The 71903-nt window shown below is 40.1% G+C and overlaps 3 protein-coding genes across 4 annotated transcripts; 1 reads left to right on the forward strand and 2 right to left on the reverse strand.

Moving 5' to 3' along the window:
- Positions 1-9849: 9849 nt before the first annotated feature.
- Positions 9850-11331, reverse strand: CRYGS (crystallin gamma S). The gene is made up of 2 exons (XM_003926987.3): positions 11089-11331; positions 9850-10375 (listed from the first exon to the last, which is right to left on the reverse strand). Exons 1-2 carry the CDS (start codon positions 11176-11178, stop codon positions 10103-10105), a joined length of 363 nt encoding a protein of 120 aa, XP_003927036.2. The 5' UTR covers positions 11179-11331; the 3' UTR covers positions 9850-10102.
- Positions 11332-14851: 3520 nt separating this feature from the next.
- Positions 14852-43713, reverse strand: TBCCD1 (TBCC domain containing 1). 2 transcript variants are annotated; one of them, XM_074404674.1, is made up of 8 exons: positions 43394-43713; positions 36058-36436; positions 31069-31224; positions 28002-28368; positions 26546-26732; positions 25892-26389; positions 22779-22929; positions 14852-18679 (listed from the first exon to the last, which is right to left on the reverse strand). In XM_074404674.1, exons 2-7 carry the CDS (start codon positions 36391-36393, stop codon positions 22800-22802), a joined length of 1674 nt encoding a protein of 557 aa, XP_074260775.1. In that variant the 5' UTR covers positions 36394-36436; positions 43394-43713; the 3' UTR covers positions 14852-18679; positions 22779-22799. The 2 variants fall into 2 exon arrangements, with proteins under 2 accessions (XP_074260775.1, XP_003927038.1); XM_003926989.3 differs by lacking the exon at positions 43394-43713 and adding an exon at positions 40042-40133.
- A 249-nt stretch (positions 43714-43962) lies between these two features.
- DNAJB11 (DnaJ heat shock protein family (Hsp40) member B11) lies at positions 43963-59356 on the forward strand. The gene is made up of 10 exons (XM_003926988.4): positions 43963-44266; positions 45370-45526; positions 49226-49323; positions 51069-51201; positions 55138-55280; positions 55752-55834; positions 56475-56532; positions 57638-57749; positions 58207-58366; positions 58897-59356. The coding sequence occupies exons 1-10, from the start codon at positions 44199-44201 to the stop codon at positions 58959-58961; spliced, it is 1077 nt and encodes a 358-aa protein (XP_003927037.3). The 5' UTR covers positions 43963-44198; the 3' UTR covers positions 58962-59356.
- The last annotated feature ends 12547 nt before the right edge of the window (positions 59357-71903 follow it).

The raw sequence follows: 71903 nt of genomic DNA on the forward strand, positions 1-71903 counted from the left end.
AAGCACTAAACATGGAAAGGAACAACCAGTACCAGCCACTCCAAAAATGTACCAAATGGTAAAAAGCATCCACACAATGGAGAAACTGCATCAACTAATGGGCAAAACAACCAGCTACAATCAAAATGGCAGGATCAAATTCACACATAACAAATATTAACCTTAAATGTAAATGGGCTAAGTGCCCCAATCAAAAGACACAGACTGGCAAATTGAATAAAAAGTCAAAACTCATCAGTTTGCTGTATCCAGGAAACCCATCTCACTTACAAAGACACACATAAGCTCAAAATAAAGGGATGGAGGAAGGTTTACCAAGCAAAAAGAAAGAAAGAAAAAAAAAAGCAGTAGTTGCAATCCTAGTCTCTGATAAAATAGACTTTAAACCAACAAAGATCAAAAGAGACAAAGTAGGGCATTACATAATGGTAAAAGGATCAATGCAACAAGAAGCGCTAATGATCCTGAATATATACATAACCAATACAGGAGCACCCGGATACACAGAGCAAGTTCTTACTGACCTAAAATGAGACTTATACTCCCACACAATAATAGTGGGAGACTTTAACACTCCACTGTCAATATTAGACTGATCAACAAGATAGAAAATTAACAAGGATATCCAGGACTTGAACTCAGATCTGGACCAAGCAAACCTAATAGACATATACAGAACCCTCCACCCCAAATCCACAGAATATATATTCTTCTCAGCACCATATCACACCTACTCTAAAATTGACCACGTAATTGGAAGTAAATCACTCCTCAGCAAATGCAAAAGAATGGAAATCATAACAGTCTCTCAGACCACAGTGCAATCAAATTAGAACTGAGGATTAAGAAACTAACTCAGAACCACACAACTTCATGGAAACTGAACAACTGGCTCTTGAATGTTGACTGGAAAACAATTAATGAAATGAAGGCAGAAATAAAGATGTTCTTCGAAACCAATGAGAATGAAGATACAACATACCAGAATCTATGGGACACATTTAAAGAAGTGTCTAGAGGAAAATTTATAGCAATAAATGCCTGCATGAGAAACAAGGAAAGATCTAAAATCTATACTTTATCATCAAAATTGAAAGAGCTAAAAGAGCAAGATCAAAAAACTCAAAAACTAGCAGAAGACAAGAAATAAATAAAATCAGAGCAGAACTGAAGGAGATAGAAACACACACACACAAAAACCCTTCAAAATATCAATAAATCCAGAAGCTGATTTTTTGAAAAGACCAACAATATAGACCAGGCGTCCCCAAACTTTTTACACAGGGGACCAGTTCACTGTCCCTCAGACCGTTGGAGGGCCACCACATACTGTGCTCCTCTCACTGACCACCAATGAAAGAGGTGCCCCTTCCTGAAGTGCGGCGGGGGGCCGGATAAATGGCCTCAGGGGACCGCATGCGGCCCATGGGCCGTAGTTTGGGGACGCCTGATATAGACAGATCACTAGCCAGATTAATAAAAAAGAGAGAATAATCAAATAGATGCAATAAAAGGTATAAGGAGAATATCACCACTGATTCCACAGAAATACAAACTACCATTAGAGATTACTAGAAACAACTCTAGGCACACAAACCAGTAAACTTGGAAGATTTACTGGTTAAATTCCTGGACACTTGCACCCTCCCAAGCCTAAACCAGGAAGAAGTCGAAACCCTGAATAGACCAATAACAGGGGCTTAAGTTGAGGCAGCAATTAATAGCCTATCAACCAAAAAAAAGTCCAGGTTCAGATGGGTTCACAGCCGAATTGTACCACACATACAAAGAGGAGTTGGTACCACTCCTTCTGAAGTGAACAATCCAAAAAGAGGGAATCATTCCCAAATCATTTTATGAGACCAACATCATCCTGATACCAAAACCCAGCAGAGACTCAACTAAAAAAGAAAACTTCAGGCCAATATCCATGATGAACATCGATGCAAAAGTCTTCAATAAAATACTGGCAAACCGGTTGCAACAGCGCATCAAAAAGCTTATTTATCACGATCAAATAGGCTTCATCCCAGGGATGCAAGGCTGTTTCAACATTCACAAGTCTATAAATGTAATCAACCACATAAACAGAACCAAAGACAAAAACCACATGATAATCTGAATAGATGCAGAGAAGGCCTTCAACAAAATTAAACAGGGCTTTATGCTAAAAAAAACTCTCAATAAACTAGGTATGGATGAAATGTATCTCAAAATAATAAAAGATATTTATGACAAACCCCAGCACTTTGGGAGGCCGAGGCGGGTGGATCACGAGGTCGAGAGATCGAGACCATCCTGGTCAACATGGTGAAACCTCGTCTCTACTAAGAATACAAAAACTTAGCTGGGCATGGTGGCACGTGTCTGTAATCCCAGCTACTCAGGAGGCTGAGGCAGGAGAATTGCCTGAGCCCAGGAGGCGGAGGTTGTGGTGAGCCGAGATCGTGCCATTGCACTCCAGCCTGGGTAACAAGAGAGAAACTCCGTCTCAAAAAAAAAAAAAAAAAAAAAAGACAACCCCACAGCCAATATCGTATTGAATGGGCAAAAACTGGAAGCATTCCCTTTGAAATCTGGCACTAGACAAGGATGACCTCTCTCACCACTCCTATTCAATATAGTACTGGAAGTTCTAGCCAGAGCAATCAGGGAAGAAAAAGAAATAAAGAGTATTCAATTAGGAAAGGAGGAAGTCAAATTGTCTCTATTTGCAGATGACATGATTGCATATTTAGAAGACCCCATCATCTCAGCCCAAAATCTCCTGAAACTGATAAGGAAATTCAGCAAAGTCTCAGGATGCAAAATCCATGTGCAGAAATCACAAGCATTCCTATATACCAATAACAGACTAAAAGAGAACCAAATCAAGAGTGAACTCCCATTCACAGTTGTTACAAAGAGAATAAAATACCTAGGAATACAATTAACAAAGGATGTAAAGGACCTCTTCAAGGAGCAGTACAAACCACTGCTCAAGGAAATAAGAGACAACAGAAACAGATGGAAAAACGTAAGAAAAAATGCTCATCATCACTGGTCATTAGAGAAATGGAAATCAAAACCACATTGAGATACCATCTCACACCAGTTAGAATGGCGATCATTAAAAAATCTGGAGACAACAGATGCTGGAGAGGATGTGGAGAAATAGGAACACTCTTACACTGTTGGTGGAAGTGTAAATTAATTCAACCATTGTGGAAGACAGTGTGGCGATTCTTCAATGACCTAAAAATAGAAATCCCATTTGACCCAGCAATCCCATTACTGGGTATATAGCCAAAGGATTATAAATCATTCTACTATAGGGACACATGCACACGAACGTTCATTGCAGCACTGTTTACAATAACAAAGACCTGGAACCAACCCAAATGCCCATCGATGATAGACTGGATAGGGAAAATGTGGTACATATACACCATGGAATATTACACAGCCATCAAAAACGATGAGTTCGTGTCCTTTATAGGGACATGGATGAGCCTGGAAACCATCATTCTCAGCAAACTGACACAAGAGCAGAAAATCAAACACCACATGTTCTCACTCATAGGCGGGTGTTGAACAATGAGAACACATGGACACAGGGAGGGGAGCACTGCACACTGGGGTCCGTTGGGGGGAAATGAGGGAGGGACGGGGGGTAGGGAGGTGGGGAGAGATAGCATGGGGAGAAATGACAGATACAGGTGAGGGAAAGGAAGGCAGCAAACCACACTGCCATGTGTGTACCTATGCAACAATCTTGCATGTTCTTCACATGTACCCCAAAACCTAAAATGCAATTAAAAAAAGGTGGAGGGGGGAAGAAAAGAAAAACATTCCATGCTCATGGTTAGGAAGAATCAATATTGTGAAAATGGCCATACTGCCCAAAGAAATTTACAGATTCAGCACTATCCCCATCAAGCTACCTATGACTCTCTTCACAGAACTGGAAAAAAAACACCTTAAGCTTCATATGGAACCAAAAGAGAGCCCACATAGCCAAAACAATCCTAAGCAAAAAGAACAAAGCTGGAAGCATCACGCTACCTGACTTCAAACTATACTACAAGGCTACAGTAATCAAAACAGCTTGGTACTGGTACCAAAACAGAGATATAGACCAATGGAACATGACAGAGGCCTCAGAGGCAACACCACACATCTACAACCATCTGATCTTTGACAAACCTGACAAAGACAAGCAATGGGGAAAGGAGTCCCTGTTTAATAAATGGTGTTGGGAAAACTGTCTAGCCATGTGTAGAAAGCAGAAAATGGACCCCTTTCTGACACCTTACACTAAAATTAACTCCAGATGGATTAAAGACTTAAACATAAGACCTAACATCATAAAAACCCTAGAAGAAAATCTAGGCAAAACCATTCAGGACATAGGCACAGGCAAGGACTTCATGATCAAAACACCAAAAGCATTGGCAACAAAAGCCAAAATAGACAAATGGGACCTAATCAAACTCCACAGCTTCTGCATGGCAAAAGAAACAGTCATTAGAGTGAATCGGCAACCAACAGAACGGGAAAACATTTTTGCAGTCTACCTATCTGACAAAGGGCTGATATCCAGAATTTACAAAGAACTAAAACAGATTTACAAGAAAAAAGCAAACAAGCCCATTCAAAAGTGGGCAAAGGATATGAACAGACACTTTACAAAAGAAGACATACATGAGGACAACAAACATATGAAAAAAATGCTCATCATCACTGGTCATTAGAGAAATGCAAATCAAAACTACATTGAGATACCATCTCACGCCAGTTAGAATGGCGATCATTAAAAAATCTGGAGACAACAGATGCTGGAGAGGATGTGGAGAAATAGGAAAACTTTTACACCGTTAGTGGGAGTGTAAATTAGTTCAACCATCATGGAAGACAGTGTGGTGATTCCTCAAGTACCTGGAAATAGAAATTCCATTTGACCCAACAATACCATTACTGGGTATATAACCAAAGGATTATAAATCATTCTATTATAAAGACACATGCACATGTATGTTCATTGTGGCACTGTTTACAATAGCAAAGACCTGGAACCAACCCAAATGCCCATCAATGATAGAGTGGACAAGGAAAATGTGGCACATACACCATGGAATACTATGCAGTCATAAAAGACGATGAATTCATGTTCATTGTAGGGACATGGATCAATCTGGAAACCATCATTCTCAGCAAACTGATACAAGAACAGAAAAACAAACACTGCATGTTCTCACTCATAGGCGGGTGTTGAACAATGAGAACTCATGGACACAGGGAGGGAAGCCTCACACACTGGGGTCTGTTGGGGGGCGAATGGGGATGGACAGTGGAGGGTAATGAGGTTGGGGAGGGATAATGGGGAGAAACGCCAGATACAGGTGACAGGGGGAAGGAGGCAGCAAACCACATTGCCATGTATGTACCTATGCAACAATCCTGCATGTTTTGCACATCTACCCCAGAACCTAAAGTGCAATTAAAAAAAAAGCCACCACACCTTACAATTAAAAAAACAAACAAACAAAAAACTAGACAAGTTGTAAGAAAAAAAAAAAACCCACAAAACGGATAATAGACGTGCTTTAGTACTCAGAACTAATCCTAATATGGCAGCTATGGTGGTAAAGAATCAGTGATCCTCATTATTTCATAGATTCTGTACTTGCAAATTCACCCACTCTCTCCAATTTCATTGTAATCTCAAAATCACTAATTGTGGTGCTCTTGCAATCTTTTGGATATTAGCAGAGCAGGGAAAAATTTAAGTCATCCAATGAGCATATTCCCAGCTAAAGTCGAACAAGTGCTCCCTCTTCTTGTTTCAGCTCTCATACTGTAAACAAGTGTCCTTTCAGTCTATTTAGTGTCATGCTTTCCTCATTGCTTTGTTCTTTGTTGGCAATTTCACTGTTGAAAACATCCCCAAAATGTAGTGCTGATGGGCTGTCTAGTGTTCCTAAGCATGAGAAGACTGTGACACGCCTTACTGAGATACCTGCATGAGCTACCACACCTGGCAAGCTCTTGAGGTATTTAAAGAGGACTCCAGTTTGGATGGAGGATCCATAGGTCATCTTTCTTCAAGCAGCAGTTACAGTGCTGCTGGCCCTGAGTTCCATGTTAATGAATCAACAACATATATTCAAGAGTCTTTAAACAGAAACACACATGAAAAAAATTTTATGTATTGATCAGTTGACAAAAACGTGACCAGAGGCTTACAGGAACTTAACCTAGTATTTTTTCTAGGAGAAATAGTGCAATACTTGGGATAGAATTCAGTGTTGAGGTGTCTTTAAGGAGTATAAGTACAGAAAATAATGAGAATTGACTGTATATGCTGTGTATTTTTCACATATTATCTCATTTTAATGCCCACAAATTACATGATATTAGTTTCACAGAAAAGAAAATTGAGGATATACATGCTAAATTATGTGACTTAGAGCTAACATGTGGAAGTGGCAGAATTTGAATCCATTTCTGTCTAACCACCTAAAGGGGAAGAGAACTCTCTAGCCCTTCGACTGGAGAGCTGGTTCTTAGGAAAAGGTGGCCAGCCAACCATATCAGAGCTGAGAGAGGGCACAGGGAAAGCTGAGCTTAGTTAAGAACAGTATATATCAGAGAAAAGAGATGAAAGAACTGAGCATAATCCTCCAGCTGTAGTCTGCACTGGTCAGAGTACATATAGCTAAGACAGTTGGGAGAGAGAAATTACCATTAGCACAAAAGAAAGGCACCAAGACAGTAAGCAGTCTAAGAGCCCACACATCAAGAGAGAAAGAATGAGAGGAACAGGCGTTGCTCCATGTAGAAATGCCAGCATGGAAGCAAACTGGAGTCCTCTTTAAATACCTCAAGAGCTGGCCAGGTGTGGTGGCTCATGCTTGTAATCCCAGCACTTTGGGAAGCTGAGGCGGGCGAACCACAAGGTCAAGAGATGAAGACCATCCTGGCCAACATGGTGAAACTCCATCTCTACTAAAAATACAAAAATTAGCTGAACGTGGTGGTGTGTGCCTGTAGTCCCAGTTACTTGGGAGGCTGAGGCAAGAGAATAGCTTGAACTGGGAGGTGGAGGTTGCAGTGAGCCAAGATCATGCCATTGCACTCCAGCCTGGTGACAGAGCGAGACTCCATCTAAAAAAAAAAAAAAAAAAAAAAAAAAAAAAAAAAAATATATATATATATATATATATATATATATATATACATATATATATATCTCCTAAAGAGCTATCCTATCCTATGAATGAAAACTAGGATTGCAGGTTGAAAGCTTCAGGGATCAGATTTTGGCTCAATCTAAGAAACTATTTCTGATATTCAGAACTGTCCTACAAGCCAAGATTAGAAACTGGTGGTCCACAGCCATATTCACATGCAGACGTATTTTGTTGGTGTACAGTGTGTATGTGTTTTTTAACGTATTTAAATGACCTTCTATTGGGGAATGTGCCCATTTTCACAGCTTGCATCATTCTCTGTGCTCTTAGCCCCATGTCACTCCTGTTTAACTTGCCTTGTCCTTGAAGTAGAGTTGTCAGATTTAGCAAATAAAAATACAGAATACAATTAAATTTGAATTTTAAACAAATGACAATTTCTTAGTGTAAGTATGTCCCATACATATACAATATTTATTTTTCTATCCCAATACTTGGAAGCCTTTGATGTTGCATTTTGAGACAGTGAGCTCCATATATGGGACTATTAAGAGACTTGTCTTAGAGAAATTCTTGAGATGGAAACAGGGCTAAAATGGTTTAAGGATGTCCTTGCTTTATTTTATTGAGATCCCCTATTTCAGAGCGATAGAACCATAAAAGGTAGGGGGGAGATAACTGAATTATCAGGCACTGTTTTAGGTGTGAGTGACAGGTAAGACACCGGTTTCTCGTCCTAACAGCCGAATGTTCTACCAAAAGAGATGGGACTGACAGATAAGGATAGAAAGTGTTTTTGACTTCTAATATCAATTTTTAGTAAAATTCCTTTTAAGCAGAAAGGTGATTGGTGTGCCTGTAGCTGGAGAAAATGATAGCAATCTCTTTCTGGACCAAGGCATGAACCAGGAGGCATGCAACACTCCAAAATAATCCTGCTTTTATCTGTCAAAAGCCATCTCCTACTTCTCTGAAACTGTGGTTAGTCATCTTCACACTTCTTGTTTTCCTATCCTGCTGCCAGAACTGCTTTTCTAGTTGTTTTGAACAGACTGTGGCCAACTCACCAAAGAATACGACAGCAGTTGATATGAGAAGAGACTGATACTCAGTTATCAAAGCCTATTTCTTTGGCACAAAAAAAAACAAACAAATGAAAAAAGAACAGTGGCTCTCTGAGGCCACTTCCAGAAATTGTGCCTCTAAAACTAAGTGTCAGTAGTCCTTGGTCATCAGCTAGTCTTTTAGTGTCCTCCTGCTGGCCTCTGGGGTATTAGGATGTTTGCGCTGGATGAGACTCCAGAGAGCAATTGGCTCAACCCCCTTGTTTTGGAGATAAGGACAGGTAGCTTCATGGTATGGTGACAAGATCCAGAGCTGATGGCTGCAGTTGGCTCACAGGCCAGAGCTCTTTGCAGCTCAGCAAATGGCTTCTCATTCCTTCTCCATTTGTTGTGTTTCCCTCCCTTACTTACACCCACTTTTTTCAGGCTCTCACTTGAAACAGACAAAATGACAAAAGAGAGGAGAAGATAAAACATGAAGAAACATATTTGGGAGCGAGTATGCACTATACACTGTAGAGTATACACAGAGGGAATTTAGCAATTCTAATTTGTCCTTTTGGGGAAAGCTCCTAGATGACAGGGCTCTGCCATCTCATTTACAGATGGGTGCATTCTGCATATCCCCAAGTTCACTTGAATGCTCACTAGATACTCCTGGTCATACTGTTTCCTTTATCATTGTCCTCTTAAAGATTAAATAAAATCTCAGGGGTTACTCAGAGTTAAGTAAAACTTGATAAAACTCCATTTCAACTATTATAATGTAGGGATATTTTTAATATGTCCTTTCTTTACACAAAAAATCTAAACTTAGGGTTGAGAAGTAACTAACACAGCAGTCTTTGGATCTTAAACAAGGACTTCAGGTGGCTTATGGCTTCACTATTTTCAAATAATAACGCTGCTTTCGCCGGTTTTTCTTGATGGATAGTCTGTCTCCTCAACTGGACCTTCACAGGACCCTGTCCTTTCTACCTTTAAAATTTTTCAGGGGCAGGACAGGCACGGTGGCTCAAGCCTGTAATCCCAGCACTTTGGGAGGCCGAGGCGGGTGGATCACGAGGTCAAGAGATCAAGATCATTCTGGCCAACATGGTGAAAGCCCGTCTCTACTAAAAATACAAAAAATTAGCTGGGCATGGTGGTGTGTGCCTGTAATCCCAGCTACTCAGGAGGCTGAGGCAGGAGAATTGCCTGAACCCAGGAGGCGGAGGTTGTGGTGAGCCGAGATCCCGCCATTGCACTCCAGTCTGGGTAACAAGAGTGAAACTCCGTCTCAAAGAAAAAAAAAAATTTCAGGGGCTTCTACATATACTAGATGCACAGATCTCCAGCCAATGTGTTAAATGCATGTATTAGGTATAAGAACAATGACTTTGGGAGCAGAAGTAGCCTGGAATGAATCCTGGCTCCTCCATTCACTAATTGGTGAATTCGGCAAATTTTAAATTTCTCTCAGTTTCCTTATTTATAAAATACAGACAAATTACCTCTCACAGGGTTGTGAAGAGAAAATGAAATAATGTAGGCACTCAATAAATGTTAGCAATTATTGCTGTGCCTGTCAAATTAATGCAAAACATAAGCAAAGGAACCACCACATGGCAGTATGATTTTCCAACTTTTTAATGCAATCTCATTTTGTTTGGCACAAAGATCTAGATTGGTAATATGACAGATGTGTTGCTTTGTGTAACTGCCCACTGTGGCGAGCACTATAGTGCTGGTCCCTAGAAGCATTTAAGGAGAGGCATTATAGTCAGCAGTGGGATGCGTGCCAACTGTTTTATTGATGATGCCTATTTGGACCATAAGGCCAGCCAGCATTTGGGCCCCAGGCAGAATATGGCCCCATTCATGTCATTACTCCACAATGCGGCGGAAAGACTGGACAGCTGGGGAAACTGCTCCCCAATCGATGGGCTTCCGGTACTCCTTCTTGTCCAGGAGGTACTGCCTGCCACGGTAGTTGGGTAGCTCATAGAAAATCCAGACACCATCCAACACCTTACAGGAATGGATCTCTCGCATGTGAAATTGCTCCATGATGGAAGGGCAATCCTCAGTGGTTTCATACATCTGACCATTAAAATCCCCTTTCTCAAAGATCTGAATCTTATACTGGCCTCCACTAGGCTGAAAAGACACAGGAGAAAATGAACAGAAACCATGATGGAAATCACCAGTAGGTCAAGAACTTAGAGAATAGTATTGCTCAGAATGTATCACCTTGAAAGCTAGATGATCTGAACTCCCATCCCACTGTGTACTGACTAAAACAGCTAAATTTCCATGAGAAAAAATTAATTCTTCAAAACATTCAAGAGGCAGAGAGAGGCTGGGCGTGGTGGCTTTGGCCTGTAATCCCAGCACTTTGGGAGGTCAAGGCGGGTGGATCACTAGGTCAGGATTTCGAGACCAGCCTAGCCAGCATGGTGAAACCCCATCTCTACTAAAAATACAAAAATTAGCCAGGCATGGTGGCAGGCACCTATAATCCCAGCTACTTGGGAAGTTGAGTCAGGAGTATTGCTTGAACCTGGGAGGCAGAGGTTGCAGTAAGCTGAGATTATGCCACTGCACTCCAGCCTGGACAACAGAGCGACACTTCATCTCAAAAAAAGAAGGAAAAAAAAAAAAAAAAAAAAAAAGGCAGAGAGAGCACCCTGGAAATTAGTGTGGTCATTCTTGTAATGAACTGACCTAAGAGTTACTCAAGTTTCAGTAGCCAACAAGCAGCCATTCATTAAGAGGTAGAAAAAACTCAAGGAAATTTTCACCTAAAAGCAAAAGAGAAAGCAAACAGAGGGTGTGGGAAAGAGAGGGAGTGCACGAATCCCCAGACTCACCAGATGAACAGCTCTGCAGGAGCTGAGGCGGTCGTTCAGGCCCATCCAACGTTGGTATTCAGGGTAGTCTCCCTGGGGTAAGATGTACATGTACCCAGCAAAGTTGGGCCTTTCATAAACAGCCCAGGTGCCTCCTTCTACTTTAATGGAGTTGCAGCGACTTAGGTATGTGTGGAAATCTGCACAGTCGCAATCACAGTCATAGCGACGGCCTTGAAAATTTTTGTCTTCATAGAAAGTAATCTGAAGTAGAGGGCAAACGGAGGAGGAGCTGAGAAGTTGGGTGGCTTTATTCACAGATAAAAATTAAGAATATAATGCCTACTTTAGAAATTCCTTTCTCCTCAATTTTGAGGAAAAATATGTAGCTGCATGTTACCTTACAACATTGCTTTCTGACAGACAACTTCAGTTGTGAACAATAGAAATGAATACTTCCTGAGGGCTGAACATGAAGCGAAACAGAAGAGTGCTCTAATGGAAGCCAGCAGTCTCAGACTCAAGTTCATTTTCTCTTCCTTTATGTTCCCAGAGCTCTCTGTACTTACCACATTATATTATAAGTTATCCATTTGTATGTCTGTCCCTCCCACCAGAATCCTAGCACACTTTTTCCAAGGGCGAATACCAAGCCTTATTTGAGCTATCAATCCTCTGTGCCCATTACTTGACAAGACTTCAATAAATGAAGATGAATGACTTCTAGGTGATATGAAGATATATAGGGAAAAATAAAGCATAAACCTTAGCTTAAGAGTTTATTTTAGATGGATGTAGAGCTTTCATATATGAAAATATATCATATTATGTTCTTTATTATTAGTTTATTGCCAACAGAGTAGTTGCAAAGTAACAAAATGATAAGGCAAGAATGCTCTTTGCTTCAAATTCTTATCAAGTTTCTACCACAATGCCTGGGGTTAAGTCTTGGATAGCACTGAGAAATACACAGCCCTGTGAAACCAGAAATAGTAAGTCTGGCCTGCAGAGCTACATCTCCACAATTAGACTTACTATCTTCATCGAGCCACCTCTCTGAGTTTCAGCTTCCTGTTTGAAGACTACAGCAGCCTGGAAGTCCTGGCTTTAAAACAACTCTTCAGAGTTTTTCTGGTTGAAACAGGAGACAGAGTTCCTAAGAACCCCCAAGGATTCACCAGGCAGTTCCTGAAAACCACTATGAAAACTACAAATGAACTACAGAGCTTGTCCCTTGTTATTCAGTAAGTCCACAATCTTTTTTTTAAGATGGAGTTTCAGATCGATGCTAGGTTATAATTTAAACTGAAACCACAGGTGTCATGCTGTGAACAGTTAATTATCTGGCATTATGCTGCCACCCTGTGGCTGATTTACTTTATGGATTTAAGAGGAGAAAACTACGTGAGTCATTTCAAATGAAAGCAGCAGAGCCAGGTACTGTCTTGAGAAGATCTTTGAGCTGAGGATTGAAGGATAAGTAGGTGGTTTCCAGAGGCAAATGAAAAGGAATAAGCATGTTCAAAAGAATAGTAAAGAAGTGAAAGAACATGGCCCATTACAGGGACAATAAGTAGTTCATGAAGCCCAGTATATATTGAATATGTGGTGAAGTATTAGAACATAAGGCCAGAAAAATGACACGAGAACCATGCTGGAATCCCTCTGGTGATTATGTGTGAGTTGTGCTTAGCAGTCTGTGCTTAGAAACAGATGGCTGCTGTGGGCCAGGCAAGAGATGATGAGGGCTAACCAAAAGGTAACTGCAATGTGAATGATGATGAGAAAACAGTAAAGAACTTTAGGGTTTGATGACTAATTAGATGGAGGGAATGAGGAAGAAACCAAGAATGACTCACAAAAAGGCATAAAACTGCATTCTCCTCTATACTGGGTGGTTCTTTCTAGATACGAATATACTAATAATTATTTCCCTCCACCTTAATCTTTCCCTTCCCTTCACATTTATCTCAATTCTTCTCTTTCCTGTTCCCTAAAAGTGTCCTTTATCCTTCCCATCCCTAAATTATCTTCATCTTTTTTTTCCCCTGCCCAAATGTATGTGTTTCAGCAACCTTCCCATGTTAGCTCAGTACAGATTGAAATACATGGTACTTCAGCTTATGGAGGAAGAAAACAATCCCAGTACTACTACTGTTTTCTTGTTCTGTGACCTTGGACAGGGCAATGAACCTTTCTCTATAGCTCTTCATTTGCAAAACAGGATGACAGTGTCTCTTGCAGATGGGTATGTTCTGAGGGTCCAACTTTATCTGATGCTGATAAAGTACTTAGTTTAGCCAGGTATGGTGGCTTATGCCTATAATCTCAGCACTTTGGAAGGCTGAGGTGGATGGATCACGAGGTCAGGAGATCGAGACCATTCTGACTAATACGGTGAAACCCTGTCTCTACTAAAAATATAAAAAATTAGCTGAGCATGGTGGCACACATCTGTAGTCATAGCTACTCAGGAGGCTGAGGCGGGCATCGCTTGAACCCAGGAGGCAGAGGTGGCAGTGAGCCGAGATCACACCACTGCACTCCAGCCTGGGTGACAGAGTGAGACTTCATCTCAAATAAATAAATAAAATATATAAATACTTAGTTTAATATCTGACTCACAATTGCCAATAAGCTTTTGCTACCATTTTCACAGGTAAAGAAGTTAAGTGATTGGCCTAATGTCACTACCTAGTTACAAGTTAACAGGCAAGCCGGTGGGCTGCAGTGCAAAACTCCTAGTGAGTACTGTATTGTCACTGGATTTTCCTTTGCTGTCTTTCCACCTGCACAGTTAGCTCTGTTTAACATGGCAACATTTACTCTCTTAAACAATAAACAAGACTGAGCCTGAGCCTGAGGTCTCTTCCTCATGACCTGTGGAGAGATCTTTAGGAAAGTCAAATAACTTCTCTAAGAATGGATAGATTCTAAACTTAATTCATATGTTCTATTTGCCTTTGGGTCTTGACCAAATATTCACCAGAAAGAGCCTTTGCAAAAGGTATCCTATGAGAAAGAAGTTAATAATACCATCTATTTCACTTCATAGTTTCCCACATCTACTGCCTTCTGCACATTTGCATGACTCATTATCAATATCTAAGTAAAAATATACATGATACCTGATAAGGTCACCTGATGTCCACCCTCCCAGGAGACCAGCCAACCATCCAAAAGTTGAAACAAAGCACTCATCTTGTTGCCATGGAATCATTACCAAGCTCCAAGACTAAGCTCTTCTTTCAGTGGGAGACTTTCTAAATCTCAGAGCCAGAGAATGTTGCACCTAGCCGTGCTCCATTTCTATTTGCAGAATAACCATGAAATTCATGCTATTGTCAGCTGAGAGGTTTTGACCCTTGGACAAAACATTTTGTAGAGAAGGCTAAGAAATGTGCAGAAAGTTCTAAAAACTGTTACAAAATTCCTATCATTTTCAGGTTTATTTTTGGAAAAATGGCCTACTAATCCAATGCAGCATAAAGAAAAATGTCTTGAGTATCCCAGAGGTAACGAAAACATACTTAATAAAATCTGTTCCTTTCGCCAAATCTATAACTCCTCTGATAAAACTGCTAGCAAGATAGTGGGAAAGGAAGAAGCAATGAGAAAGAATAAGAAATCTTTACACTCTCCTTTGCCCAAGCAAGCAAACGTTATTTAACTAAATGGATAACTCAGCTATAAATGAAAAAGAATACACTATTACTGCTCTGGAAATCTTTAAAAGCAGGAGATGTTTTCACCTAAAATGGTTGCTTTCCCTCAAGACACATGGATATTCCTTCTCTAAGGACTTCAAATTCTTTTTTAGTGGGATTTGCATGGTGCATTTTCAAGAACCTCAGAGCACTAAAGACACATTTTTCTCCCTAAACCTTCTGAATGACAAGTATGATTATTAGTTCTATTTTCCAATGGAAAAAATCAAGCACTAATAAATTATGGAATAAGTTAACAGGTACCTTCTGAGATGACGCAACAGAAAGTACACAACATTGCCTATGTAGTTTTATTTCCAAATATATTTATTTTGAATCTAAACATGAGGAAACAATTAGACATCTAGATTGTAAGATTTTCTAGAAGACGTTTGGCCTAAGCGTTGAAAAATGTCAATGTCTCAAGAACAACAGAAAGGGTACAGGGACTTTTTTAGAGAGGCTAAAAAAAAAAAAAAATTAAAGAAAAACAAAGAGACATGACAATCAAATGCAATACATCTTTTTTGACTGGATCCTATATTAGGAGAAAAGTCCACCATGAAGCACATTTCTGGGGACAGTCAGGGGAGATTTGAATATGGTCTTAATGTTAGCTATTAGATTTATGATAAATCTTGGGGACGTGATAATGATACAGTGCTTGTACAGGGAAATGCCCTTGTTTTTAGGAGATACATACCTAAATACTTAAGGCAAAAGTATAATAAAGTCTGCTACTAATTTTCAAATGGTTTAGTAAGGAGAAAGAGATGGAGATAGAAGAGAGCAAATATGGCAAAATGTCAACACTTGGAGAATATTTAAGTGAAAGATATACAAATATTCAACATTTCTTTCCCATTCTTGGAGGATTCAATGGGTTTTGAAAATTTTCAAATAGCTGGGGGTAAAAATCAGGCATCAGTTTTGTCTCATCAGTGGGAGACCTAAAAAGAAAATGAAGACATTCCCTCATTCCCAAAGCCCTACCTGAGAGATTAATTTCCAATCCAGCAACTGTGAGTCAAATATTTTAGAGGCAATTTTCTGACTGTAAAGGAGCACTTTATTTGGGGAATGAGTAAAAATAATTGCTTGAATGAAGGAGATAAGTAGGACTTTATTCACCTGATTGGCCCATCCACTTTGGCCTTTCAGAACATTAATGGTTGAGGCTAAATTTCAGAAACAAAATTATATTTCTGCTCCATATAATCCCTATTAGCATGTCTTATTCCTATGGAGATATTAGTTGCATAGAATATTAGTTGCTAGGAGGCAGAAATAATATTTTACACATTATTTACCTGTACAGTATTCAACATAGCACCATACATAAAGATAAACCCTTAATCAAATGTTTGGTAATTCTGTTAAGAGTAGAAAATATGATAAACATTTCTTAATCTTCTGTGTCAATCCCAGTGCTCTAACCGCTATCATACTCACCTTTAGGCAAAGAAGCAAAAGCTTTTCTGTGTGCTCCTTTCAACACATGATTAAGTGAAAAGTGGGTAAGCTAAAAATCAGTATGACCATTTACTTACCTTGGTTCCAGTTTTAGACATTTTTGGTGCATAGACTGGTTTTCCCAGCGCTGAAAGAAATTCAGGAATGGCTACAGAGAGTTAGAGGCACAGTGACATTTATATGGGCTGGTTTCAAGTCAAACATTTGCTTAGTCATGAGAATAGGATCCAAAAATTGAGTCAGTCATTTAGAGGCTATTGATGGTTTCTAGAAAAAACAATTGGGATTATAAAATAAAGGAAAGCTTCAGTACCGCCTTTAATGCTTACCAAGCCCTGCTGCATTATAGACTTTGCTGAGTCAAGAAACCAAAACCCAGACAAAGTTTTAAAAATTAAAAACAAAAGAGTCCCTTTTTGCTTTTATGCTGTTTCTTTTTTCTTTTCTTTTTTTTAAATAGCAAGCAGCCTCTTTGAAATTCCTAATGTCCTTTTTCTTCAACATAGCTTGTGGGAGGTAAGAGTCAGAAGACTACCTCTATTTCTGGACAGAAGTGACGTGTTCTAAAAGCAACAAAACTTACATGACAACTAAATGCAATGCATGATCTTGTGTTTTTGGGAAAAAGTCACTATAAAGAACACTGCTGGGACAATCAGAAAACATTTAAATATGGACTGTAAATTAGATAATACTATTGTACCCAAATTTAACTTCCTGAATTTGATCACTGTGCCATGACTAGATAAGAGAATTTCTGTTTCTAGGACACACATGCTAACGTATAGAAGAATGGTTCAAAATGTCTGCAATCTACTCTCAAATTGTTGAGCCAAAATAATACTGTTATGTAGAGTGGTAAAGAGAACGCAGCAAAATGTTAACACGTGGCGAATCGAATCTAGATAAAGGATATGTTAAAGTTCACTGACCTTATTCTTGCAACTATTATTTAATTTTCTAAAAACACAGTTTTGTTTTTTTTTTTTAAAAAAAGAGTTCTAATCCACAAAAAAGGTGCCACCATATGTAGAAAAGTAACTGTGGGACTCCTGAATTTGCCGAAGGTTAGCTAACTAAACACAGATTGCTACCTGGTACATGGTCTTTTTTGTCCACAATACAGCATTGGAACCTGGTTGGAGAACACGTTTTTGGTCCCAATACACCTCTGACTTTAGAAATGAGACTGCATCTTATGTAAACTTAAAAAAAACACACACACACACAACAAATGAACTTTTCTCCATTTTTAACTGATCAAGTATATTCTCAAAAGTCCAACTTCCTCATCTTTCTATTAACAAAACTATCCAACAAATATTTTAATAAATGGGATGTATTACGGTCTATTCAGAAAATGCCAACTGTGCCTTGATATAAAGATTACCAAGAAAATATTAAGCTATATTCTTAGTTTTCTGAATTTTATAAACTTTTAAAAAAGTATCTATCATTTATTTCATTAACAAAAAGCAGTATCTAAAATACATTTATATTACTCCAGTGTTTATTTGGTAATGCTCTGCTTCTTGAATTTCATCTTAAAACAAAAACTAGTAAACTTCAATTAGAATTAAACATTCTGAGGGTTAATTTTTACTTTAGAAATACAAAAAACTTTTTTGATAGAATTCCTAATTAAATGGCCAGAGAGCATATGAACCAATGCTTATTAGTGATCTGATTCATTTCACTCATTTGATAATTTGGTAATTTCACTCACTTATCTTAAAGAAGTGTTTCCCAATCAGATGTAAACTTTACTTGATAAGTTGAGGAACGACACTGGAAGCCTTTTCTAAAATTAAAAGTAAAGCTTTGCCATTTTACAAAAAAAAAAAAGGGAGGGAAACTATTCTTTAGAGTTTGTTTATTGAAAATTTGAAGCAGGAAATAAAAATAAAGATTTTTTTTTTACACAATTTCATTAAGTTCCATACTTTAAGGACTAAAATATAGTATAAAACTATTTCTGCTATATCTATATGCCAACAAATTACACTTTCCTTACAATTATTTTTTAAAAGTAGTAGCAATTTCCTTTTAAATAGTTACAAAGAACTATAAAACTCTTATTTAACTCTAGAATGAATAAAATTCTTTCATCACACACATGACGATAAACAGTATTGGTGCAAATCTACACTCAGTTGCTTTAATATTAACATACACACAATGTTCCTTCATCAACTTTTTCATCTGGGCATCACAAAGATGAGTCTTCTGATGTTCTAGAAACAACATGTTTATATGAAAGTCAGAAGTTCAGCTAAAATTCAGCCTACACAGTAATAAATGAATATGGAATGGAAATCAGAGTTCTTAAATAGGATAGAAAAGTCCCATTGTCTCTTAAGCAGCAAGAGCACCTTCCCAGTTTAGTTTTAAGATGAGCACCATCCTCCATTTATCCTTGTATTTCCAGGGCCCTGAAGAACAAAGAAAAAATAATATTAATAATTTTCTATTGCCTTCATGAAAATAATTTTTAAATGCTTACGTTTATAAAATCACATAAATTATCAAAGTCAGATGATAGATTAGAGTGATAAAATACATAAAGTTTAAAGTTAATAATATTTCTTTTTGCTAGGTGTCTTGTTAGATCGTAAGAGAAATTCATACATGAATATAAAAAATTGTCAAGCAGTGAGGATTAAACAAATATTTTTACCTGCTTATAGTTTACATTTCCTTTGCATAATCTCCATCAGATTTCTAATTTTTTTTTTTTTCTTAAGAGACAGGGTCTCGTTCTGTTGCCCAGGTTGGAATATAGTGGTGTAATCATAGCTCACTGCAGCCTTAAAATTCTGGGCTCAAGGGATCCTCCAATCTGTGTCCTAAGCAGTGGGGATTAGAGGCATGTGCCACCATGCTCAGATAATTTTTAAATTTTTTGTAGAGACATGGTTTCATTATATTGCCCAGGCTGGACTCAAACTCCTGGCCTCAAGTGATCCTTTCACCTTGGCCTTCCAAAGCGCTGGGATTACAAGTATGATCCACTGCGCTCAGCCAAATTGCTAATTCTTAATCTCAGCATTTATTGATAAATAGCGTTAAATACTTTTCTAAAAAATACACCCTTCAGAAATGTAAATATATAAAGTAAACGATAAAAAATACATTTTTACAGCTTTGGAAAACTGCAGTTTCTTAAAAAGTTAAACATACGCCCTCACCATTCCACTTCTAGGTACATACCCATAAGAAATAAAAACAAGGCCAGGCGCGGTGGCTCAAGCCTGTAATCCCAGCACTTTGGGAGGCCGAGGCGGGTGGATCACGAGGTCGAGAGATCCAGACCATCCTGGTCAACATGGTGAAACCCCGTCTCTACTAAAAATACAAAAAATTAGCTGGGCATGGTGGCGTGTGCCTGTAATCCCAGCTACTCAGGAGGCTGAGGCAGGAGAATTGCCTGAACCCAGGAGGCGGAGGTTGCAGTGAGCCGAGATGGCACCATTGCACTCCAGCCTGGGTAACAAGAGCTAAACTCCGTCTCAAAAAAAAAAAAAAAAAAAAAAAAGAAATAAAAACAAATGTCTACACAAAAACTTGTACACAAATGTACACAGCAACATTACTCAGAACAGCTGAAAAGTGGAAACAAGCCAAATGTCCATCAACTGATGAATGGATAAACAAAATGGTAAATCCACACAATGAAATATTATCTGGCCATAAAAAAGAATGCAGTACTGATACATGGCTTCATGAACCTTGAAAATACTATGCTAAATGAAAGAAGCCAGACACAAGAAGCCACATGTTATACGATTTCATTTATATAAAATGTCCAGAATAGACAAAGTAGACTAGTGGTTGCCAGGGACTAAGGGGGAGAGGAAATACAGGGGGTTGGAGGAATGAGGAGTGACTTACAATGTGTACAGGCTTTATTTTGAGGGTAATGAAAATGTTCTGGATTTTTTAGTGGTGAGAGTTGCAGAAACTTGTGAATATACTTAAAAGCCACTGAATTCTAACCTTTTAAAAGGTGAATTTTACTTCCCATAATGTCATGTGGTAATATTTTATCTCAATTTTAAAAAGTTTTCTCCCACCCGAGACACCCAGTCTCATTCCTTAAAGACAACACTGTTCATAATTTCTTTATATTCTTTCAAAGATTGTTAGGCATATAATTACCATATAAACACATTGCATTTGGGTTGTTTCTAGTCTTCAGTTTTTTCAAACAATACCACATCAAACATCTTAGGTCACAAAATTTCAGTTAGATAGGAGGAATACATTGAAGAGTTCTAATGTACAACATGGTGACTGTCGTTAATAACAATACTGTGTGATCTTAAAAAAAAACTAAGAGAGAGATTTGAAGTGTACTCATTATAAAAATGATAACTGATGTTAACCGGCTTGATTTAGCCATTCCACATGTGCATATATTTAAAAACATCATGCTATAAATGATACACAATTTATCTGTCAATTTAAAAAATTAAATAAATAGGCCAGATGTGGTGGCTCACGCCTGTAATCCCAGCAGTTTGGGAGGCTGAGGTGGGGGATCACCTGAGGTCAGGAGTTCAAGACCAGCCTGGCCAACATGGTGAAACCTTGTCTCTACTAAAAATACAAAAAGTAGTTGGGTGCAGTGGCAGGTGCCTGTAACCCCAGCTACTCAGGAGGCTGAGGCAGGAGCATCACTTGAACCTGGGAGGTGGAGGTTGCACTCCAGTCTGGAGGACAGGGTGAGACTCCATCTCAGAAAAATAAACAAACAAATAATTAAATAGATCTCTGCATACATGAGTTTATCTATAAGATAAATTCTATTACTAATAAGTGAAACTCCTAACTCAGGGCAGGTGCCGTAGCTCACACCTGTAATCCCAGCACTTTGGGAGGCTGAGGCAGGAGGACTGCTTTCAGCCAGGAGTTCAAGACCAGCCTGGACAACAAAGTGAGACCCTGTCCCTACAAAAAAATTAAAGGATCAGCTAGGTGTGGTGACATGCACCTGTAGTCCCAGCTGAGGCAAGAAGATTGCTTGAGCCCAGGAGTTTGAGGCTGCAGTAAGCTATGAACATGCCACTGTACTTGAGTCTGTAAGAGAGTTAGACCCCCATCTCTAAAAAAGAAAAAAGAAATTGCTGAGTCAGAATATTTGTATTTTTAGTTTTAATTTTGTTGAACTGCCCCCGAAAGAGGTTGCATACATTTACACTTTCCTCAGTGGTAAATGAAATGTTTTGCCTGTATTGTGTTCTATCAGCTTTTGCTCTTTGCCAATCTAATAAATAAAGTATTATACATTTCTTTAATTTTTAAGTAAGCATCTTTGTATCTCTAAGTATTTTTCTGTGGACTACCTATTATTATCCTTTGTCTGTTTTTCTATTGTTAGTGTTTAAAATGCTTTAGGCCAAGTGCGGTGGCTCACGCTTATAATCCCAGCACTTTGGGAGGGCGAGGCGGAAGGATCACCTGAAGTCAGGAGTTCAAGACCAGTCATACCAACATGATGAAACTCTGTCTCTACTACAAATACAAAAATTAGCCAGGCATGGTGGTGCGTGCCTGTAATCCCAGCTACTTGGGAGGCTGAGGTGGGAGAATTGCTTGAACCTGTGGGGCAGAGCTTGCCGTGAGCCGAGATTGTGCCACTGCACTCCAGCATACAAAAAAGCCACACAAAACTTTAAAGTAAGACAGTACACTAATTTCTATTAAAAAAGAATACCATATGTTTGGAGCTGGGCTTAGTGGCTCATGCTTGTAATTCTGTCACTTTGGGAGGCCAAGGCAAGTGGATCACTTGGGGTTAGGAGTTCAAGACCAGCTGGCCAACACGGCGAAACCCAGTCTCTACTAAAAATACAAAAATTAGCCAGTCATAGTGGTGTACGCCCATTATCCCAGCTACTCTGGAGGCTGAGGTGTGACAATCACTTGAACCAGGAAGGCAGAGGCTGCAGTGAGCTGAGATGGCACCACTGCACTCCAGCCTGGGCAACAGAGAGAGACTGACTCTCAAAAAAAAAGAATACCATATATCTGAATTAAATAACTGCCAGCAAATTTGTTTGTATGCATATTCTCTTCTACTTAATCAATGATCTTCTAGTGTTCAGTAATCACATCTTCAGTGGATTAATTCTGGTAATTTATTACTGTTCATATGTGTAATTAGCAAAGATCAGCTAGTTTGTAAACTGGTTTGTGTGGGGGAATGGAAAAGAGGAAAGGTGTTAAAATAAAACTTAAAACTATGTACAGGGGAACGTGGTGTCTTTGGAGCACAACTTGTGCCAGGCAAAAAGCAAAAAAAGGCAAAATTTGGCCATTATATTGGCCCCAAATTCTATAGGCTCCCTCTGAATATTTTGATCTTCTCATTATAATATGGTAAATATGGGTACATAAAGGTCTGTGTATGCTGGTAGGAGCGGTAGAAAAAATTTGGCAATGTTTAATACATAACACTCTGTGCTTTTTTTTTTTAATACTTGAAAGATTTCCCCAAAATAATCTGTTTTAAATGGTATAAATGCCTACCAGTGTTTGCATGTAAGATCCTTATCCAGCTGCTTGTTTGGAGCCTGCGGCAGGGGGTACAAGGCTGTCCAGCTGATGGCGATGTCCTGTATTAATCAACCATTCATAAAACTTGTTCTCTACCAGTACCTGGAACTGCTTCCTTTGATCCCTAAAATTGCAATTGAGAGTAAAAAGAATATAAGAACACAAATCCATATAAATTTTATTCTAAGCAACTATACAACAGTTTAGTGGGATGTTAAATGATTAATTATTTCTTGTTATCCTTTTGTTCTTACTGTTCAGAGTACACTGGATACCCCCGACCCCAAAGGATTGATCAGACACAATGGCCTCTTTCTAAATACTTATTCATTGTCAGATATTTACCAAGGACCAAGTGAACACTGGGTAGTGTTCTGACTGAAGGGGATAAATGTATAAAGGGAAGAGACAAGGCCCCTGTTGAAGCAGGATGATACTTCACGACTTCAGAGGGCACCATTCACATTGTGATCTACATAATACATGCTTCTGTGGACTACATATTCTAGTAGGGGACAGGTAAAAATAAAATAAATAGGCCAGGCATGGTAACTCATGCCTGTAATCTCCACACTTTAGGAGGCTTAGGTGGGCAGATTGCTTGAGGCCAGGAGTTCGAGACCAGCCTGGCCAACACTGTGAAACCCTGTCTCTACAAAAATTAGCCAGGCATGGTAGCACATGTCTGTAAGTCCCAGCCACTTGGGAGGCTGAGGCAGGAGAACTGCTTTAACTCAGGAGGTGGAGGCTGCAGTAAGCTGAGATCACGCCACTGCACTCCAGCCTGGGCAACAGAGAGAGATGCTGTCTCAAAAAATAAAAAAATAATAATAAAATACAATGAAAATATAAAGTTAAGTAGTTTTAGATGCCATGGAGAAAAATAGATCAGGGTGAAGGAACAGCAAGTACTGGAAATGTTATTTCAGAGAAAGAATGGACAGAGATGGCCTCCCTAAGATAACATTTGAGCCTAGGTCTAAATGAAATGATGAAGTAAGCAGAATGAGTATTTGGAGAGGAACATACCAGGCAGAAGAGACCAGAAAAAGTACAAAGGTTCTAAAGTGAGAGCATATTTCCATGTTTGTGATAAGAAAGAGAAGAATAGCTCCTGATAGCCAAGAGCCAGCTTAGCAGTATCAGCTAGGCCTTAGGTGGAAGATCTGGCCTTGCTTTTGTATTCTTTTGCTGAATATAAACAATACCTCAAACCATCAACATTAGACAAAGCCACTGCAGGATGATAAACCAAAGCAAGAACAAGACCACTCCATAAGCATATCTCAGTTCAGAACCACCACCTCAACCTGCAAAAAAATGTTGTGACCCAAACCATAAAATCACCAAACATTCCTTTCTTGGAGGAGTGGCTGCTACTTCTTAACGATCATAGTTTTAGCTCTACATCCCTCCTCCTGCCTTAGATATAAAAATTATTAAACTGCCAAATTACAGATTACTCTCACTTCTAGACAGTCCTGCTTCCCAAAACTCTCCCCCAAACGACCTAACACAAGCCAAAATCCAACAATAAGTTCTTTTTAACACCTGCTGACTGAGTTGAAACAGTTTTCCATGTTCCCCAACCTTTTACTGTGATGAAACACACTTCTCTCCCTTCTTGCCATGAGTCAACACAATCCACCTTTATTCTATAGGGGTATTCTTGGGGACGTTGGTAAGAGGGCAGTGATTAAGTAATAGAAAGAAGATTGGAGTAATGCGAAGGAATGAGTAAATGAGAAAGAACGGCAGAAACTTAGGGAGAGAGAGCCTCATAAGTATAGTAAAGGCTTTGGATTTTATTCTAAGTATGATGGGAGGCAATTAGAGGGGGTCAAAGCAGAGAAATGACATGATCTAATCATTGTTAAAAGGATCACATTGTCAATTTGTTTCAAACTGATTTCTGTCTTCCTATATTCCCAAAGTTAAACTACTTTCATTGTTGCTGGTATCATTGTGGATCTTACCACTTGAAAACAATATGTTTCAGAGTCAACATCTATTAAGCACTTACATCTCACACTCTGCACGTGTATGTATAAACTTTTCACATGTAAGAGAATATAAGCATTTAATTATTTCTTGGCCTTTTGGCTGAAATCAAGTGCAGAGAATCTAACAATTTAAACACTAGAAGCATTCAAACAACAGAATTGCTTTAAAGGAATGTTTTTTCATGATCATCCATTTTTACAACACATTATTATAGTATTATTGTACAGTATGATATGGCATGACAACATTTGAAAGAAAACAGTGAAGACACAAGAGGCATTTAAGAACCTCTGGCTACACTAGAGAAGCCAGTATAAAGGGAAAAAAAAGAACCTCTGGAACCAGGCTGACCAGATGTGAATCCTGGCTCCTGTGTGACTTTGGGTAAAGTACTTAATTTCTCGGTTCTTCAGTTTCCTCACCTGTTATAAGGTATTATTGTGAAGAATAAAAGAGTTAGTACATAGAAGGTACCTAGAATGGTACTGGATTATGTGGCATATTCTATGTATGATTTTTAAAATTCATGTAAGTCTTATATTTGCCAACTAAACTTTAGCTTCTTAAGAAAAGGGAGTCTAATACTGGAGTATTTACTCACTCCCATCCCCCAACCTAACAGCACTTAAAACACTGATTTGAAATCCAAACATTAATTTAAACACACATTACAATTTTTTTTTTTTTTTGTCTGAGATGAAGTTTCACTCTTGTTGCCCAGGCTGGAGTACAATGGCGCGATCTCGGCTCACTGCAACCTCCGCCTCCTGGATTCAAGCAATTCTCCTGCCTCAGCCTCCCAAGTAGCTGGGATTACAGGCACCTGCCACAATGCCTGGCTAATTTTTGTATTTTTAGTAGAGATAGGGTTTCGCCACGTTGGCTAGGTTGGTCTTGAACCCCTGACCTCAGGTAATCCACCTGCCTCGGCTTCCCAAAGTGCTGGTATTACAGGCGTGAGCCACTGTGCCCGGCCTTACATTTTTTATTACTTCAGCACAGCTGTAAAAATGTGCAGACTAATTTGCTTCTCCATGAAGTTTCACAAACAACGCAAACTGTTACTTCTAAAAAATACTCACTTTGTCAAATGAGCCTCCTTCACAGTTTTCTGCCAGATCTGTATCTTCTGTTCTCTTTGACCCAGTGCTTTCTGATATGCAGCTGGAAGACCCCCAGGTATCTCTGTTGTGTCCCCTTCCATTTCAAAGGGAATAATAAATACATAGAATTCACAAGGTGGTAAAAGCCGGAAGACACTTGTGTCACTGTTCTCTCTGCACACGACCATTGGATTATCCCAATAGTTAGGCACTGTAGCAAGGCCAGTCCTGGCCATATGGTCCTCTAGCATTGGGTAATGGGTATGAAAAGGGGCAAAAGTTACTGTCTGGTTCCCAGAGAAAATAAGTGGGCGTGTAGGCGTCAGAATGTGAAAGATGCAACTTGTTGTAGAAGAGATGGATAAACGATGGCAAACAGCAATGACTTTAACATTGTCACAACTATGGAGGTGAAGCGTAGTTGCTACAGGGCCCAAGACAAAGATGCTACTCCTACACTTCTCAATTGTCACAGATCTGAAAAAAAAAAGGGAAAATTGAGGTAAATTCCTCTAAAACGAAATAAGATTTTAAAAATTTGACTAAAGTATTATTCTCTGATGGCAAAAAAAGAATCAGTCACAGTCCAAAGAAAATGTTAGAACATCAGAACACCATGAAGACTGTGCTTACCGTAAGGGAGAAAGCAGATATATAAAAGATTCGTTGCAACGATGAATCTTTACATGTGCCTCCACCAGAGTATCTGAGCTCTTAGCCAACGTCTGCTTGTAAACCTGGCTCATCACCACCATGCGGTGCATCTTAGGGGCCACGTGAGTATTACAAGCAATCTTAGCTCTTTTGGTTGTTCCTTCAACTATTTAAGAAAACACATAAATAGATGAGACAGTTTCAAATCAAAGCAAAACAAACAACCATATGAGGTTATACATGTCTACATGGATACATGTCTAAAATTAGACACCACATGTTGGGACAAAAATGTTAGATCTGGGCTTTGGATAAAGAGGTATTTGCGATACTATTCTCTATTCCTTTCTGTATGTTTGAAATATTTCATAATTTTTGTTATAAAAAATTTTAACCTATAACGCATTTAAGATTGCCTATAGATCTAAGATTTTTTTCATGTCTACCCTTCAAGTTAAGTAATGTTCCTAAGGTCATATGGCTAGTAAGTGGCAAAGCTGTCCTAACTCAAATATCTTCTCCTCCAAGATGCTTTACTTTATCATCTCAAACATAATTCACCTCTCTAAATTACCATAATATTAATTCTGTAGCCTTCCCAACTTACCATATTATCCCATAAATCCTATGTGAGTTCATGTCTTTTTTATTTTTATTTTTTCTGTCACCCAGGCTGGAGTGCAGTGGTGTAATCTCTGCTCACTGCAACCTCTGCCTCCCAGGTTCAAGTGATTCTCCTGCCTCAGCCTCCAGAGCAGCTGAGATTACAGGTACAGGTCACCATGTTGGCCAGGCTGGCCTCAAACTCCTGACCTCAGGTGATGTGCTGCCTTGGCCTCCCAAATTGCTGGGATTACAGGTGTGAGCCACCGGTCCCAGCCTGAATTCATGTCTTTACTCCTAAAATAATTACTACCTGAGAGCACATCTTCCTTCATACACAAAGTGTCTTGCACAAACTGACACTCAAAAAAGTATGTGTAGGTTCCCCTCCTAACACAGTCACACCATTACGTGACTTCCATCTCAGACTGTACTTCCTTGCAAACCACTGGTACACCCTTGTAAACAATACTGGTGAAATGTAGAGGGATCATATGAGTATGCTATTATTCTTCTTTTAAAATATTTCTTGTTTATTTTTATTACATAAGCTTACTTTTATTAGATATGTACCAGGTATATTATATACGGTTATTTAGAAAAATAACAATAAAAGAAGATAAAAATAATCTATAATCCAACTATCGCTCTTAATATATTAGTATAATCCTTGCGAGAAAAAGTCATACACAAAAGACAGATGTTCCTTTTTCTCTTTTATAGGAGCAGTATTTTTTAGGTCTTCTACAGAAGACATGTGATCACTAATACATTAGAAAACACTAGATTCCTTGTCATTCAATGCAATGTAGATTAAAATATTCAAAAATACCTTGATGAGCCCAAGCCAATTTCTTTCCAGACTTGAGGCAAGCTGATGTACCAAATGGATTCCCAGTCAAACAGGACCTCAACCAGGTTTCCAGCTTGTAGAAAGAGAAAGTCTTAGAGCTCTTTGAGAAGCCACTATCTGCATGCAGTGGCTGCCACAGTGCAAGTTCATGAAGTGGATAGATTTTCGTGGCTCTACTTATTGTACCTTCAATGAGGAAGCTGAGCGCCACAACAGCTTCTCGAGATACTAGACTACTGTGGGTTGAATGAAATGATGCAGTGAGTTGTTCTGGATCTAAAAGCAGCTCGAGAAGATCAGACAGATGATCACAGACAAAAGCTTGGTGACTGTAATCATTCCAGTTCTAAAAAAAAGTTAAAAGAAAGCACTCTTAAAGAATAAAGAAATTCTACATACCTACAATTTCTATATTTTAATTATTTTGTATTTATACTCTGACTCATCCCCCAAAAGGAATTAGGTAGCTATATAAACCTTACAAAGTGTTTTTGTATATGTGATAGGTATAAATAGATTCTCTCTCCACCTTAACTCAAAAATACTACTAAGAAATAATCCTTCATGTGTGCCAGGCATCAAGTGTTAAACATACTTTAACATATTTAAACCTAACAATAATCCTAAAATAGATGTCATTATGATGCCCATTTTACAGATGAGGAAATGAAGTTACAACAAAGAAAACTGCCGAAGATCACAGAGTTAGTAAATACTCCAAAAGTTTTAGATCAAACATAAAAATAACTATCATGGCAATTTATTCAGTGAAGCACTGGGTTTCTTAATTTGCCTTCTCCAACTACAGAAGGAATTTCAAATTCTACTGGATGAAATGAGGCAACCAATCTTACTATGACTAGATTTAAGGGAAATTATAACTTTGGGAATAAGCTTTGACTTTGCAGATGTCCCAGTGATTCGACCCATTCATTTACAGATACTTTTTTGAGCCCCTCTTACTTGGCATGAACAATGTTAAGTGATGAATATGCAACTTAAATAAAACACAGTTTTTCTGTCTTCAAGGAACTTAAAGAGTCTAGGTAGTAAGAAGATAATATAACTAAATTACCGTAACAGTGAGATAAGACCTACAGCAGAGACCTGTAAAGATGTTCTATAAGCATGAAAGGAACAACTAACTCCATCTGGGGAAAAATAAATCATATCTGAGTGCTGTTTGAATAGATGCCTGATTGATGTTGGTAGTTAGGCAAATAGACATGATAAAAAGCATGCTAGGCATAGAAAACATAATCAAGGGCCCACAGGAGTAAAAGTACCTGCTGTGTTAAGAGAGCTGCAAGTTCTGGGTGGGGTACAGGAAGCATGCTGGGAAGTGACAGCTGAAGTTAAAATGGTAGGCAGGGACCAATCATGAAAGGCCTTTTATGAAATACTAAAACATCTGGACTTTATTTGGTATGCCAGAGACTTTCAAGCTATTTTCTAAATAGCTGTATGTTTTTTTTTTCTTTTCAATAAATTTTCCTCTGGATGCCAAAGTAAACAGATAAAAGCAGAGTTATTCTCAGTCTCAACCTGTTCTTCCTCTCTTTCACCCCAACCCCCTCCCTCAAAGTAGGCCCTGAGGTGGTTCCATGGAGAATATAAAACAACAATAATAATGAGGATAAGTTGATACAGTTTAGACAGGAGATAGATATACTCCATCTGCATTTTGGAAAGTCCAGAGTGGTAGGTGAACTGCTGACTAAAGCAAGGTGACCAGCTAGGACCTAATTCTAGAAATCAAGGAAAGAAAAAGTCATTTGATAAAAAAGCTAGATAAGAGGAAGAAAAGCAACAGAGTTAAATGGTTATTCTGAGGCAGAATCAGTAAGGCTTGACAATGAGATATGAGTGGTGAGAGATAACATGGGAGAGTTTTACTCACATAAGAAGTACAAGTTAACTCAAGTAAAGGGAGATTTTACTGTACGGACCCTCAGCTGTCTCCCAAACTGAAGTAGAGGCAAGCCTCATTAGAACTGGAACTGGAAAGCCATCGAGAACCTGCATGTCTGTTCCATTCCCTTCTTTTTCTCTGACTATAAGCAACCTGTGCTTCTCTGATTACCTCAGAATTTTTAATACCTTATAACTCCAGGTCATTCACGAGCATGATGGCTATTTCAGTCCCAATGTCAAATGGGTTTTCAGTTCAAATACCTATCACCAATGCATAAATTCTTCCTGGAGGAACGGACTGGCCCAGATCATCACTTTAAATCTGACCAATTTCAAACATACAGTAATAAATGGGCTACTCAAGTGTCCATCCCCAGTCCAATTAGTTATTGGGAGAAGTCATGCTGTAGTATAGAACAAAGTCACACTTACTATGCACAAGTCTCATGTTAACAGACTACTGAAGTCTCATAGCCATTCAGAAATATGCATTATTATCCCCATTTAGAGAAGAGAATCCAAGGCCTAGAGAAGTTAACTGACTTGCCAAAACTCACATGACTAAATGATATTAAATAATAGAGGCAGATCTGAATGTAGGCTACTTTGGCTCAAAACACCATCTCCTAACAGTGCCCATTCTGCAGGAACTACATGTGGAGAGAGAGGTAGTGACTGCTATCTCTAATACATCTGGACTTGAACATTCTGAATTTAAGGGATAGCTAGGTCATCTACATGAAGTAAGTATAAAGCAAGAGCTGTGGGATGGAGACAAACTTGGGAGTCACTGAGATTCTGCAAGCACTACATCGTGATGATCCTTTAGTCAAATAAGTTGATTCACATTCATTAACATTTTTTAAATGGGAATGCTAATTGAATATAGTAAATGATTTGCCCAAAAATCAGGCAAGTGATTTTTCTATCAGTGAAGGAACTGAAACCATTTCTCTATTTTGATTAAGATTGTACAAATTGATTTTGTTTTATAATTTTTTAAAAAGTGAAAAATAAAACAAGCCATCAAATCACTGGCTTACATAAGAAATCTCATCATAATTTTTGCAAGTGAACCATCTCCCTCACAAATTGTCCCTTTTAGAGAATGAGATCAAGGTATAAAGAGTACCTTATTAAGACAATTAGATTTTTCAGTGAGGTCTGGAGACTGAGATCTGTTTTTTGGACTGGGCCACTCTTCGCCAATCAAAGATGTCCTTAGGGAGACCTTGTTCAACTGTTGAATGTATAAGAAGAGCAGAAACTGCAGGGTGTCCACTGAAAGCTGTCCAAGAAGAAAACAGGAGAAACACACATTTTAAAACATCAACCACTCGTCTACAAGTAAGTAGACATAGTAAATTCACAAGTTGGCTGATCCTAAAAAAAACAAACTTAGAAACACTGCTAGTTTTGTTATGTATGTCTCTGTTATCCAGATGTAAGAGTCTCTAAAACTAATTAATGTAGAATAATTTACCTTCACAGGAAGTTGCATGGCATTTATGACTACAGAAATTATCTCCCAAAACTGATGAAAGGCTAAAGTACTTACTTTTTTTAAGTACATTATTTCAGAAGTTTAAATTTACAGTTTAAAAAAAAAAAAAAAAAAAAACCTTAGTAATTTGAATAAACGAGTAAATGGAAGTAAGAAAGGAGAAAATTCAGTCAAGACAAGAGGTTTAATTTAAGCCTCATAAACTTATCAAGAAAGTTTAGGATACCAGTGTGATACCTGAAGTTGTATGTAATTTTTTGGCACATGTGCATTTTTTAACGGGAGCAGGCCTCAGCTTTTCACCAAATTTTTAAAGGGGTGTTTGACTTAAAGACAAAAACACTATCAGTCTGATAGATGTATAGTTATTTCTTATTCAAGGAAGGGTGTGGTTGACACGATTTGAAGCTCATGATTACCCTCATCTGCCCAACCCCATACAAGAGAGGCAAAAAAGTAAAGTAATACATCTCGGTCTTTAGCTATATGTACCTTGATGCCCATTCTGGCTCAAAACCACTATCATCTGAGAAACTTAAAAGTACAGATTCTCAGGATCACCCAGACCTATTCAATCAACTGTCAATGTGAGCCCAATGAATTTGTATATTTTCTAAATTTTTACTTCCTTAAACTTTTGAGATAATTCTAGATTCAGATACAGTTGTGAGAACTCAGACAGAAAGATCCCATGTAGCCTTTAACCATCTTGCCAAACTATAGGACGATATCACAATCAGGATATTGACACCGATACAGTCAAGATACAAGAACATTTTCATCAATAGAAGAATCTCTCATGTTGCCCTTCCACAGCCATACCTAATTCTGTCTCCATCACCCCTTCCTTAGGCCCTTAGCTTCTACTTACTTGTTCTCCATCTCTATAATTCTGTCATTTCAAGAATGTTAGGTAAATAGAATCATATAGTACGTAACCTTTTGGGATTGGCTTTTTTCACTAAGCGTAATTCCTGATTTTATATATACTTCTATTTTAAACAATTATTTATTACATTATCATTATTTCTTCATGAAGACTACAGGATCCTTGTCTTTTCCATTTTATACCCCTAGGAACTAGCAAAGCATCTAGGACATAAAAAGCACTCAAAAAATCTAGAACTTCCCGAAGATTTTATTCATCTCTACATGCACAGCATTCAGTACTATACCAAGCACACAGTAAACAATAAATACTTGATTAATGAATAAACGTATGCCCTTCCCCTCTTCATTGCTTGACAAACTTCTTTTCAATTTCTAAAACGTTGTTTAGATATTACCCTACATGGTAGAGACTGCTAGATGCTTACTAAATACTTTTTTCTTCTTCCTAGGTATGGAATTATATTGCACTGCCCATCTTCCCTTGCAGTTAGATATGGCATAAATGAATGATGGTAACTGAATGTGGGTGAATTTATCTTTATCACTTTCAAGCCTAATCCATAAAACTCCCAAAAGAAACAGAAGCAAAAGGACTCTGAGGCTCTAAGGGGCATGGCTGTGGCAAATTGTATTATTATTTGCTATTGCTCACTTTAAAATTCTCCAAGAGGCTTATACAGCCCTATCCATGGCCATGGGATTTTTCTTATCTCCTGAAAAGTGGTTTACTTTCCCAACTTCATGGGAATAATGCCTCAGCCAATGGAATGAAAGTAGTCTTAGTTTACATCACATACGAGCAGTTTTAATAGGCATCATAAGCCTAGAAACAAACACACACATATATGGTCAACTAATTTTCAACAAGGGTGTCCAGAATAGTTTCTTCAATAAGTAGTGCTGAGAAAACTGGATATACTCATGCAAAAAAACGAAATTGGGCCCATAGCTTGTATCACACATGATCAACTCAAAATGGATGAAAGATGTAAATGTAAGAGCTGAAACAGTAAAACTCCTAGAGAAAAATAGGGAAAAAGCTCCTTGACATTGGTCTTGGTAATTATTTTTTGGATATGACACCAAAAACACAGGCAACCAATGTAAAAATAAACAAGTCGAATTACGTCGAACTAAAAAGCTTCTGTACAACTAAGGAAACAATCAACAAAATGAAAAGGTAAACCATGTATCTGGTAAGGGGTTAATATCCAAAATATATAATGAGCTCCTATAACTCAATAGCAAGAAAAACTAAATAACCTAATTAAAAAATGGACTATGGAACTGAATAGACATTTCTCCAATGAAGACATACAAATGGCCAGTAGGTATACTGAAAGGGTGCTCAGCATAACTAATCATTATTGGAAGGTAAATCAAAACCACAATGAGAGATCACCTCACACTTGTTAACAAAAGATTAACAAGTATTGGTAAGGATGCAAAGAAAACTGTCAATGCGAACGTAAACTGGTATAGCCATTATAAAAAATAGCATGGAAGTTTCTCAAAAAATTAAAAACAGAACTACCATATGATCTCACAATCCCACTTATGGGTATTTACCCGAAAGAATTAAAATCAGGATCCTGGAAATATCTGCACTGCCATGTTCACTGCAGCATTATTGATAATGGCCAAGATACAGAAGCAGCCTAAATGTCCACAGATGGATGACTAGATAAAGAAACCTTGGTATGTAGATATAATGGAATATCATTTGGCCTTAAAAAAGAAAGAAATCATGTTAGGTACAGTGACTCATGCCTGTAATCCCAAAACTTTGAGAGACTGAGGTGGGAGGATCACTTAAAGCCAGGAGTTCAAGACTAGCCTGGGCAACATAGTGAGATCTCAATCTCTATAAAAAAATACAAAAATTAGCTGGCCATGATGGCACACACCTCTAGTCCTAATGACTCAGGAGGCTGAGGTGGGAGGATTGCTTGTGTCCAAAAATTCCAGGCTACAGTGAGCTATGATTATATCCCTATACTCCAGCTTGGGCAACAGAGTGAGACCCTGTCTCTTAAAAAAGAAAGAGAGAAATCTTGCCACGTTCAACAACATGGATGGACCTGGAGGACATTATGCTAAGTATTTTACTTATTTTACTTATTTTAAGCCAGACACAGAAAGATAAAGCTATATGATCTCACTTATATGTGGAATCTAAAATAGTCAAACTCTAAAACAGAGAGTTAGGAGGAGTTAGGACACTGACAGGTGCTAGGAGGAGGGGGAATTGGGGAGGTGATGGTCAAAAGCTACTAAGTTTCCATTATGCAAGAAAATTAAGTTCTGAAGATCTACTATACAGCATACTACCTAGGGATAACAATTATATGTTGTATACTTAAAATTCTCTAGGATAGTGGATCTTAAGTGTTCTTAACACATACACACAAAAAATAACAATCATAAAAGAGGAGGGAAAATTATGGGAGGTGACAGGTATGTCTGTGGCCTTGATGGTCATGATGGTTTCACAGCATATAACTTATCCCCAAACGTATTGAGCTGTATACATAAAATAAGAATTTTAAAAGAGACTGAGTTTCCCTCCATTCTGCTGTTGTTCTTCCCTTCTGTTGTAAGAACGGGAATGATCTCCACAGAAGCTACTTCTTTAGCCTGTGTCCCAAAATGAGAAAACACAGAGCCAAGCCACAGCCTTGACAAAGGCCATAGCAAAAATAATGGCTACATGTAAAATGGGCAAGAAACAAACCTTTTTCTTCTGTTAAGCCACCGGAATTTCATTTGTTTCTTCTTAACAAATGAAATCAGTTTTTAACAAAGCTGAGTAATAATGACTCCAAGTGATAGAAGCATGGATCCCCAGGTCATTGCTTGGATTACAGCAGCCCAGAGATACATCCAACCAGGTGTACCTGTGTTGGATTGCTGCCTGATTGAGAAACAGTTACTATTCTAAGCCACTGAAATACTGGGTTATCTGTTACTATAATTAGCCTACTTGATTAATAGTCTTTCCTGATCACTGAAATAAATCATTCTTTATTCAATTTCCATACTTTGTGTACTTTTTAAAATTAAACATATCACACTATTAAATAGCATCTTGGTTTTTTTTTTATACTGGCTTTCTCTGCTAGTCTGTAAGCTCCATGAGGGCTGAGATGCTATCCTAATCATCTTGAATCCCAGCATGTAGCAGATGTCCATTTTAAAATAGTCAGCTGCTCTGACTGTAACATATCAGTTGTTCATAACAGTCATTCACCCCAAAATCTTTTTAAAGTCAGTAAAATATTTCCCTTTTTCAATAATGGGATTCCCGTAACATTACTCCTTTGGGAGTAGGTGAGTAAGGTCTGGTAAGTAAGGACTAATTCATTGAGCACATTAAATACTGCCAAACTGGAACTACTAAAAATCAAATGATAACTTGATATTACAATGGCCATTAGCCTAAAACCTAAAATTTTACAGCTAATACAAAAATGAAAAATGGTTTATTGGGCCAGACATAGTGGCTTATGCCTGTAATCCTAACACTTCGGGAGGCCAAGGCAAGAAAACTGCTTGAAACCAGGAGTTCAAGACCAGCCTGAGCAACAAAGTGAGACTCTGTGTCTATTTAAAATTTTAAAATTATCATAATAAACAAACACAAAATTTTTAAAAGAATGGCTTATTTCCAAAAGTAATAGCGTGCGCACGCGCGCACACACACACACACACACACACACTCCATACCTGATTTCTCTGCTTTTCAACTTCCTCCTCAGATGTGCAGTTGGACAGAACCTCAGACCATTCCAGGCGCTCCTCAGGTGTCTTCGCTGAAAGACTATCAAAGATTTCGAAGTAAAGCCATGCCAGGTCCTTGGCCAACTGCAGCTTCCCACAAGCGATATGCCTCCATGTCGACCAGTAGAGGCGCGGGTAAGCTCTTTCTGTGGCCCGGACTTGCACATAGGTGGAAATCTTCCTGAGATAGTGAAGACTAAACTTGGATGGAGGGGGGACCTGCAAGGCACCCACTATGAAGGGTTCTGCTTTCACCCAGAGGAGAACTCTGGACTCATCCATATTATCTCTAAGGACATCTGGGTGAAAAGGCTTCTTTGCATACCTAGGAAACAAAGTTTCTTCATAAACTGATTTGAAACAAGTCTTATTTATACGTTTTTTCTTGGAAGGCTACCCCTCTCTCTCATCTGTCACATGTACATCATCAGCATAAAAGGCAGCTCTAGTTCATCAACCAAGAGAAGAACAGTTTGTTTTTATCAGATCTCATTATAATCTGAGAAAAAAAAATGTGATAAAACAAAATGATCTTACTTCAATTGTTAGAAATCCACATTTTAGGAAGTATGTGTAAATACATGAAGACTGAGTGAGATCCCAGGAGGAAAAGGAATGAGAGGAAAAAAGGTATCCTATCACAGGAAACCTGTTTCTACTCTAAGGGGAACACTGGTCAAAATAAGGGGAATACATTTCACAGAGTTAAATCATTTACACATAGAAGACGGTTGGTTAAAGATCTGGACATATTATTTGACCATAGAAACTCAATATGAAGTACTAAGAGGTGTAGCAGACAAGAATTCTAATGTAAACATAGACTGCAAGAATAGATCAGGAGAGGTTACAGCATCTTTATTCTCTGTAACAGTGAACCCACTCTGGCATATTCTATCCTGCTCAGTTCAGGTGTGATATTTTTAGATTTTTTTTTTTTTTTGTAACGATGCAACAAAAATCATATAACATGATTTTTATGGAATGTTTATAAACTACAAAAACAGGAAATCATCCACAATTCCACTAGTAAAGGGCAACTAATTAATATTTTATTCTATTTCCTTGTTGTCTTTTTTTTTTTTTTTTTTTTTTTGAGATGGAGTTTCCCTCTGTTGCCCAGGCTGGAGTGCAGTGGTGTGATCTTGGCTCATAGCAACCTCCACCTCCCAGGTTCAAGCGATTCTTGTGCCTCAGCCTCCTGAGTAGCTGAGATTACAGGTGCCCACCACCACACCTGGCTAATTTTTGTATTTTTAGTAGAGACAGGGTTTAACTATATGCTGGCCAGGCTGGTTTCAAACTTCTGATCTCAAGTGATCCACCTGCCTCAGTCTCCCAAAGTGGTGTGAATATAGGCATGAGCCACAGTGCTGAGCTTCTTGTCTTTTTTCTACACATAAACTAGATGTTAGTTTTTAAATTTTTACAGTTGTGATAATGTTACATACACAATTCTGTATTATTTTAAAAGCTCTATAGTATTCTAAATAAATGTCTCCCATTTTATTCAACTATTCTCCCATTTTTAGACACCTTACTAGGTATCAGATTTTTCACAAAAACAACATAGGCAAAATACTGATCATTATTAAGTGGGATGATGGACACATGGTGGGGGTTCATTGATTCTTTTGTGTATGTAAAAAAAAAAATTCGTTACAGAAGTTCAAATGCTGTCACCAGTATAAATAATGCTATGACTACCATCTTTCTTCGTATTTTCTGCATTATGAATTATTTCCTTGTGAAAATTTTCAGATGTACTTTTGTGAAATGAAGTAACTGACATTTCTAAAGCTTGTGAAATATATTCTCGTTGCTTCGAATGATTTTATCAAATCGTACCATCCTTTGACTATGATACCCACTTCACTGTGCACTCCTCAACATTAGCAACATCAGGTTTTTTTTTTGTTGTTTTTTTTTTTTTTGAGACGGAGTTTCACTATTGTTGCCCAGGCTGGAGTACAATGGCACGATCTCGGCTCACCGCAACCTCCACCTCCCAGGTACAAGTGATTGTCCTTAGTAGCTGGGATTACAGGCATGCACCACCACACCCAGCTAATTTTGTACTTTTAGTAGAGACAATGTTTCTCCATGTCAATCAGGCTAGTCTCGAACTCCTGACCTCAGGTAATCCGCCCCCCTCGGCCTCCCAAAGTGCTGGGATTACAGGCATGAGCCGCCATGCCTGGCCTAGCAACATCATTTTTTAAAAAATCTAAAAAGTTTAAAAGTCATGTGACTGATGAAAAATGTTTTATTGCTATTATATTTTGCATTTGATTCTAAGCAAACTGCTTTTTTCTTTTTCTTTTCTTTCTTTCTTTTTTTTTTTTGAGACACAGTCTCGCTCTGTTGCTCAGGCTGGAGTGCACAACCTCGGCTCACTACAACTTCTGCCTTCCAGGTTCACATGATTCTCCTGCCTCAGCCTCCCGAGTAGCTGGGATTACTCGTGGCACCCGCCACCACGCCCAGCTAATTTTTGTATATTTATTTATTTATTTATTTATTTATGAGACAGAGTGTCCTTCTGTCACCCGGGCTGGAGTGCAGGAGCGCGATCTTGGCTCACCGCAATCTCCGCCTGCAGGGTTCAAGCAATTGTCCTGCCTCAGCCTCTGGAGTAGCTGGGATTACAGGTGCTCGCCACCATGCCCGGCTAATTTTTTGTATTTTTAGTAGAGACAGGGTTTCACCGTTTCCACTGCGCCCGGCCAACTGTGCCTCTCTCCAGAATGATCTGTTCAGAAAAATAACTGACATCAATCGAGTGCTTACTATGTAGCAGGTAGCATGCTAATGATTTTGCATACTTCACCTCCTTTCACCCTCACAACCACCTGGAGATACATTACTTATGGCTACACATTTCCAATTAAAACAATGAGGCTTAGCGAAGTTAAGAGATTTCCCTAAGGACACATACTCAGACAGCATAGCCCTAGATTAGGATTCAGCTCTGACTTGAGAACTGCATGGCTATAAATGTATTCTGGGAATCCAGTTTTGGAAGAGTCTCTTAAAAATGGGAGTGGAGCCTGGGCGCGGTGGCTCACGCCTGTAATCCAAGCACTTTGGGAGGCCGAGGCCGACGAATCACCTGAGGTCGGGAGTTCGAGACCAGCCTGACCAACACGGAGAAACCCTGTCTCTACTAAAAATACAAAACTAGCTGGGCGTGGTGGCGCATGCCTGTAATCCCAGCTACTGGGGAGGCTGAGGCGGGAGAATCGCTTGAACCCGGGAGGCGGAGGTTGCGGTAGACGGAGATTGCACCATTGCACTCCAGCCTGGGCAACAAGAAACATGTTGGTCAGCCTGGTTAAAAAAAAAAAAAAAGGGGGGGGGGTGCGTGGGGAGAATGGACCCAGAAGAGAATTTCCAGAATTAACAGCCCTAGACAGGAAGTGTGTGGAAGGGCAAAAGGCGGCTGTCTTCGAATGTGGAGAGACTGGCATCATTCCGAGTAAAGGCGGACGATGCACGTTAGGCGAGGAAGACCTCAGTTCTCTCCAAAACGTAAAGAGGCTGCTCTGTGAGGTACCGAGCCTGTCAAAGGCAAGATCCCAGGGATGAGCCCTCCATTCTCTCTCCGAGAGTCGAGAGGGCTCAATCCGTAAACACTCTGGGGCTCTGACCCTGGCGGTGTGCCGGGGTTAAGGTTTTCCCGGTCCGGAGATCTGCGTGGCTCCAAGGCGCTGGGCCTGGGGCTTCGCCGCCACCTCGGACGCGACCCCGGGTGATCCTGCGTGGGCCCCCCCCAACGCCGCGACCAGACCTCAGGAACACAGACACCCTGGCTGACTGGGACGGTAGTCCACTTGAGACGCGGCGACCGCGAAGGCAGCCTCCCCGGCCCAAGCCTGAAGAATGACTGACCCACACCGGCCTCCCCGGCGCCAGCGCGGGCGCAGTTACCTGCTAAGGCAGGCGCCACTCCGCCGCAATTCTCCGCGCGCCGCCGCGCCCCGCGTCCCCTCGCTGGTCCCGCCCCTCGCTCTCCGCCGCGCGCCGCCACTGGGCCCACTGCGCAAGCGCGAGGCCCTGCATCACCGAGACCCGGCGGACCCCGTTGCTAGAGCGGCAGATTGCGACTTAAGCCTCTGAGAAAATCTTGGCTGGGACTGAGAGTCCTCGACGGTGGCACCTGGAGCCGGACCCACCACTTTCTGGTGCCGCGCCTTTGAACCCAGGGGGAGCAGGAAGCTTTCTGTTGCTCCACATAAGTGTGGCCAGCCAGTAGCTGCTGCTAAGGTCAGCACGCTTCCATCAGTAATACTACCAATACTGATGGCAGTTTGCCTTTAGAGAGCGCTTGCTATGGTCTCAACACTGTGCCAAGCAACTTTTTCGCATTTCCTCAGTCTTCTCAAGAGCCCTTTAAGTACGTTTGTTTTACTGATGAAGAAACTAGGGCATAGAAAGGTGAAAACACACCCCTCAGGTCACACTGCAGGAGATGGAGCCAAGATTCAAACCCGGGCGGTCTGAAGCAAGACTGGCACTCCCTGCAGCCCCTCAGTGTTGGCTTCTGAACGCTGTTAGTTTTCCCCACGTGTTTCCACTTTCATGAGGCTTTTTCAGATTACCCAGCAGAAGCCATTACTACTTCCTTTAAACTTCCATTTCAGGATTTCTGGACACTTCCTGGTTTTTTTTTTTTAGTTCGTTTATGGCCTCTCTAGGTGTGGAAGATACAAAGGAAAATAAACCCTAAAATGCAATTTAGTTCCTCTTTTGTGTGGCTTCTGTCCCTGCTGGGTATCTTCCTGAAAGCAGGGGCTTCAAATTTCCACAGACCTGGGTTAGAATCCGGGCTACACCACTTAACTAGCTCGGGGGCCTTGCTGTTACTTGTTGAATATCACTGTGTTTCTGGCACAGGGATAGACGCTAGAATTATAGGAGTGAATAAAACAGACAAGGTCCTTGCTTTCTTGGGAGTGTGTAACAGAGAGAATAGACAATACATATTAAGGAATAAAATAGGATAATTTCAGATAGTGATAAATGCTATGAAAATTGGGGCAGGGGTTCAGGGAGGGCCACTTTGTAGTGCCAAATTTGAGCTGAGGGCTGAAGAATAAGCAGCCAGCCATACAATGATCACCATCCAAGTAAATTTTACTCAAAAATGAGACATCAACCACGACCTGCGGAGGTCTGTCCCGCAGACCTTGACTCAATGATGGATGAATAAATGCACTCACATCTAGTTCAGTGATTCAAGTGGGCTAGGGATGGTTATCGGCTGCTTTCAGAGGGCAACCCCCTCTCCATCCTCACATTTATTCAGTATGAATTTCATAACAATTTCTAAGTTAACATGCTGGTGGATAACTAACATGGTTAAAAGAGTGGTTTTATCAATGATAAAAGCTTTTGGTTCCATGCCCAGAGTAAACACTATTAATGGGTAATTAATTCCCTTTTGATCTGCCCCTGAGAGGACCATCCAGCACAAAGTTTACCTGAGCAAACAAAGTAGAGACAAAGGGATGTGGGGTAAACAGACTTAACTGGGAAAGCTTCTTATTGTCTCTATCTTTTCCCTAATCTAATGTAAATGAACTGGGTGCCTTCAGCCTGTCCCAATAAAACCTTTCAAACCAAAAGGTTTGAGACAATAATCTCTATAACTCTCCCTAATATTTCCCTAATTATTTTGCCAGCCACCCTGAGGGAATCTCCACACAAAAATACTTCCACACCTACTCCATGCCAGGCAGTGTTCTAAAGTGCTGTTTCATACAGCTGTGAACAGAACAATATAGATTTATGCTCTCATGAAACTGGTATTTCAGTGTGTAAGTCTAGAGTCCAGGGATTAAAAAAATAAAACAAAATCGTAGGCCAGGCATAGTGACTTATGCCTGTAATCCCAGCAATTTGGGAAGCAAGACAGGTGGATCACTTGAGGTCAGGAGTTCGAGACCAACCTGGCCAACATTGTGAAACCCCGTCTCTACTAAAAATACAAAATTAGAAATGTGTAGTAGCATGTGCCTATCGGCCCTGCTACTCGGGAGGCTGAGGCAGGAGAATCACTTGAACCTGGGAGGTGGAGGTTGCAGTGAACCAAGATTGTGACACTGTACCCCAGCCTGGGCATGCACTCTGTCTCAGGAAAAAAAAGAAAACAGGATGGTGTAAGAGTAAGGAACTCAGTAGGGGCTAATTCTGATTGAGTGGTCAGGGAAGTCTTCCCTGAGGTGGTGACCTTTAAGCTGTTATATGAGTTGAAGAAGGAATCACCCATGTCAGGACATGGGGGAGAGTACAGTGTCTCAGGCCAAGGGAATAGCTAGCACAAAGGCCCTCGGCAGGTGTATGCAAAAAAGAAAGGAAGCAAGTTTTGCTGGACCATGGTTAGGAGTATAATAGGTGAGAGTACAAAGCATAAACAGCTTTGTAAACTAGCATTAAGTTGGGATTTTATTCTAACTGCAAAGGAAGAGTCATTCCAGGCTTTTAAGCAGGGGAGTGACATGATTTGACTTTTATTTTTATTTATCTTTACTTACTTATTTTTGAAATGGAGTCTCACTGTCGCCCAGACTGGAGTGCAGTGGTGCGATCTCCACTCACTGCAACCTCTACCTCCCAAATTCAAGGGATTCTCCTGCCTCAGCTTCCCGAGTAGCTGGGATTACAGGCGCCCGCCACCACACTCAGCTAATTTTTGTATTTTTAGTGAGACAGGGCTTCACCATTTTGGCCAGGCTGGTCTTGAGCTCCTGACCTCAGGTTATCTGCCCGCCTCGGTCTCCCAGTGTGCTGAGATTACCGGTCTTTCTTTTTAAATTATGGAGTGGGGGACAGGATGAGCAACATATATTAAGGTATTAAGGAAGATATTAAGAGTAGGGGCAGGGAGACCAGTTAGGAGGCCCTGGCCAGGTGAGAGATACTCTGTGATCCAGAGACCCAGTAATGCAGATATAGTGGACAGATTCAAGTATATAGTTCAGGGGTAAAGATTTGGATAGCTTATACATGAAAGGAATAAAAACACCTAGAGTTTTGTCCTGATCAACTAGGTGTTGTGTAACTGTGATGAGTAAAATCCGGGGAAGAGGGGGAATCAACTGCTTGAACTGTAATAACGGTTTTTATTCATTGTCTGCTTACTATTATGTGCCCAACGATTTACAGATAATTTTTCCCGGTAAAAATTCACAGCACTGCCAATAAGTACTTTGCCTTAGTTTTGCTGATAAAGAAACGTAGGCTCAGACTTGGGAGGAGAAGAGGGATAGGGAAGTCTCACCTCTAGTGGTGGAAGCTGAATCCTAACTTAAGTCAGTCTATCTTGACGGTCGCCTTCCCGAGACGGCTGCCTTACGGAGTTGCTTGGAGAACGTAAATAAGAGTCCTAAGCAATGCGTCCAGTGTACAGCAGTCGTGGAATAACTGTCCCGGCTCGTTCTGCCGCTGTACTTCTGCTCCCTCTTTCGGTGCGAAGCTGGATATGAATGAAATTCCAGACTTGTAACTGAGAGAAAACTTTTCTCCCGCAATTGGTCAGTGCCGGGGATGAGCCTCCTGATTGGTGGAAAGTCCGAGGAAGTAGGCGAGCCGGAGGGGATTTCTTGTACCTCAGGTGCCCTCACCCGGCCTCGCCCCCTACCTTACGTCATTTTCTACGACTCGCGGTAGCTCGGACAGAGCGGGTTCCAGCAGCGGCGCAATTCTCTGACGTCGATTCTTCTAATTGGTCGGGAGCTGCGACTGCAATTCTGAAGCCTAACTGGCTGCCCTTGCCGCCTCGGAGGTGAAGTGTACTGCGCTCATTGGCTTCCAGGCGCCGGCCGCGTGTGATGTCCCGGGCAACGATTGGCTCTCGCCCGCCGGGGACTTCTCTCACCGGGACTCGGGATTCCCGGGAAGTGGACTGGCAGAGGACGGGGCTAGCTAGCTGTCTCTTCGGACCAAGGAGGAGACCCCACCCCGCCCTCCGGTGTGAGGCGGCCTCCCAGGGCCGGGTGGGCTGGCGAGCCGACGCGGCGGCGGCGACGGCGGCGGCGGACGGGGCTGAGAGGAGTGTGTGGGACAGGACCCGGGACAGAGGAACCATGGCTCCGCAGAACCTGAGCACCTTTTGCCTGTTGCTGCTGTACCTCATCGGAGCCGTGATTGCCGGGTGAGGAGCAGACACGGGGCCCGTGGGTCAGCCGTTGCTGGGGGTGGGAGGGAGTGGGGGATGTGGCATTGCCAGGCTGCGGGAGTGGAGAGGGGCATCGCTGTGGGGTGGCGGGGTGGCGGAGGAAAGGGTAGCATAGGCATGGCCAGTGGGGTGAGAGGAGAACCGTGGGTGACACCAGGGAGAGGGCTTTAGGTCCAGAGAGGGCCTTAGGTAGAGCTAGGTTTGCCCAGAGGAGTGGGAGTTGGATGCATTGCCAAATGGCATTTGGGGGATGAGGAGAGTTTGAGGGAAAGAAGGTGGTTGTGAGCTGAAGCATTGTCACGTAGAGCTGGGGAAGAAAGAGGGGTGACTGACTGTATGGCAAGGTAATGACAGGGTCAGGCTGAGGCTGGGAGGGATGGACGTTTGTTTGATCGAAGAGGTGGGTTGCTGTGCCCCGCTGAGCTGGAGAAGCGGAGATACCCTATGCCAAGCCTGCAACGAGTCATTGGGGGGGCCGACATTAAAGTGGGTGGATGATGCCAGATCGAGTTGGGACTGAACGAAATCGGATGGGGGAGGGGAGCAAGAAGACCCTTGGAGAGCCCTTGTACTTCCCAGCTTCTTGAGCTATGTATTATCTTCAGTTGCTTTATCTTTAATGTTCTGGCAGTGCTACTGTTAGAACATTTAAGTGGCATAATCTTTTTAAATAAGGAAAGTCATCCTTTGAGAATGTTATTTGACTTTTAGAAAAGTCAAAAGTCATTTGGAGCCAGTATAGGGAAAGGGAGGAAGAGTTCATTTGACTACATGATTATTGCCTAAAAATAACATGAGACCATAAAATAAGGAAGCGGTTTTCTTGATTGAAGGTGGCTTTAAAAGAAGAGTTCCACGGATGTTTTGAATAATCTAAAAAGAAGTATATAGCCTCTTACTTACAGATTCTGGTGTTTGTCTTTTTAGTCATTCTTTGTGTGTGTATGTGTCGCATAAACCATTTTTGTATTTCTCTACTCAGATACTGACCTAAATGTAGAGGAAAAACATTTTTTTTTTGCTTTTAAAAATGTAACATATAACTCTTTAATGAAGTATTCTCTCCCTCTACTTCCCAGGCGAGATTTCTATAAGATCTTGGGGGTGCCTCGAAGTGCCTCTATAAAGGACATTAAAAAGGCCTATAGGAAACTAGCCCTGCAGCTTCATCCTGACCGGAACCCTGATGATCCACAAGCCCAGGAGAAATTCCAGGATCTAGGTGCTGCTTATGAGGTGAGTCCTAAAAAATGATGAAGTATGAATAAAATCTGTAGGTGTAGAAAAAACATTTACTATAGAGAAACACTCCTTTCAGTTCACTTTTATTTATTATTATTTTGGGGGGGGACTAAGTCCTGCTCTGTTGCCCAGGCTGGAGTGCAGTGGCACTCACTGAAACCCCCGCCTCCTGGGTTCAAGCCATTCTCCTGCCCCAGCCTCCCGAGTAGCTGGGATTACAGGCGCCCGCCACCACACCCAACCAGGCTGGTCTCAAACTCCTGACCTCAAGTGATCTGCCCACCGTAGCCTCCCAAAGTGCTGAGATTACAGGCATGAGCCACTGCACCCAGCCAAGGTCACTTTTATTTAAAAACTAAACAGTATATAAAAGTAAAAGTAGTACTTGATGTTGTATTGTACTAGATACTACATTCACATTAGTAGATGCCATCTTCTTCCTTTTTATATTAATATTTATTTCAATAAGGAGAATAATGTTGAAAAAGAATAAATGAAAGATTGATAGATTAATAAGTAGATCAACTGATTGGTCTATCAGTCAATCAGTTTGGGAGCTAGAGCCAAAAATAAAAAGAAAACCTTCATGAGAGTTGCAAACCTTACATGACCATATGAACTAGACAAATGACACGCAAGGCAGGTATAAGTTAAAACATGGCAGCAGATATTCTGCCTCTATATTGGGAAGCAATAAGGATTGTTGAGGACTTTGACAAACTGAAGGCTCCTTGCCCTATTTCAAGGGAGCAGCTGTTACTCAACCCCAACCAATTTTTGTCATATAAATGCAAACAGTATTTTCCTAGATGATTTAATTTTTCAAGAAAAGTTGAAAATCTAGATTTTTATAGAAGTTCTGCTTGTAAAAATGTTGGTAACTAACTCAGTTAAATTTCTTTTTTACATAGATCAAACAAAGCACAGTTTTAATTTGATTTTGCAACCTCTAATCTGGGGGTCAAAACACTTTAATGTGTATCATCTCATTTAATCTTTACTAGGACACCAGGAAATATAGTAGAGCTAGGCATATTTTCTCATTTTCTAAATGGACACAGAAGAAAATTAATTGAACTAAAAGTCACAGAGCTAAAACTCCCAAATTTAAGTTAAAATTCTTGTATATTGAGAAGGCTAGAAACAAATTGAAAAATATTTTAGGAAGACACAAAGCTCAAAAGAAAGGAATCCCAAAACCTCTTAGATTAAAGAAGCAATGGAACTGAGACAGTGACTCGTACCCAGGTGAATCCAAGAGCTCTTGGGGTCCTTCTTTCAACACCTTCAGGGATCATATGGGACAGAAATTCTTCTTTTTTTTTTTTTTGAGACGGAGTTTCACTCTTGTTACCCCAGGCTGGAGTGCAATGGCACGATCTCGGCTCACCGCAACCTCCGCCTCCTGGGTTCAGGCAATTCTCCTGCCTCAGCCTCCTGAGTAGCTGGGATTACAGGCACGCGCCACCATGCCCAGCTAATTTTTTGTATTTTTAGTAGAGACGGGGTTTCACCATGTTGACCAGGATGGTCTGGATCTCTCGACCTCATAATCCACCCGCCTCGGCCTCCCAAAGTGCTGGGATTACAGGCTTGAGCCACTGCGCCCGGCCTATATGGGACAGAAATTCTTAACCTGAGGCATGTGAATAAACTTGAAAAGGTTGATGGCCCATCCTAAATTATATGTAACATTTTGTTTCTTGTTAATAATATGGATTCCATATTTTGCACTGAATGTTCCATGAATAGTCTCTTGTTTGCCAGGAACCCAATATTCAAAAACATTTTCTAGAGAAGCTGAATTTACCATGCTGTCTAAAAAATCTACATGTTCTTTGTCTATGACGTAGGCAAGCTATACAAAGGTCAGTCATGAAATTGCAGTTTATTTAACTATTAACAACCCTTGAAATTTCTTTTTTCTTTTTATCATTCAAGCTTGATTGCCTTTAGTCTTAGGTAAATTAGTGTTCACAAATTAGAATCCGAGTACGGTTATGAAGATTCTTTTATGAATACAAATTTGTTTTCTCTACAGAGCTAGGATTACTGCTGGCATTTTAAGTACTTAGGAATCTGTGTATTGGTTGCCAATCAACTAAAACACTTTTTTCTTTTAAAATAGTTTCCAAGACCATGGAGTAAAATTACATTCCTTGATGGAAGAAAAGTGAGGAGGAAGTGAATGATAATAAATGACTTCAAGAGCAGTTTTTAGGAGATTATTACAGAAGCCTCTGATGTCTAAAAAGCAACTGAGTCTTTGGGGGTTTTAAAATGGTGTTTTTTATAGTCTCATATGCAGAGTTCATTTCTTTGCCAAGATAAGATCAGGGAAGTAGGCTAAAAGTGAAAACACTGGAGATCCAGATAAGAGGTTTTCTTAATTTTTTTTTTAAGTTAACTATGCCCATTTCTGCTTCCCCCAAGTACCTATTTTCTGAAGATATTTGCGAAAACATTCTTTTCTCTCCCTTTTTCTATCATATGGCTTTAATCAAGTACTGTGGTCACTTCTGGAATAACCCATTTGCCTTTGCTTTTAAGACTCTTCACTCTCTTGTATACTCAATTTTTGTTTAGCCTTTTAAGGATATCCTAAATGTTAATACATTTTTGCCATGACTCCTTACACCTCATTTGGGCCCTAAGCCAAGACTGTGTCCTGTTTGAATATGCCTTTCTTTTAAGTCAACAAGCCCCACCTACTTTGAACCTCTCTTTTTCTGGGCCACCATGAATATGGTTTTGAAATAACTTTCTCCTTCAGCCTCTTGTCTAAGTAAAAGTTTTTAAATATCAAAGGAAGATTTTAAAGCCATTTACTTTTCAAAAGTATATATGTGCATATACATCAGATTGCTCTAAATAACTTTTTTTGCATGTTGAAGGCAAATTTTGAAGAGAACAGAAGCTTATTTTGTTTTTACATTCTTTAGTATTATACAGCAAAAAAGCATATATCATGATTGTGTATGCAGCTCTCTGAAACTGTTAAAACTTTAAGAATTATTTCAAGGAGTGAAATTGACCTTGAATAACCTTTATGGAGTGTTGTCACCTATTACTCTCTCAGCATTTCAAACTCAGGACATTACAGATTTAAACATACATATATAAAAGACAGGCAGCATTCTTCCACAAATGGATTTCTACATATACGAAAAAATGAAAAGATAGCTGTGTAGGTTTCTCGGGGGGGCCTGTCACTTGATTTCCTCGTGTGTGTGTGTGTGTGTGTGTGTGTGTGTGTGTGTGTGTTGGGTAGGGGGTGTTGTAGACCTGTGTGGCCACGTTGTTTTGAAGGTAGTATAGTGGTTAACAGCGTAAGCACCAGTCAAACTGCATGGAAAGTAAACCTGAGGAATCCATCTTACCTGTTTCCTGTTACCTCCCTGACCTTCACAGCTACATTGCTAATCTCAGATATTATTTTTTAGTGACTAGGTGAGTTTTGATAACTTTAAATTAAAAGCATGAATTGAGCAATGTGGAATGAACAATGCATCCAAAAATTTAGTCTGAGAGAAAATAACTTTGTAAACATGGCTGAATACAGTACATAATGGAAACCACATTCTATTAAAATTTTAGACCCAGTGTCAAAGTAAAAACAAACATAAATATGACTGTGCCTTAACTGAATATTACCAACGCATGATCTTATCCTCCACTGGCTTTTAACCCCAGGTTCTGTCAGATAGTGAGAAACGGAAGCAGTACGATACTTATGGTGAAGAAGGATTAAAAGATGGTCATCAGAGCTCCCATGGAGACATTTTTTCACAGTGAGTAATTTACCCATCTGCAAAGTATTAGTGTCTGAGAATGGGTTACTTAGCGATGAAAGAATTATTCTTATTCCCTAGTTCAGAAGCTTTTGATGAATAGTACAATTCAGCGGATCCAAAGATCAATTATTGTCCTCCCTGTGGGAAGATAGTCTTCTATTTTCACAAAGCTTTAGGAAAGAGGGGTGGCACTAAAAGGACATTCCATCTGCCCAACCATATCAGTGAAATCAATGCTGACAGTTCTCGGTGGGGGAGGACATGTATTGGAAACCAGTTCATCCTTGCCTAGTTGCTATCATGGAATCTACAAACTACTTAATGAGCAAAATTATTGTAAGCAAAGACAGAAAAAGTCCTACTTCCATACCCAGAGATGCGCCTCTCTCATACTATCAACAAGTGAGGGTGATGATAATAACCAGCATTAGGAGAAGGAATTAGGGTAGAGGAGTTTTGTCTATTGCTTTCTGGGAGTGCTGGGTGGTTGGAATAATAAACACCTTTCCTCCTCACTCTTTGAACCCCACTTTATTGAGCATTTGAATTTCCACATTCCCTGATGATTACATATACTGAGAGACCCTAATCTGGGGTTTCGGGTCTGCGATTGTAAACAAAAAGATGTTTGAATCTGCATTTTTTTGGGGGGAGCTCATTGTTTTCTTCAGATTCCCAAAGGGTTCTGTGAACCCTTCTCCAAAAGAAGTTAAGAATCACTGTTGCATACAGTAGTCACCACCATTTAGTGCTTGGTTGGATGGCCTGGGGTAAGGGAGTAGATTTTTAGGGCCTGTAAAGACGTATGAGTAACATGATTAGGACATCTCCCCGCCACCTCCACCTCTCCTTCCCTCAACAGGATCAATTTGGCTGTCCACAGTGATCCCTAGGGATGCCAGAAAGAGAAAAAGCTTCCCCAGCCCGCATCCTGTTCTCTCTCCTTGCCTTTATTTAAGATTCAGGGAATTCATTTACCTGAGTTGGTTGGTGGGAGAGGGAGTTATATAGTTATCATCATCACTGTGGTATTATCTGAGGCTTCTTAATAACATCAAAAATTAACATTAGATTAAGCCACCTGTAGGATTGAAAAAAAGGTACCTTTTTTATTAATCTCAAGTTATTCTTTTGTTACTTACAAAAATTAGTCTGGGTCTTATAGAGGCCAGAACTTCCTTCTCCTTAAAACACTAGGGTTTTACTAAGGCTGATGCTTATTTAATTACATACTCAAGATTTTTGTGCAGAGCAGTAGCTTCTTTCAATGTTAGCTTCTAAAAAGCATGTAAAGGGAACACTACATGTGTGAAAACTACCCATAAAAATTCCTTAAATTAACCGTTAAATTTAGCATTACACAGTTTATGTATACTGTACTCTTTCTCAGTAAGTCCACCATATTCAGATTTTTCACAATATTGAAAGATTCTTATTTCATTGGTTGGGTCCAACATTGAATTCATTGGCATGGTGTGTATGTATGTACTGTACTTATGTATAGGCCATGTTGTATTAAAGAGTGAATTTTTTTATGGTGAAGGACAATATAGTTACAATGTGGTTGATAGTGTGTAAATTTCAAATTGTGTTTGATGTATGACTCCACTGTATTAAAAATATCTTGCAGTTTTGCACAATGCATTGGTAGAAACAAGAGTTGATCAATGTAAAGAAAGTGAATTAATTGTGAAACATGAAGTCTTGATGTCTTTTTCTGATGACTTTATACTTCTCCACAGCTTCTTTGGGGATTTTGGGTTCATGTTTGGAGGAACCCCTCGTCAGCAAGACAGAAATATTCCAAGAGGCAGTGACATCATTGTAGATCTGGAAGTCACTTTGGAAGAAGTATATGCAGGAAATTTTGTTGAAGTAAGTTCAAACAATACAGCTGTTCATACTAACTCCCAGAACTTGTACTTTTGATTAAAAATAAGATGTTTCTATGTATCTTCTCTGTCTTTTCGAGGGTAAGAGTGAACAAATGCAGAAAACTGAATTAATTATAATTTTTGGTTCATGATACACTTGTCTTTGTCTTATCACCCAGCTTGAGAACTAAGTAAAACATTACCGTGACTTAATCTACCTACATGCTACTTCCCTGTTCCATTACCCTGCCTCCCTTCAGAAGTAACTACTATATTGAATTATGTCTTCATTGTTCTTTTGCCATTCCTATTTTATCATGTATATGAATACCTGAATAATGTCTTGTTTGTTGTATCAGTTTTGACTTTGTAGAAAAAGTATCTTATTCATTATTTTCCGAGACTGGTCCTTTTCACTCACTGTTATGTTACTAGGATTCACCCTTGTTGCTTATAGCTACAACTCTGCTGCATAAAATTATATTGTGACCATAATTTATTAATAGGCATTTTTGTTTTTTCCAGTTTCATTCAATTCCAAAGAGTGCTTTTATGAACATTTTAATCCATGTATCTAGGTTCAAATGAACAAGAATATCTCTTGGGTGGATATACTTGAGAGTAGAATTGCTGAGTATTATGAAAGTGTTTATTTTTGTAAGATAATACTGTATTGTTTTTGAAATTGTACTGACACTTCTACATGCAATTTATGAGATCCTATAGATTCACTACCTCACCAATACTTGGAATTATTAGACTTCTTAATTTTTGCCCATCAAATGGGTATAAAATATTATCTCATTATGGTCTTATTTTACATTTTTAAAAATTACCAATTAGGATCAGCATCTCATCCTGTGTTTATTGGCCATATTTGTTTCCTCTCTTGTGAAATGCCTGTTCATTCTTTTGCCTCTTTCTTATTGATTTCTAAGAATACTTCACTCTTGCTGCTAACTTTGTTGGCTGTATGTAATGCAAATATTGCCTACCTGTTTGTAACTTGTCTTTTCATTATGTTTAAGATTTATTTTTGTCTGGGTGCAGTGACTCATGCTTGTAATCCCAGCACTTTGGGAGGCCAAGGTGGGCAGATTATGAGGTCAGGAGTTTGAGACCAACCTGTCCAATATGGTGAAACCCTGTTTCTACTAAAAAATACAAAAATTAGGCATGGTGGCACCTGTAGTCCCAGCTACTCAGGAGGCTGAGAGGCAGGAGAATTGTTTGAACCCAGGAGGTGAAGGTTGTGGTGAGTGGAGATGGTGCCACTGCACCCCAGCCTGCGTGACAGAGTGAGACTCAGTCAAAACAAAAAAAGGATTTATTTCAATTTTCAGCAAACAGAACTAATTAATTTTAATGTGATCAAGTCTATCAGTCTTTAGTGGTTAGTTTTCGTGTCCTTTTAAAGAAATTCTTTTTTTTGTTGTTCTGAAATAAGAAAGCAGTTGTGTGCAGTGGAGCACACTTTAATCTCAGCTACTTAGGAGGCTGAGGTGGAAGGACTGCTTGAGTCCAGGAGTTTGAGGCTATTGTGTCCTATGCTTTCATCTGTGAATAGCCCCTGCACTCCAGCCTGGACAACATAACTGAAACCTATCTCTGAAAAAAAATTTTTTTAATAAACTAAGAAAGCTGTTCATCTATATTTTCTGCTAAAACTCTTAGATCTTTTTATATGAGGTTATTCTTTTTTTTTAATTCTGGAAATAGATCTCTCATTATTTCTTATAATATTTAATTCTTTTATCACTTTTTCTGTCTGCTCTTAACTTTCTTTTAAATACAAAAAAATAAATGTTGTGTCTTTATCCTTCACTGCCTCCTTCTGGGAGGTACCTCATTTTGATCTCCCAGCTTACTTAAGAACTACGTCTTCAGCTATATCCATATAGCTGATAACCCATATCTAATGGGATACAGCTATATCCATTCTAATAACCCATCTGCTGTATTTTAATTTTAACTAATATTTTAATGCATAATATTTCTACTTGAGTCATGCATTATTTCTTACTCTAAATCATTTGCTAATGCCCTACCTCCTTAATATTATCATGATTGTTTTACGTTCCTGGTCTGTCTAATCTTTTTTTAAGCAAAGTACAATGGCTTAAAATATATATGTTATCCAGCTAGTTGTCTTTTGCAGAGCAGCAGGTAATTGAACTTCTCAGGTATCTAGCTGTCTTGGCCTTTGGGCTGATATTCTCTTGCAGGTACCAGCAACTACCTTTCCCTGTAGAGCATCGTGGGCTGAACCCTGGCCCACTGGTTTTAACTGTTTTGCTTGGTTTCATGGGGTGTTTTTTGTTTTGTTTGCTGACTGGAGTCTTTTGTTTTCTTCAGTCAGGGGAAACAGTTCAAACCAGCCCTCTATCTGTGGGATTTTCTTGTATATTCTATGTGGTGGTTACTATTTCCTGGAATCCATGTTTTCTTGTAGTTTTTCCAGGATATTGGAGTAGACAGCCGGTTGCCTGTGCATATGTGCCACCTTGACAAAAAGCGTATTCTTCTTAATTGAAGCTTCTTCTCTGAATAATTCAAAAAAGAGATATAGACTGTCACAGAAGATGCACCTGGCTTGTAATACTGTTCAGGCTGCAGGATATGAGAAAAGGGCATTAAAAATACTTGTAAATGGGTAAGGTTGTTTAGATGGGAGGAAAGAGGTGAGCCTAATTAGCGCCCATGTTCCTTTCCAAGGCTGTTCTGCAGTTGTCACTAATACATGGTAGACATCGCTGTTTGCTGTTAGTGTGTTCCTGAGCAAACTCTTTTTTAATCCAATTATTGTAAAGGCTGTAAATGGCTTTACTAGTACAATAACCCCATGGTAAATTCTTTATTCCTTTTTTTCACTCCTGCTCCTTCTGTATGTAAATTCTTTTTAAAGAAAAAAGTACCTTGAGAAGTAAGATAGTAAGATGGTTAAGCAGCATGGACTTTGCAGCTAGACTGCCTAGTTTAGAATCCTGGCTCTCCCATGTATTAGTCATGTGGCCTTGGTCATGCTACTTAACCTTTCTATACTTTTGTTACCCCATCTGTAAAATGGGGATAATAACAGTACCTACCTCTAACAGTTGTTGTGAGGATTAAATGAATTTGTAGAAGTGTTTGGCACATTGCTTGGCATATATTAATTTAGTGCTGTAAAGTGTTTGCTCTAATGACTGTTATTGTTGCTATAATTTCTTCTGTTGACCTGGGCCTTTTATGTGTTGTTAGGCTTTAAGGGATTTTTCTCCAAGCATTTGTCATTCTGCTGCATGAGCACATACCTTGTGATTAGATGTTTGACTAATTAAACAGGTAACACTAGGAATACATTTCTGTATATAAATCAATGTTACATTCTTAGAGGGATCAGAATGTTTGATTGCATTCAACTACAAAGAGATGGTCATTGTTTCTCTTCCACATGTTAAAGTATCTGAATGGAGATAGCTTCAGAAAATAGCCCTGGATTGAGTTTCCTGAAATAAGGAGGCATTTTCATTAGGTTAATCATAGGATTGGATGGCAGCCACATACCCGGTTTTGAAGCTGGCGATTGTTCCTCAGGGGTTATGCTTTACACAACTCGGATTTCTTAAAAGATAATAATTACATGAACTACTTTAACTTAGTAGCATTTAGTTGTGGCTTAGAAATGCTGATATTATACACTTCATTTTTCGGTTCTCTTGTTTCTTACTCCTGTCTCTACTTCTCCAGCTTTAGAATTTGAGTCATTGAAGTATGTGTTTGCTTCATTCCTGTTGGGGGCTGATTTGTACTCTTCAAAGAGTTTTGTCAGCTCTAGATCTCTGAGGGATAGACTGCCAGAGAAGGGGACGCTTCAGTCCGGGCACATGTACAGAGCCTCGATCAGTTGAGGAAACGAAAAGCAGGGAGAAGCTGATGTTGTTTATTCACTTCCTAGGTAGTCAGAAACAAACCTGTGGCGAGGCAGGCTCCTGGCAAACGGAAATGCAACTGTCGGCAAGAGATGCGGACCACCCAGCTGGGCCCTGGACGCTTCCAAATGACCCAGGAGGTGGTCTGTGATGAATGCCCAAATGTCAAGTAAGTGAAAGCACCTTCTTTCTTCTACCGAGAAATACTTGTTAATTTCCTTTATCTAGTCAAATGCTAACGGTCCATACTAGTTTTTCTCTGTCTCCTCCCCACTGCCATGTTCTGCAAAAGGGCAGGGCAAAACGTACATTTTTTTCTGCAGTGTTTCTTCTAAATATCTCCTTTTATGTTTCTGAACTAACAAGCAGTGCCCTTTATTTCTGATATATTCAAAATGCTTCATTTTCTTCCATCTTGTACTATTAGAGCAGCCTTATATGTTTATACAACATATGGTAGCTTTGCCCTGGATTTTAGCATATAGAAGATGTAAATGATTATTAGATAGTTTGGTCAAGTGGAGGCACACTATAGTCTTCCAAGAAAAAGCGCTGATAAAATAAATAAAACTTTATCTATATCTGATGTTCTGTTTATATTTTCATTATTTTCCTTCTCTTTTAATTCTCTTTATCTCAGGCTAGTGAATGAAGAGCGAACGCTGGAAGTAGAAATAGAACCTGGAGTGAGAGACGGCATGGAATACCCCTTTATTGGAGAAGGTGAAATACTGATAGTGGATTTTTATTGTCATAACTTTCTGTTCTCTGCTTGCCTGTGAGTACCTCTCACCTCTGCCTTACTCCATTGTACTGTTCACATAGTAAATGTATATGTCATTTCCAACACTCTCCAGCCAGTTTTAGGGTATGCAAAGCCTTCTGTTCACCTGAAGCAATAGCATTGCTGTTTATCCTTTGAATGTCATGGCCAAAAGTTATTATGACGTAGCCAAAGTTTTATCAAAATTTAGGGTGTTTAGACCTTTAATGAATTTTCACTCAGCAATGAAAGAAGATTATGTAACTCTAGTTGATATTAATAAGATACTCGCAGGACTGCACCTTTAGACTTAAGTTTAAAACTCTACAAATAAAAAAAGCTGTAAGACTTAGGTTTAGGAGACCAGTGAATCATTCTTTGTTTAGGAACTAGGTCAAGTTGTGTACTGCTGTATCTAAGGCAAAGGTGATGATTTCTCATAATCTGAAACTTCTAACCAGGCGGAGATGCTGCCCTCACAGATAGATCTGACAGGGTCAATGCCCAAAGTAGTGGATTAAAAAAATTTCTCAGTTGCCAGATAGACTTCTGGTATTCAACTTGTATGATTTACAATATGATGTAATCTGCTCTGACTAGGTGAGCCTCATGTGGATGGGGAGCCTGGAGATTTACGGTTCCGAATCAAAGTTGTCAAGTAAGTAATCTAATTTTAGAGGTCTTCTCAGATGAGTCAGATTATAGAGATGTGGGTGGCCTCCAGAGCAGTTACAGACTTTTTTCTCTGTTTCATTCCCATATTACCCTAAATGATGATTTGTAACACCTCTACAAGGTTGAAAGCTTGGGATTGGGCCCTAGGATTGAGCCCCAGTTATTTATTTACTTAGGACTTACAAATGCAAAAGATGTTGAAAGGCAAGAATTGATAAGTAAGGAGTAATAAAAGAGAAGCAACAAGATAGGGAGTCAAAGCTGAGATGTTAGCTGAAGAACTATGGCACCATACAAGAAAAGGAAATGTTTCCATAGAAAGAAGCTTCTACATCATATGCAGCTTCTGTGAAGAGAGAGCTTTTCTTTTGTGAGCTTCTCTTCAGCATGAAGTGCTGCTTAGATGATAATTTTGCCTGGGACTCCGGCTTTCTTGATTACTCTTTCTCTTGTTACCACTTTGGAAACCAGTAATACCTCTGCCTCTATAAGGAGTCATCCAAACGGGGTTCCCACCAGCATATGGAGAAATGGCCCCCCCACTGTCTGGGACTTTTCCTCCATGCACTCTTTAACCCCAGTGTTGTTTTCCCTGGCTTCTTTACCTGCCTTGTCTTTATCATCACTTCTTAGAGAAACTGGAATGTGTGTTGTTTCCTGAATAAACCTGACACCTTCCTAGTCTTTGCCAGAATTCTTTCTCATTCTGTTTCCCCTGCCTGCACCCATTTTATCTGCATTTCTGCAGCCAACTTAGTCCTGTGAGCCTAGCACAGGAAATTTCTATAGACCCATTTCTGAAGATGATCTCCCTAGAAGTTGTCTTTCTCCCTTTTCCATAATCTAATGTATTTTTACGTATACTCTGCCTTTTGCTGATTATGTGTTCCTTAAGATTAGCATTTAATAATAACAGATAACTTTAATAATAACTTAATTTTCTCAGTTAATACTATACACAGAGGTATGTCTATGAAATGTTTATTGTTTGAAAGAATGGTGTTCGCCTTTTTCCAAGATTTTTCTAAGAACTCTTTGAACTTAAAGAAAGTTGGAAATTAATGATTTTTACCTTGTTCTGTTTTTAGGCACCCAATATTTGAAAGGAGAGGAGATGATTTGTACACAAATGTGACAATCTCATTAGTTGAGTCGCTGGTTGGCTTTGAAATGGCTATTACTCATTTGGATGGTCACAAGGTAAACCAACCAATTTACTTGTTCTCTGTCCTTTTAAAGCCTTTATGTGGGTAGTTTTGAGATTGATCACCTGTTTCAGTCACTGAGAACCAGCGGGACTCCTTTCTCGGTTGTATTCTGCCTTTTCGGCTTACTCTGCTGCTAAGCATCCAGCAGTAACAGTGCCAGACCTTTCAGCTACTCAGAATGCAGAATGGATTGCACAGCCCTTGACAGTCTTGTCTTTATAATTTCTATTGATGAAAACCTTTCTTTTTTTTAATTTGTTTTTGTGTTTTTCTTTTTAAAAACCTTGTTTCTTTGACTCATATTGTCCTAATGGCGTTTCCTTTGCTCCTTCATCGTTTCTTTTTGCTGAGCTGTGACATCAGCTTTGTGTACCAGTGCTCACTAGAAGCTGCGTGATGTGCTTCAGATGTGCCACTCCTGCTGAAGTACATTCCCTTTTGTTTTCTAGGTACATATTTCCCGAGATAAGATCACCAGGCCAGGAGCAAAGCTATGGAAGAAAGGGGAAGGGCTTCCCAACTTTGACAACAACAATATCAAGGGCTCTTTGATAATCACTTTTGATGTGGATTTTCCAAAAGAACAGTTAACAGAGGAAGCAAGAGAAGGTATGGGATATGGGGGGTGTGTGTGTGTGAGTGAAACAGAATCACTTAAAACAAATGAGCTGGACCACACTGTAAAAGGGAAGATGGGGTAGACAGTAGAAAGATTAGAAGCTTAGGGGTGCACGTCTAGAATGACTGGTTGAGAAGAGGGCCCTGCTGGGGGTCCTAAACAGTAAGAGAAAGGAGAGCAATGAAGGGGGTAAAAACTGAAAAGAGGATACAGTAGAAGGAATGGAAAACAGCTGAAGAGTTTTCTTTCCCTTTTGATTGCCTCTTCTCATTCCTCATTTTATAGGGCTTTGTGTGTATGTGGTATGGGGGCCTAAAACAAAGAGATTAGGGATCATCCTGAACACACATAGGCATGTGTGGGGTTACCTCCATGCGATTACATTGGAGATTGGTAGTTATTTAATTCACGTCCATGTTTGTCATAAGGCCTTTTATGAGCCTTTTCTTGAAATATGTTCTTTAAACTCTAGTAAAGTAACATTCTTTGTTAATGGAGTCATTGTTCATTCTTTCTTCAGGTATCAAACAGCTCCTGAAACAAGGGTCAGTGCAGAAGGTATATAATGGACTGCAAGGATATTAAGAATGAATAAAGTTGGACTTTGTTTAAAATAAGTGAATCAGCGATATTTATTATCTGCAGGGTTTTTTGTGTGTGTTTTTGTTTTTGTTTTCAATATGCAAGCTTGGCTTAATTTTCTTTTTTGTCTAATGATCATCATGAAATGAATAAGAGGGCTTAAGAATTTGTCCATTTGCATTCAGAAAAGAATGACCAGCAAAAGATTTACTAATACCTCTCCCTTTGGGGATTTAATGTCTGGTGCTGCCGCCTGAGTTTCAAGAATTAAAGCTGCAAGAGGACTCCAGGAGCAAAGGAAACACGACATAGAGGGTTGGAGTTGTTAGCAATTTCATTCAAAATGCCAACTGGAGAAGTCTGTTTTTAAATACATTTTGTTGTTATTTTTTTCATGACTCCTGTTTCTTCTGTGAGCTATTTGGGTTGTCCTCCCATCAAGGAAGATGGATGCACAAGCATGCAAAACAGTGACAGAGATCCAGTCCCCATGCCCAATTAAACACACAGTGTCTGCTAGAAAGGAGCTTGGAAGAAACTGAATGGTTGACTGGGGTCCATGAATGAAGGTTACACAAAGATCTAATTGTCCTTGAGGAAGTATATTTTCTCTAATTTGGGAATAATAATCCAATACGGACACTTTACTGTTTAGATAGCTCCTTTCATGTATATCATTTCAGTTGCCCTCATGATTGGAAAGCCTTTGGTTTGTTTAGGAACAAGGACTGCCACTGATTCTAGAAAAAGAATTTAGAGTTGCAAATTTCGTTTGCTCTTCTCATGGCACCCAGTTCAGATGGGATGTGATGAGTACATTTGACTTTTGAATCGCCTTCATTTTCTTATATATAGTTACATCATGCTCTACTTTTCTTGTACTTTGGACTTTTTGTCTGCTAGTTAGTATTTCAATTCTGTCTAACAACTGCTGTTGCACTGTGTGTGGAGCTGCCTTCCAGCTATCAGCATAGTTCCAGCAGCATCCCTGCCTTGGCTATACATATCTTAGAAATCGCTGGGCACGGTGGCTCACACCTATAATCCCAGCATTTTGGGAAGCCGAGGCAGGCTGATCACTTGAGGTCAGGAGTTTGAGACCAGCCTGGCCAACATGGTAAAAACCCATCTCTACTAAAAATACAAAAATTAGCTGAGTGCAGTGGTGGGCACCTGTAATCCCAGCTACTTGGGAGGCTAAAGTAGGAGAATCACTTGAACCTGGGAGGTGGAGGTTGCAGTGAACTGAGATGGTACCACTGCACTCTAGCCTGAGCAACAGAGCAAGACTTCATCTCTAAAAAACAAAAAATTAAATGAAACCACATAAATACGTGTCTGAGTTTAGGGGACTTTGTACATGTAAGATTCATTATGTACTAAATTACCTCTAATTGAGCATTTCTTAAGAATGATCATGATTTCCTTTGCATATTTTAGCCCAGGAGAAGTCTTGATCATAATTTGCACTTACTAATCCCCATTTTTCCAAGATGTTTGCAAGGGTCAGTCATGATACAAAGAGCTAGCGCTACTAGTTTTGGTGAGAAAGACCCCATAGAAATAACGTGTTTCCTACAAAGAAGACTGCTAATGAGGCTTTGTCACCTTGTTATCCATTGTCTAGATTGCCATGATTTAATGAGTTAAGAAAGAATATTATTTCATCTTTGGACTCTGTAAGGAGAGCGTCAGGTAGCTTTAAGTGCTTTACCTGATGCACATTATAATTTGGAAAGATTTATATTGAAGTTCCACAGATTTTCTTAGGAAGGGAAAATAAACACTGTAGAGGGAAGATGCTAGGTAATTCATGTGGAAGAACAGATAATAATGCCTTCAGTTCTGCATGGAAAAAAAAGCCATTCCGGGGAGTTATGTAATGAGGCTGAAAGGATGCTTGGCCTGGAATCAGACTTAATTGCCGTGACACTGAGGAAGCCAGTTAACCTCAGTTTTCTCATCTGCAAAATGGAGACGATGAAGGGTGATATTTTTGTGTTTGGTCTTTTATGCATCTTGAACATTTTTTTTGGCTTTTCGGACACTTACTCACTTAGGTATACTTCTGCCCCTTAGCTGCATTCACTATTGGTTAGGTGCTCGATTACTGAATATCTCAGATGTGCTCAGAAATTACTGAAAAGGGAACAGGATATGGAAACTTAAAACCTATTTGAAAAGTTCCATTGGGTGTTACTAGAAATGGGAATGGAAAGATCATTTTATTCTATTCGTTGAAAAAAAACTGCTGCTAACTCTAGTAGCAACCTTTACCATGAACAAAAGATATCCAAGGACTATGAAAGATAAGCAAGAGAAGAAGAGGCCCTTTGGTAAGTGTTCACTTTTTAAAATTCTAGTATTTTGGTCACTGAAATTGCCCCAAGACTCACGGTGAAGTGTTGGACACAGGTCACAGGCAGTAGGCACCAGTACAGCATCCATCATGATTTTAGACGTCAAAGAGCCCAGACCCTTAAGAGAAATAAAATATTTCTGAGTTGTTTAACTTTAAGCACAGTTCCTCTAATAATGCAGCCAGCCTGAGAATGTCACAGCTGGGGGGCAGTCTCATCCCACTGAGTGTCGGTGAAAACCCTCTAGAGCTGCATAGTCCAATCTGGTAGCCACATGTGGCAACTGAGCACTTGAAATGTAGCTCATCCAAACAGAGGTGCTGTGAAGTGTAAAATACACACTGGATTTTGAAGATTTAGTATAAAAAAAAAGAATGTAAAGTATCTCAACTTTATATTGCTTACATGTTTAAATGGCAGTATTTTGAATATAATTGGTGAAATAAAAATAGATGATTAAAAACAAAATATATTACTAAAATTCACCTGAGGTTTTTTTTTTTCACTTTTCAGAATTTGGCTAATAGGAAATTTTAATTATATATGTCATTCACATTGTATTTCTGTTGATTGCACCGCTCTAAAAAGTCTCGCCCAGCCTGCGCCAGGTCACTCAACAAAAGGTGACTTGTACTTTGGGATAAAGGGCCTCATGTTCACTCCTATTTAGTTACCTCCCTCTCATTCAATCAGTCCAGTGGTCCAGTCTGTTACCATGTTTTGGGATCCTCCAATTCCGTCATTCAGTATTTTGTCTGTGCCTCCCCACCTGATGTTATCTGCACACTATATTGACTGAGACCTAAGATTTTCATCTAAACAGTGAATAAAAGAGCTAGCCAAAGGATTGAAGCCAACTCTTAGATTTTGCCACTGAAAGCCTGTTCTAGGTTGACAATCATCAGAACATCAGGGTAAAGTCATATCAACCTCCATGAAAATAATTGATTTTGCATCTAGCCATATTTCTTTATCTTATCCACACAAGTAGGCTGAGAGACCTTGTTGAAATCCAGTTAGACAACAGCCTGTTAGAAAATGAGGTGTGTCTGATTATGACTTACTCTTTGTGAACCCATGCTGGGGCCTAGGGATCTTCACTTTCACATTTAGGTGATGTTCTTGCTATTCTGGGATTGTGTCCAGATCAGAAGATAGGATTTCTTCAAAGAAAGTATCTCATAATCAATCACCTCTTCCTTCTTGGGCTTCCATTTCCTCTTACTAATGTTCACTCTACCCTTTTATATTGCAAGCATCATTTTTTGACAGAATATAGAAACAAAACAGGAGGTTTTATATGCCGTAGTGGTTACCATGTGCATGCTCTAGAATCACACTGGTCGGATTCAAATTCCAGTTCTACTGCTTACTAGCTGTGCCTTAATTTCTCCCTCTGTAAAATGGTGATAATAATAGTATGGATTTTGTAGAGTTGTTCGTTGATTGGACATTTGCAACCAGAATGCCTCTCTTGGGACAGACAATCAAAAAGAACAAGTTAGTAACATATGTTGCACAACTGAGGCTTGGGAGGTTTATGATTTTTAAAAAATTTCCTTCCCTCTGCAATGCATGATGTTTGTCTGCAGGTGTCACTAATATAATGCTGTGAGAGCTGTAAAATCAGCTCTGGAGCTCCAGACCTCTTTTTTGTTGTTGTTCGAAAGCCATTTTCTGGTTATTGCCACTAAAAATCAGAATATTAAGTAAAACAACAATAATGATAATTTTCAATGCAACCTCAAATAATAATGCATCTTAACTACCTTCCTCTCTTAGCCTCCCTTAATCCTAATGTAGACAAGGCAGATTCCACACAGGCTGGATTTTGATTTGGAGCTTGATTCTGCCAAATCCTTAGAATTAACAGTTACGGAAACCACTTCAAGGGGCCAAACTACGTGTTAAGAACAAGGCTGAGTATGGTGGCTCACACCTGTGATCCCAGCACTTTGGGAGACCGAGGTGGGAGAATCATATGAAGCCAGGAGATCGAGACCAGTCTGGTCAACACGGTGAAACCCTGTCTCTACTAAAAATACAAAAATTAGCCAGGCACTGTGGTGAGTGCCTGTAATCCCAGCTACTCAGGAGGCTGAGGCAGGAGAATCACTTGAACCCGGGAGGCAGAGGTTGTAGTGAGCTGAGATCATGCCACTGCACTTCAGCCTGGGTAACAGACTAAGACTCCAACTCAAAAAAAAAAAAAAAAAAAAAAAAGAACAATATGTAATTAAGTCTTCTGTGTTTTCTACCAGTTGGGTAACATTAAAGTAGAACAGAAAATGTGATAATGTTTTCGGCAAGGTGTTTGATGATTCGTCTTACGATATCCCCTGGGGATAAGATATAGGCACACAGTTGAATTCATAACTCACTAATTATTATTGAACATACTGTTGATTAATGGATCGATGTCAACCTGGAGGGGAGAGACGAGAGTCTTTGCTGGCACAAAATAAAGCTATGTTTTCAGTCCTGATGTGTTCAATACTTTTATTGTCAGTGAGCATTTCAGGAAGACAGCTTAAAATGCCAGGTGCCTGCTGTGTGTAAATCACGGAGTTCTAACAGCTCTTATATGTTTGTCATTGCAGTAAGTCCTAGGAGAGGGCAGGATACATTTAAACTGAGCAGATAAGCTTTTGGCTCTTATACAATGTTTCCAGTGGGGAAAGCAACTTAACCTCTAGGAACAGGGTTGAGGTGCACTGGCTTCATCAACAGCATTGAGAAGGACGCATAATTGACATAATGCTAGCAAGATATCATTTGAATTGACATCTCCCAACACAATCACAAGAGGTCTTGCACTCAATTTTGTGGGCAGAGTAACTGTAATAAAATTAAGTAACTGTAATAAAATTAAGTTGAATAAAAAGTGTAACCACCAGGGCCATTATAAGAAGCTTTAAGCCTTGGGAGGCTGCAGAGCGCAGATCACTTGAGGTCAGGAGTTCAAGACCAGCCTGGCTAATATGGCGAAACCCGGTCTCTTCTAAAAAATACAAAAATTAGCCAGACATGGTGGTGCATGCCTGTAGTCCTAGCTACTCGGGAACCTGAGGCAGGAGAATTGCTGTAACTCAGGAGGCAGAGGTTGCAGGGAGCTGAGATCACGCCACTGCACTGCAGCCTGGGTGACAGAGTGAGACTCCATGTCCAATAAATAAATAAATAAATAAATAGGAAGCTATAAGCCTTCAAATTATGAGTTAAATCCTCTGTGTTTTCTGGTAAAGAAATGTTGATATTGGTGGGAGCAAGGATCTTCCTCTAATTCTTCTCAGCAACTGCTATAGAAGAAAAGCAAGGGTCTTACAAGAAGCAAGGGTCTCACAAGCAGCAAGGTGAGAGCCTAAAGATAATATCAGGGTGATGTCCTGGCTACTCTTGCCTGGTATCACCCTGATATTATCTTTAGGCTCTCACCTTGCTTGTAACAAATTATCCTAGCATTTACTGGCTTAATGCAGCAACATTTTTTTTTTTCTCACAAATCTGCACTATGAGCTAGACTGTTGGAGACAACTCCTTTACTCTTCTTGGTGTCAGCTGGGACAACAGCTTGAAGGCTGGGTCTGGAGTCATTTCTACTCATATGTCTGGCAGTTAATTCTGGGAGGTGGGGGAACTCAACAGCTGGGGACTGGAAATGGTAGGGTTCATCATGCATCTTTGTCTCTGTGTGGTTTCTGCAGCATGGTGGCTATACATAGCTGGACTTCTTAACATATTGGCTCAGGGCTCCCAATACACATTTCCCAAAAGGAAGCGGAAACAGGTAGAAGTTTTAGTTCTTCTTATGAATTAGCCTCATAAGTTGTACAGTGTCCTTTCCATCGCATTTTCATTCTCGGAGGCAGCCACAAAGGCTCACCCCTCTTTCAGGGGAGTGGAATTAGACTAGACCTTTCAACAAAAGAATCTCGAAGGTTCTGAAGGCAGATGTAGATGTGTAAATATTGCCGTGGCCATTTTTGGAAAATACAGTTTGCCCCAGGTGAGCAAATGAGACAGCCATAAAATTAGCAACTGAGACTGTGGAACATCAGAACAGCAATGGAGGGCTGCATGATGCTCACAAAAGGTAAGTGGATTCAGGAAGAATGAGGTGACCATCTGCAAGTCCATGAGTACCAACCCCCATCCTTGACATCAAGGAAGGAAAGCATTCTGGCAGCTGGCGTTTCAGGGATGAGATCTGAGCAAATGTCACACCATTCTGGCCCCTAGGATTATCCCTTTCTCTGCTGGGGGGCCTGGGAAAGGTGGATTACACATCAGTGATATTAATGAGAGCGTGAGAGATGCTGGTCAAAGCTATGGACACTCAGAACTGAGAGGATTGTCCAATGGCAGATCTGGTTTCTCCCTATAGCTGCCAACACCTCTCAGATCCCAGTTCCAGAAAAAGAGGACAACTATCTGTTTTTTCAAACCTAATAGTAGGAGAAAAAAGTCAACTGTATCATCTACTACTCTACAGGTCTCAACATAATCATCACTGAATTTATTTCTACTGATTGCCAGGCACTGCGCTAGGTGCAGTGCCTGGCAATCAGTAGAAATAATTTTTTTTAACATAAAACACACTCACCTAATTAGCCCGCACACAAGACTAACAAAGGCTTAATCATTGGCCCATAAGGAATGCTAAGTGTGTTAGTTAAATATGGAAAGCTGAGTTCATTTACCACAGAAGGAGCATCTACAATTAAATGATGACAGTAAAACATGTTTCAACAGTCTATCCAAGAGACAGAGGAAAAGGCCACACTCTGCATTGCCTCCATCACCCATCATGGGATTTGTGCCCTGCCTGGGCCTCTCAAGCCCAGTCTGTTGATGAGTAAGTGGTTAAAGCTATGTCCCCTCCATGTGTGGCCACTGCCCTTGTGGGGGGCATTTTGAAGACATTGAAGAAGAATGTAAAGGTTTCCTTGATTTTTGATGCACTTGGACGGTAAAACTTTAGATAGTAAAAGAGATTTTAGCACTCAGATCAAGACTGTTGAGAATTAAATTCTCTGAGAAACCCATAAGAATAACACAAAAATAGACTTTTCTACTTGCTACGGTTTGAATATTAGCCCCCTCCAAAACTCACGTTGAAAATCCTTGATGTGGCAGTATTGAGAGGGGCAGCTTTTAAGAGGTGATTGGGTCATGAGGGTTCTGCCTTCAAGAATGGATTAATCTACCCGTAGATTAGTGGATTGATGGGGTTGCTGGCTTTTACGAAGAGGAAGAGAGACCTGAACTAGCGTGCTGAACCTCCCCACCATGCAATGACCTGCACCATCTTGGGAGTCTGCAGAGTCCTCACCAACATGAAGGCCCTTACCAGATTTGACCTCTCGACCTTGAACTTCTCAGCCTCCATAGCTGTAAGAAGTGTTGTTGTTTTTTTTTAATTTACAAATTACTCAGTTCCAGATACTCTGTTATAAACATGAGAAAACAGACCAAGACACTATTTATTTATTTATTTATTTGAGACGGTGTCTTGCTTTGTTGCCTAGGCTGAAGTGCAGTGGCATGATCTCAACTCATTGCAACCTCTGCCTCCTAAGTTCAAGGGATTCTCCTGCCTCAGGCTCCTGAGTAGCTGAGATTACAGGTGCCCGCCACATGCCCAGCTAATTTTTGTATTTTTAATAGAAACGGAGTCTCACCATTTTGGCCAGGCTAGTCTTGAACTCCTGACCTCAGGTAATCTGCTCGCCTTGGACTCCCAAAGTGCTGGGATTACAGGCGTGAGCCACCTTGCCCAGCCCCAAGACACTATTGATGTGATATTTGAATATACTGAACTTGAAACTCTAGGGAAGAACTCAAAACCCAGCTCATCTGAGCATGTGTCTGCATACAGAGAATTTGATCAAGGAAGGGATACAAAACTGAGCTGTCACAAAATATCACAGTATGCAGTTTTTAAAAGTTATTTCTATGGTGGCCTTTGAAGCACAAACCTTGGAAATTTTCAAGCCCAGACTTTTATCAACATGGCTCACTTCTGAGAGGAACTGGCTGAGCTGAGAAGTAGCCATAGGCTACCAGCCTTGAATGTGGTGTCTCTGGAATTCTGGTGATATGAATCTCATGTGAATATGAATCCCAGAATGATAATAAAATTTTAGACACCCTGGCCAAACTGTGGATGATTCCTGGATCCACTTAGTGCACAGATATCATGTTGTCTTTTATTTAACTCTTGCTGTAGAAACTGAGAACCCTCTCACTTACATAGACCCAGGTTCAGGAAGGAGACACAGCTAACTGATACACCCCACAGTTGTCCAGAAAGCAACATGTGAAACTGCAGTGTTTCTCACTGGTTTGTTCAAACATGATTGTGGTTAGCACTAAGTCTACAGTTCTAAGTCCAAGTGCTGACTCCACAGTAAGACTGGATTTAAAGCCCTTCTCTGCCAACTATTAGCTCCATGACCTTGAACAAGTACTATAACCTCTCTGAGTCTGTCTCCTCACCCACCTCACATTGTGAAGTTTAAACAATATGGTATATTTAAAGTACCTAGCACAGTACCTGGTATATAACAAGTACTCATTAAACATTAGGTATTATTACTGTTATGTAATAAATGTGACTAAACTTTTTGAACCAATTTGCATCTCCTCTGTTAAGACATATTGTTGAAACACTAACAGATTTCCCCAGTGAAACAGTGCAAAACGTTCATTGACCTGCACAGGTGTGGATTTCTGACCCCATGACACTCCTTCCTTGGGAAAAAAAAAACAAGAATGTCTCTACTGAAGAATATCTGCAGAGAATAGATGGAAACCAATGCTGTATTCTCAGGCTGCTCTGGGCCCAGAAAAAGAGAAACTGCTATGAGGCTATGTACTCAACACCAAAAGAGGGAAAGATAAACCAGCCCCAGAGCCTCGGGAGAAATGAGAGCAGATGTCTCAGGAGCTGGCCTGAGACACGCCATCTGGCAGAGTGTTTGTATAGCAGGAAGCCTCGGACCTCTGACTTTCACTGTAGAGATCTGGCGGTCCACAGTTACAGCACTTGGTGCTACCCGCTGCCTTTCCCCACCAGCACTAGGGTAACTCGCTTATCTCTGTTTGCCTGGGACTTTCCCTGTTTTAGCACTGAAGGTCCCATATCTCAGAAACTTCTCAGTCCCAGGAAACCTGGACAGTTGATCCTTCTGAGCCCCGGCATGAAAGGTGCCGCTTGCACGGAAAGCCCTGCAGCTCACGTCACTCATAACTGTGGTGAGCAAGTGCAGAGTGATGGCTGAAGGCACAGGAGGGGCTAGAGCCAGGCTGAGTTCTGAGACTGTCCCATGAAGGAGGAATTCCTGAGAGCTGTGCATGGAGTTGAGCAGGCAGCACCACAGCACAGGTGAACTTGTGCCAGGGGAGGGCCAGACCAAGGCAGAGCCTTCCCAAGCTGGTTCACAGATTGGCACATACCGATAACAACATTCTACATATTCTACATTGCACATTTATGCAGGGGACAGGGAGAAAATAATTTTCTTTGGTGCAAGTTGTATATGTACCCTCTTCCTTATATTAAAGACAATTTTTTTTTTTTGATATGGAGTTTCATTCTTGTTGCCCAGGCTAGAGTGCAATGGCACAATCTTGGCTCACTGCAACCTCTGCTCCAGGGTTCAAGTGATTCTCCTGCCTCAGCCTCCCTAGTAGCTGGGATTACAGGCATGCACCACCATGCCCAGCTAATTTTTGTAATTTTAGTAGAGATGGGGTTTCTCCATGTTGGTCAGGCTGGTCTCGAACTCCAGACCTCAAGTGATCCGCCCACTTCAGCCTTCCAAAGTGTTGGGATTACGGGTGTGAGCCACCAGGCCCGGCCTATTAAAGATAAATCATCCCATGTACTGACTATTTGACAAAAGCATAAGCATAATTAGAATTGGCTTTCATTTCAGTTTTTCATTTATTTTAATGAATAATGTTAAACACTTATACATACTAAGAAGATAGTTTACTTAAATGGTTATGGTCTTAGAGGCCTCGGGGGGGGAATATATATATGTATATATATGCATATATGTATATACGTGTGTGTGTATATATATATATATATATATATATATATATATTTTTTTTTTTTTTTTTTTTTTTTTTTTTTGAGACAGGGTCTCACTCTGTCACCCAGGCTGGACTGCACTCATGGCTCACTGCAGCCTTGACCTCCTGAGCTCAAGCCATCTTCCCATCTCAGCCTCCCAAGTAGCTGGGACCACAGGTGCAGCCACCATGCCTGACTAATTTTTGCATTTTTTGTAGACATGAGGTTGAAAATATCTTTATATATTTTTTCTAATCATATGTTGGCAAAATTACCCCACTTTTGTTTGCTGAATTACTTTAAAACTTTATTGTTATTTTGAAATGCTGTTTATTAATTTTTTTATAGAGAGATGGGAGTCTCACTATGTTGCCCAGGCAGGTCTTGAACTCCTGGGCTGAGGCGATCCTCCCGCCTTGGCCTCCGAAAGTGCTGGGATTACAGGCAGGAGCCACCATGCTCGGCCTGTTTGCTCTATTCTTTTTAAAATTTTTGTTTGTCTCTTTTTGTTTGTTGTGTTGTTATTCATTTTATGAATCTCCTTATGATAAATACTAAGGGATTTTTACAATTTAGATAATAAAACAAGCCGGGCGCGGTGGCTCAAGCCTGTAATCCCAGCACTTTGGGAGGCCGAGGCGGGTGGATCACGAGGTCAAGAGATCGAGACCATCCTGGTCAACATGGTGAAACCCCGTCTCTACTAAAAGTGCAAAAAATTAGCTGGGCATGGTGGCGCGTGCCTATAATCCCAGCTACTCAGGAGGCTGAGGCAGGAGAATTGCCTGAGCCCAGGAGGCGGAGGTTGCGGTGAGCCGAGATCGCGCCATTGCACTCCAGCCTGGGTAACAAGAGCGAAACTCCGTCTCAAAAAAAAAAATAATAAAATAAAATAAAAATAGATAATAAAACATATTCATTGTTTGCTGTAAACAGTGATACCTCCAATTTTTGGCTGACTTGGACTCCTGACTGCTGGCAACAGAGTCCCTGTCACAATCTGAGCTTGAAGGTATAGCCTACAAAAACCCTCAAGACAGAAAGCCCAGAACCAGCAGACAACATTTTTTAAAACGTTCCTCTGTTTCCGTGAGAGTGCACTGTCTGTGGAAAGGATGGAGCCAGTGCACATTCTTTTTCTTTTATTTTTTTGTTCTTTGAGACAGAGTTTCACTCTTGTTGCCCAGGCAGGAGTGCAATGGTGCGATCTTAGCTCATTGCAACCTCCGCCTCCTGGGTTCAAGCAATTCTCCGGTCTCAGCCTCCCGAGTAGCTGGGATTACAGGCATGCGCCACCATGCCCAGCTAATTTTGTATTTTTAGTAGAGACGAGGTTTCTCCATGTTAATCAGGCTGGTCTCAAACTCCCGACCTTAGGTGATCCACCTGCCTCAGCCTCCCTGTGCTGGGATTACAGGTGTGAGCTACTGCGCCTGGCCACATTCTATCAGCTGTGCAGAGTCATGCAGGGAAACTGATTGGTTGCTGTCCAGCTTCCAGGTTATTCTGGCATCATACTAACTCCCCTTTCCAAGTGGTGCCCAGACCTATTCACGCTCACCCCTCCCTATATGACTCAGGCAGGGGCTCTCTGTACTCTTGTCAGCCAGAGAAAAGCCCACGTCTCTGGTGTAGAGATGAAGTGGGCACAATTATATCAAAAGGAGAGAGGGAGAGCTCACTTGTGAAAGCTCTGATTTGGTATAAGGAAACAATCAGGAGCAATTGTAGATTTTTTTTTAATGAGAAAAATAAGATTAAAACAATATACTCAATTGTTTAATTAAATATTTACTAAACAGCCACTATGTGCATGAACTTCAGGAGACGCCGGGTAACCAAGGATGCTCAGAGCCCAGCCCCTACACAGAGGATTCCAGCCAGTGCAGGGTCGGAGTGCAGGCTGTGCTCCAGTCCACCCTCTGCAGCTGTCCCTGAGCTCAGACTCCTCCCAACACACAGCTTAAGAAGTGCCTTCCAATCTATCAGCATCCTGATCTAGTGTTTGCTGAAGGTGGATCTGTTTGTTTCCTTCCTTCCTTCCTTTCTTCCTTCCTTCCTTCCTCCCTTCCTCCTTCTCTCCCTCTCTCCCTCCCTCCCTCCCTCCCTTCCTCTTTCTTTTTCTCTCTCTCTCCCTCCCTTTTCTTTCTTTCCCTTCCTTCCTTCTTTCTCTCTTTCCTTTCTTTCTCTCTTTCCCTCCCTCCCTCCTTCCCTCCTCTTTCTCTTTCTCTCTCTCTCTTTCTCTCTTTCTTTTCTTTTCTTTTCAAGTTTTGCTCTTGTTTTTCCAGGCTGGAGTGCAGTGGCACAATCTCAGCTCACTGCAACCTCCACCTCCTGGATTCAAACAATTCTCTTGCCTCAGCCTCCCAAGTAGCTGGGATTACAGGTGTGTGTCACCACACCCAGCTAATTTTTGTCTTTTCAGTAGAGACATGGCATCACCATGTTGGCCTGGCTGATCTCAAACTCCTGACTTCAAGTCATCCACCCACCTTGGCCTCC

Source organism: Saimiri boliviensis, chromosome 8 (genome assembly GCF_048565385.1).
Source record: "Saimiri boliviensis isolate mSaiBol1 chromosome 8, mSaiBol1.pri, whole genome shotgun sequence".
Classification (NCBI taxonomy): Eukaryota; Metazoa; Chordata; class Mammalia; order Primates; family Cebidae; genus Saimiri; species Saimiri boliviensis.

What these genes read in the sequence shown, in the direction of transcription:
- DNAJB11 (XM_003926988.4), top strand. Translation starts at nt 44,199, where the DNA reads ATGGCTCCGCAGAACCTGAGCACCTTTTGCCTGTTGCTGCTGTACCTC. An exon ending in ATCGGAGCCGTGATTGCCGG is followed by an intron (nt 44,267 to 45,369) that starts GTGAGGAGCAGA and finishes TCTACTTCCCAG; the next exon opens with GCGAGATTTCTATAAGATCT. An exon ending in ATGCAGGAAATTTTGTTGAA is followed by an intron (nt 51,202 to 55,137) that starts GTAAGTTCAAAC and finishes TTCACTTCCTAG; the next exon opens with GTAGTCAGAAACAAACCTGT.
- TBCCD1 (XM_074404674.1), bottom strand. Translation starts at nt 36,393, where the DNA reads ATGGATGAGTCCAGAGTTCTCCTCTGGGTGAAAGCAGAACCCTTCATA. An exon ending in TTGAAAAGCAGAGAAATCAG is followed by an intron (nt 31,225 to 36,057) that starts GTATGGAGTGTG and finishes CTTCTTGGACAG; the next exon opens with CTTTCAGTGGACACCCTGCA. An exon ending in TATCTGCTTTCTCCCTTACG is followed by an intron (nt 26,390 to 26,545) that starts GTAAGCACAGTC and finishes TTTTTTTTTCAG; the next exon opens with ATCTGTGACAATTGAGAAGT.
- CRYGS (XM_003926987.3), bottom strand. Translation starts at nt 11,178, where the DNA reads ATGTACATCTTACCCCAGGGAGACTACCCTGAATACCAACGTTGGATG. An exon ending in CCTGCAGAGCTGTTCATCTG is followed by an intron (nt 10,376 to 11,088) that starts GTGAGTCTGGGG and finishes GTGTCTTTTCAG; the next exon opens with CCTAGTGGAGGCCAGTATAA.